Source organism: Stegostoma tigrinum, chromosome 11 (genome assembly GCF_030684315.1).
Source record: "Stegostoma tigrinum isolate sSteTig4 chromosome 11, sSteTig4.hap1, whole genome shotgun sequence".
Classification (NCBI taxonomy): domain Eukaryota; kingdom Metazoa; phylum Chordata; class Chondrichthyes; order Orectolobiformes; family Stegostomatidae; genus Stegostoma; species Stegostoma tigrinum.
The window spans coordinates 78,994,953-79,067,041 of record NC_081364.1 but is presented as its reverse complement, the minus strand read 5'-3'; the positions used below and the strand labels follow the sequence as shown (position 1 = coordinate 79,067,041).

The 72,089-nt window shown below is 45.2% G+C and overlaps 1 long non-coding RNA gene and 1 pseudogene across 2 annotated transcripts; one reads left to right on the top strand and one right to left on the bottom strand.

Moving 5' to 3' along the window:
* The first annotated feature begins 34,255 nt into the window (after positions 1-34,255).
* LOC132210277 (U2 spliceosomal RNA) lies at positions 34,256-34,415 on the top strand (annotated as a pseudogene).
* A 2,709-nt stretch (positions 34,416-37,124) lies between these two features.
* On the bottom strand, positions 37,125-46,891 carry LOC132210152 (uncharacterized). 2 transcript variants are annotated; one of them, XR_009446382.1, is made up of 3 exons: positions 46,713-46,891; positions 43,529-43,834; positions 37,125-38,374 (listed from the first exon to the last, which is right to left on the bottom strand). It is a non-coding gene; the product is annotated as an uncharacterized LOC132210152 (long non-coding RNA). The 2 variants fall into 2 exon arrangements; XR_009446383.1 differs by having other exon boundaries at positions 37,127-38,009.
* Between the last annotated feature and the right edge of the window lie 25,198 nt (positions 46,892-72,089).

The following is a 72,089-nucleotide window of genomic DNA, read 5'->3' as shown; positions in this document are numbered from 1 at the left end:
CCCTGCTCCGCCCACCGACACCTACGGCGCTCCACCCACGCCGATGCAACTCCATCCACTGCTGCCGTACACAATTGTGCCCACTGCTGACGCTGACGCAACTCCACCCGCCATTGCTGAAGCAACTCTGCCCACGGCCTCCACAGCCAGCAGCTCCAGAGGAGACAGAAACACTGAGTCCTGCCGAGTCTACACCATCCCTTCCTTACTGCCCCCCTTACTAAGGACGAAAGTCAGTCCTCAGTAAAAGGCTCACCTTTGTCTCCCTCCACCCACAATTCAACGAGTACCGCTCATGCTTGGACGCTGAGTAGTTTTTCCGCCGCATCTGCCTCCACACTTACTTCTTTAACCGTGAGCCTATCCCTCCCTCAACTGGCCCCTTCTCCCTCCTCCAACGCACACACCCCTCCTGGACACCATCCCAAGGGCCCCAACCCTCCCTCGACCGCTTTATCATTAGCTGCCGTCATGATATCAATCGCCTCAACCTCTCCGCCCGTCTCACCCACTCCAACCTCTTCCCTGCAGAACGCGCAGCCCTCTGCTCCATTCCCAACCTCACCATAAAACCCACGGACAAGGGAGGCATAGTTGTAGTATTTTGCACTGACCTCTACTTCGCCGAGGCTATATGCCAACTCTCCTACACCACCTCCTACTGTCCCCTTGAGCACGACCTCACGCCCAATGACGAAAAAAATCATCTCCCAAACCATCCACAACCTCATCACCTCAGGTGACCTCCCACCCACAGCCTCGAGCCTCATCATTCCCCAACCCCAAACCGCCCGCTTCTATCTCCTTCCCAAAATCCACAAACATGCCTGCCCTGCTCGACCCATTCTGTCTGCCAGCTCCTGCCCCAGCGAACTCATCTCCACCTATCTGGACTTCATTTTCTCCCCCTTTATCCAGGAACTCCCTACCTACGTCCATGATACCACCCACACTCTCCACCTCTTCCAGAGTTTACAATTCCTCAGTCCCCAAAACCTCATCTTTACCATGGACATCCAGTCCCTAAGCACCTGCATTCCCCATACAAATGGCCTAAACGACATCTGCTTCTTCCTGTCCCGCAGGCCCGACCAGTCCCCCTCCACTAACACCCTCATCTGCGTAGCCAAACTCGTCCTCACACTCAAGAACTTCTCTTTCAATTCCTCCCACTTCCTACAGATAAAGGGAGTGACCATGGGCACCCGCATGGGCCCAACCTATACCTGCCTCTTTGTAGGTTACGTGGAACAATCCCTCTTCCATACCTACACTGGCTCTAATTCCCACTTCTTCTTCTGTTACATTGACGACTGTATCAACACCCCGTCATGCTTTCAGTAAGAGCTCAAACAGTTCATCCACTTCACCAACACCTTCCACCACAACCTTAAGATCACCTGGACCATCTCTAATACCTCTCTCTCCATCTCCGGCAACCACCTAGAAACCGATATCCATTTCAATCTCACCAACTCCCACAGCTACCTAGAATACATCTCCTCCCACCCACTTTACTGCAAAAATGCCATCCTCTATTCCCAAATCCACCACATCTGCTCCCAGGATGAGGCATTCCACCCCTGTGCATCTCAGATGTCCTCATTTTTCAAGCACCGCAACCTCCCCCTCAGTGATCGAGAACACCCTCGACCGTCTCTCCTGCATTTCCCGCAACTCATCCCTCACACCCCCCCCCCCCCGCAATAACAACCAAAACAGAATCCCCCTCGTCCTCACGTACGACCCCACCAACCTGCGATTCAACACATCATCCTTCGACACTTCAGCCATCTGCAATCCAACTCCACCACAAAAGACATTTTTTCCCTCCCCATCCTAATCTGCTTTCCGGAGGGACCACTCTCTCCATGACTCCCTTGCCTGCTCCACAGTCCCCTCCAGCCCCACCACACCCAGCACTTTTCTCTGCAACCACAGGAAGAGCTACACGTGCACATTTACCTCCCCTGTCACCCCCCTCCCAGACCCCACATCTGCTAATGTGGTATACTGCATCCGCCGTTCCCGTTGTGGCACCCTCTACATCGTGGAAACCAAGCGGAGGCTTGGGGACCGCTTGGCAGAACACCTATGCTTGCTCCGCACTCAACAACTGCACCTCTCAGTCACTAAACATTTCAAATCCCCCTCCCGTTCCTGAGACGATATATCCTTGCTGGGCCTCCTGCAGTGCCACAACGATTCCACCCAAAGGTTGCAGGAACAGCAGCTCATATTCCGCTTGGGAAACCTGCAGCCCATTGGTATCACTGAGGACTTCACAAGCTTCAAAATCTCCCCTACCCCCACCGCATCCCAAAACTGGCCCAGGTTGTCCCCGCCTCCCTAAACTATTCTTCCTCCCACCTATCCCTTCCACCCACCTCAAGTCCCACCCCCATCTCCTACCTCCTAACCTCACCCCGCCCCTTGACCTGTCTGTCCTCCATGGACTGACCTATCACCTCCCTAACTCCCTACCTACACTCACCTTTACTGGCTTCATCCCCGCTCCTTTAACTTGTCTGTCTCCCCTCCATCTACCTTCTCCTCTGTCCATTTTCTATCCACCTCCCCTCTCTCCCTATTTATTTGAGTCCCCTTCCCCTCCCCCATTTCTGATGAAGGGTCTAGGCCCCAGACGTTGGCCTTCCTGCTCCTCTGATGCTGCTTGTCCTGCTGTGTTCATCCAGCTCCACACCTTGTTATCTCAGATCCTCCAACATCTGCAGTTCCTACTATCTCTGTTGGAAAAGCTCAGAGATCATGGGAACTGCATTAAAACTGCCCGAAACACCAGCTTTTGTGCCCCTGAGATGCTGCTTGTCCTGCTGTGTCCATCCAGCCCCACACTTTGTTTTGCTGGAAAAGCTCCACCTGTCTGCAGCATCTGTGAAGGATCAGCAGAGTTTAACGTTTCGGACCCGGTGACCCGCCCTCAGAATTGTGGCCTCGTCCTCTGATTGGTTGGAGAACAAGCACATTCGGTGCCTTCTTCCTGTTCCGCCTCTTGCTTGCTATTGGTCGTTAGATGTCGTGGTCGGCTATGGAGCATGCGCACTGGGAGGGATAGCCGGAATGAAACGGTCCTCCATGAGAGCCACAAGCGGTGAGTACAGGTTAAAGGGGAGGGCAGCTTCGGTGCTGTATTCCAGCAAGAGGGCTGCATGATTGCTCAGTTTAGGTCTCAGGTCTCAAACAGGGGTCTTCTGGTGCTGCGTGTAGGTTGCAGAGAGCCTCAGGCTTCCTCCCTGAAACAGGCCTAGACTGTCCTGTGAGAGGGAAGGTCCTGTCAGCTTTTACCCTGTCAAGCCACTTCAGAATGTGATGACAGCACTGAGAGGTGTTCTCAGTAAAGCAGAACTCCAATGTGCACTCACTGGTTAGAGGTCTTTCCACTGTGTCCTGTGTTAGCACCCTCGCTGATTTTTAAAAAATAATTTTTGGCTTGAATCTGAGAGTTGAACGGTGACGTCTGGGCTGTGAGCAGCAGTTGTGCAAAAAAAAATGCAAAATCAATTATTGGTTTTTGAGGCCAGGCCTGCAAGTTAATTGCAGGTTGTTTCTTATTCAAAAACTGTGTAGACTCTTGGCTATTAATAAAGTCAGCATCGAGGAACTGGTGCCAGCAAGTCTGGGAGAGAACATGGTCGAACAGAAAGACTTTCCAACTGGGGCTTTCTGAGAAAAGGCCTTTGGATGTTGAAGCACCAGCAGAAAGGTTTAACAATCCTGTAACTGTGTGAACCAGTGCATCATGGAAACTGCTTATGTAATGTGGTCAGTTTTGTTTTGATTTTTCTTTTACATTTATCCTGTGACTATCTTTGGTGTGAATGGGGCTGGAGTCACAAGTTAATGGTTGAAATCATTGCTGTGCTCACTGAAGGCTGTTTGTAATATGCTTGTCCTAGTGCCCGAGGCTGATGGAAAAGTGTCCACATGCACATCTTTGACGCTGAGCTGGCTGCTGGTGTGAAAGTGGCTGAGAGAAAGACCACAGAGTGGAGGGACAGAGCTGAGAAGGGTTTGGATATTGGGGTTATTCTTTGCCCGTCACCCCACCTCACAATCCAGCCAATTGTTTCTCTCATTGTCCCTCTTCCACAACTTTACTCCCTCCTGTACCCCCAGCCACTGTCCCACCCCTCTGGTCCCCCAGTATCAGCAAATGTCCAAAGATATTTCTCACGTACTATGTTGCTTTTCTCAGAACATTCAACAACTTGAAAACTGGATTGAAAATGAGAGAGAGAGAGCAGCCACTCCAAAAGCTTCCAAAATCTCACTGTACCTTCTTGACCTGCAATCCACGTGGTGAAGTACCTCCCATGTTACTGTTTGGTAAGGAGCTATCGGATTTTCATCCAGTGGTGATAAGGTTGTGCTGATATTTGTGTCAGTTGTAATCATTTTGTTCTTATTCCACCTTCGCCAGAATAGGAACCGGTGCAGGCTATTGTAGCTTTCGATCCTTCTACAATTACCACTTTGATCATGGCTGATCATTCTATGCATCCTCTTCCCACTTGAGAGTCATACCCTTTGATCCCTTAAGCCCTCACAACTATACATGTCGTCGTCGTCATCATCATCATCATCATCATCATCATCATCATTGTTTAGCCTTAACTGCTTTCTATAGTAGCAAATTTCACAGGGTCACCAGTCTCTGTATTTTTTTAAATTTCCTCATTTCAGTCCTTAACAGCTTAGCCCATGCCCCTAATCTCTGACTCCCTGGTCATTGACAACATTCTTCCTGTATTTAGGCTTGTTAGAATTTTATTGGCTTCTGTGAAATCTTTCCTCATTCTTCTAAATGTGGGTGTCACGGTGGCTCAGTGGTTAGCACGGGAGGCTCACAGCACCAGGGACCCACGTTCGATTCCAGCCTCGGGCAATTGCCTGTGTGGAGTTTACACCTTCTCTCCGTGTCTGGGTGCTCTGGTTTCCTCCCACAGTCAAAAGATGTGTATGCTAGGTGGATTGGCCATGCAAAATTGCCTGTAGTGTTCAGGGGTATGTGGGTTGGAGGGGGATGGGTCTGTGTGCGATGCTTCAAGGGGTGGTGTGGACTTGGTGGGCCGAAGGGCCTGTTTCCACACTGTAGGGAATCTAATCTAATCTAAACTCCAGTGAATTTCATCCTAACCAATCAGTGCTGTCCTTCTTTGTAAGTTTTGCCATTCCAGGAATCCGTCTCATCAACTGTGTGAATAGCGTCCGTAGCCAGAACATCCTTCCTCGGATAAGAATTCCAAATTTGCACGTACTACCCCAGGTGTGGTCTCACTGAGATCCTGTACAATTTCAGCAAGACATCCCTGCTCCTGTACTCAAATGCTCTCACTCTGAAGGTCAAAATACCATTAGCCCTCTTCGTCCCCTGTTGCACCTGCATGCTTACTGTCAGTGACTTGTGTTTTCCTAGTTTTGTAATCCAACTGGATAGTCTTGAACTTAACCACACTATATTTCATCTGCCTTGCATTTTCGCCCCACTCACTCAACTCCAAGTCACACTGAAGCATATTTGCATCCTCCTCACAGATCACTGTCCTAAACCTGCAAGCTTGCAGATACGATATTCGAGTTTTCTCATTTAAATAACTAATAGATGATGTGAGTACCTGGCGTCCATCACTGACCCCTGCAGTATCACCCTGGTCACTGGCTGGCACACAAGAAATGACTGGCACACAGAAGCAATCAGTTCTGTATCCCTGTGAATACCCAGTCTCATATGCTTTAACTTTACTTGCTAATCTCTTCTGTGGGACCTTTTGAATACTTTCTCAAAACGCACGTGAGCCACATCCACTGGCTTTTCAACTCCAAATGTTGCATTCTTGAAACATTCCAGCAGTTTTGTCCAGCATGATTTCCCTTTCATAAATCCATACTGACTCTAATTCTGTCACTGTTTTCCAGTGTTACGTTAAGATCTATAGCTCTCAGGCTTCTCCCTACGTCCCTTCGAAAACAAAGGCATAATATCAGCCATTTCTGGCCATCTGGCACGCCACGGATATTTAAAGATGATACCAACATTTTTGCAATTTCTTCCCTTACTTCCCATAATGTCCTGGGATACATTAGATCAGGTGCTGGAGATTTATCCACCTTCATATTTCCAAGACATTTAACACTTCCTCTCCTGCAACATGAACTGTTTCCAAAATGTCAAAATTTATTTGAGTTCTGTAGCCTCCTTCATTCCAACTTGTCCATGCCGACCAGGTTCCCAAACTGAACGAATCTCACTTGCTTGTGTTGGGTCCATATCCCTCTAAACCTTTCCTATTCACGTACCTGTACAAATGTCTTTTAAATATTGGAAGTGTACCTGCATCTGCCACTTCCTTTGGCAGTTCATTCCACATAGAAACAACCTTCTGTTTGAAAGAGCTCCCCCTTGTTTCCCTTTAAATCTTTCTCCTCTCCCTTTAAAAATATACCCTCCAGTTTTGGACTCCCCTATCCAAGGGAGAAGACCCTTGCTGTACACATTATACTCCTCATGATTTTATAAACCTCTCTAAAGTCATCCCTCAACCTCCTATTTTCCAGTGAAGCCCCAGTCTCTCCTCATAACTCATACCTTCCAGTACTGGTAAGCTACAGACTGTAAAGGTAGCATGACGCCATCCAGAGTAGAAAGTTAATCCAACCACGAGAAGCATCACCGAGTCTCCATCTCTTTGGCCCTTTGTCAAATAGTTTGGCAAAAGCAACTGTCCAAATTCATGCATGGAGAGTGAACATTTCAGCTGGTTTTATTGATTGCATGATTTTATAAACATATAAGTCCACGCCTCCAATTCTTAGAGTGCAGTGGAAAATTGTCTTAACCGATCAAGCCTCACCTTACGACTCAAAGCCTCCAGTCCTGGCACCATCCTGATAAATCTTTTCTGAACCCTCCCCAGCTTGATGATGTTCTTCAGATAACAGGAGATCTGGAGTAGACACATTATTCCAAAAGAGGCCTCACTGATGTTCTGCACAACTTCAACACCACATCCCACCTCCTGTACTCAAAGGTCTCAGCAATGAAGGCAAGCAGGCTAAACACCGACTTAACCACCCTTTCGACATGTGATGCCAACCTCAAAGAATTATGGGCCTGAACCCTGAGGTCTCTCTGTTCGACAACACTAACCCCAAGGCCCTACTTTTAATTGTGCAAGTACTGATCTTGTTTGTTTTACCAAAATGAAATACCTCGCCTTTATCCAAATTAAACACCACCTGCCATTCCTCAGCCAGTTGACCCTATAAATCAAGATCTCTTTGTAATCTTGGACAGCCTACTTCACTGTCCACTATCCTGCCTATTTTGGTGTCATCTGCAAATGTGCTAACCATGTCTCCATTATTCTCATCTAAATCGTTTTTTTTTTTATATAACGCCAAACAAAATTGGACCGAGCACTGACCCCTGTGGAACACCTCTGGTAACAGGCCTCCGGTCTGATAAACAACCTTCCACCACCAGTCCCTGTGTCCTGTCACTAAGCCATATTTGTATCCAGTTGACAAGCTCCCCCCTCCGAGTCCCATATGATCTAACTTTACTAATTAATCCACCTTGTGGAACATTATCAAAGGCTTTACTCTTGTCAATTTAAATTATGTCCACCATTCTGCCCTCAATAATCATCTTTGTTACTTCTCCAAGAAAATCAATCAACTAATCATTCCTACCTCTCCAAATACATAAATCCTACATTTCACGATTACCTTCAACTTCATACCCAAAACCGAAGTCAGACTCTCAGCTCGATAGTTCCCAGGCTTCTCCTTACGTCCCTTAAACGAAGGCACAATTTTAGCCACTCACCAGTGATCTGGCACCTCACCCGTAATTATAGATGATACAAATATTTCTGCAAAGGGGCCCCATGTTTTCTCTTTAACTTCCCACCACATGGATTGATGCACTAGACCAGAACCTGGAGGTTTTAAGCCAGAGTCTAATACAGCATGGAAACAGGACCTTCGGCCCAAACTGGTCGGTGCTGACTATGGTGCCCACTCAGCAAGTTCTAATTGCCTGCATTTGGTCCATGTCCCCCTCCAAACACTTTCCATCCTTGTACCTGCCCAGATGTTTCTTTTTTATCGTTGTTTTTGTGCCTGTCTCAACCACTTTGTCTGGCAGCCCATTCCAAATATGCACCACTCTCTATGTGAACAAGTTGCTCCTCACATCCTCCTTAAATCTGCCCCCTCTCACCTTAAATCCATACACTCTAGTTTTCTATTCCCCATCCCTGGGAACAAGACTACATGCATTCTTCCTATCTAAGCCCCTCATGATTTTATCCACCTCAGTAAGGTCACCGCTCATTCTCCTACATTCCAAGGAATAAAGCCCAATCCTGGCCAACCTCTCCTCAGAACTCAGGCCTACTATTCCTAGCAATGTCCTTGTAACTCCTCTTTGCACATTTTCCAGTTTAACTATGCCTTTCCTGTAACAGGGTGACCAAAACTATACACCATACTGCAAGTGTGGCCTCACCAATGACTTGTACATCTTTCATGTCCCAACTCCTATGTGCACTGCCTTGACTGAAAAAGGCCAGCATGCTAAATGCTTTGCTCACCACCCTGTCTATCTGTGATGCTGCTTTCAACCAAGTATGTACTTGTACTCTTCAATGTCTCTGTCCCACAATAGTCCTCAGAACCTTACCATTCACTGTATGACTCTGACCTCGGTTGAACTTTCCAAAGGCCAACACCTCACGCTTAGCTGTATTGAAATTTCATTTGGCAATCCTCAGCCCACTTCCCCATCTGATCACCATCCTGCTGTAATTTTTGATAACTTTCACTGCTATCAGTGATACCTCTTAATGTTGTATCATCCGCAAACTGACTAATCATGCCGAGTACATTCACATCCATATCGTTTATGTAAGTGAAAAATGACAAAGGTCCCAGTACTGACCTCTGTGTCACACCATGAGCCACAGGACTCCAGTCCAAGAACCAACCTTCAGCCATCACGCTCTGCTTCCTACCATCGATCCCATGAGCTAGCTCTCCCTGGATCCCGCACAACCGAACCTTCATGACTAGCCTACTGTATGGGGCCTTGTTAAAGGCCTTACTGAAGTCCACATAGACAGCATTCTCTGCCTTTTTCTCATCAATCCTCTTGCTTACCTCTTCAAAAAGCATGAATAGATTTGTCAGACATGATTCTTGTGCACAAAGCCATGATGACTATCCCAAATCAGACCTTGAATATCCAAGCGTTTGTGCATCCACTCCCTGAATATCTTCTTCAATACCTTGTATACCACTGGTTCAGTGGACTGTAGTTCCCTGGCTGGTTTTTGCTACCTTTCTTAATCAATGAGACAGCATTAGTCACCTTCCAGTCTTCTGGAATTTCAGCAGTGGCAACAGATGAAGCAAAAATCTCTGCAATTTATTCCCCAGCCTCCCGCAGTGTCCGAAGCTGGACTTCATCAGATCCAGTGGATTTATCAACCTTAATGTGCTTTAAGGCTGTAAACACCTCCACAATGGTCCAGAACATCCCCACTTGCTTCCCTTTTTTATCCTCAGCATCCATGATTCTCTACTTAATAAACACTGAGAAGAAATTCATTAAAAATCTCCCCCATTTCCGAGAACTGTTTTCCAACCAAAATATTTCTACTCCTGACTTGTCTAGCCTCCATTTCTTTCTCAACAGTAAAAACTGATGCAATATATTCACTTAAGATCTCTCTCTCCTCCTGTGCTTCAACACAAAGTTGACCTTTTTCATCTTTATGGAGCCCTGCTTGCTCTCTTGGTGCTCTCTTCCTCTTAACGCACTTGTAAAACTCTGAATTATTCTTAAGCTTATCTACCACGGCAGTTTCATGTTGCTTTTTTGCCGTCCTGATCTCCTGTTTAAGAATTCCCCTAACACTGTTTACACTGTTCAAGACATTCATTTGAGCCAAGTTGTTTGCATCTAATAATTTATTATTATTATTTTTTTCTTGACTGAAATCTGAGTATCGTTTTCACCATTTGTCTCTAATCCTACCAACCTTAACTTTCACTCGAACAGGGACAGAATGACTCTGAATTATCACACTTTTGAAAGCCTCCCACTTATCAGACATCCTTATACCTGCAGTCTACTCCTGATAACTTTTGAAAGTTACAAAAACAGAAGTTGCTGGAAAAGGTCTGCTTACCAGGTCTGGCAGCATCTGTGAGGAAGAGTCAGAGTTAACGTTTCGGGTCCGTTGATCCTTCCTCAGAACTTTTGAAAGTTCTTGTCTTATACCATTAAAATTTGCCTTCCTCCAATTGAAAAATTCTAATTTTTCTGGAAGACATATCCTTTTCCACAACTGTTTTAAAACTGATAGAATTACTATCACAAGATTCAAAGTTTCTCTGTTCTGTCACTTCAGTCACTTGCTATGCCTTATTAACCAAGAAAAGCTTTTCATTTTCTTAGGAACATTGATTTATTGGAAAAGAAAATTTTCTTGAACACATTTCACAAATTACTCACCATCCAAACCTTTAACACTCTGTCAGCCCAGGTAAATGTTTGGAAACTGAAGATCACTAACTATTATAATCTTATTATTCTTACACCTATCTGAGATCTCTCTGCACATTTGTTCCTCAATTTCCCTCTGACTATTAGGAAGCCTCTAGTACAATCCCATTAGATGATCGTTCCTTTTTATTTCTAATTTCAACACAAGTTTTCATTGGATAGTGTTTCTAAAATATCTCTTCTGGTGATAGCAGCAATGTTTTCCTTATTAATAAAAGCTACTCCCTCATCTGTTTTGCCCCCCTTTCGATCTTTCCTCTGAAATCTGGAACATTATTACAGGCAAAATATCTTGCAGGAGGTGGATGAAGTGGAAAAATTCTTGCTACCAAAATGAATGGAGCACAATATTCGTTAAATGGAATTCTGAAGTGCAGAAGAATTTTAAATTAAGAAATTGAGTTTCAGAGTTTGTGTGCAGATATAGAATGTTATCAGAGGGTCATACAGCATGGAAACAGGCCCATCTAGTTCATGCCGACCATGTTCCCAAATTAAACTAGTCCCATCTTCCTGCGTGTGGCCCATATTCGCTCTAAACTGTTCAAATTCATGTACTTATCTGAATGTTTTTTAAACATTGTAATTGTAACCCCATCCACCACTTCCTTTGGCAGTTCATCCCACACATTGAGTACTCTGTGTAAAACAAAAAGTTGTCCGTCATGTCCTTTTTAAATCTTTCTCCCCTCATCTTAAATAAAAGAAGCCCCTGGTTTTGAAACCCCCCACCTGAGGGAAAATACTTTTGCTATTCCTTATCTGTGTTCCTCTTTATCTTATTAACCTGCATAAGGCCATTTCTCAGCCCCTTACATTCCAGTGAAAGAAGTCCCAGCCTATCCCGCGTATTTTTATAACTCAAACCCTCCATTCCCAGCAATATCCTGGTAACTTTGTCCAAACCCACTCCAGTTTAATAATAATCTTCCCATAACAGGGTGACCAGAGCAGCACACAGTCCGACAGAAGAGCCACCATAACTTCCCAACTCCTGTACTCAAAGGCCTGAGCAATGAAGACAAGTGTGCTAAATTCCTTGCTAACCACCCTGTCTACCTGTGATGCAAATTTCAAAGAATGATGTACCTGAAACCTGAGGTTTTTTTCTGTTCTGCAACACTACCCAGAGACCAACCATTAATTGTGCAATTCCTGCCTTTGTGAAGTATTGCATTGTGGTAAAACAAACATTTATCCAAATAAAATTCAATCTGCCATTCCTCAGCCCATTGCTCCAATCGATTAAGATCTCTCTGAAATCCTGAAAGCTACGAGGCCATCTCCCTTGTTATGACAACAAATAATCATCAATGAAAAGATGTTCTGCTTCATTTGTCCAAGGAAGGGGTCAGACCAAATCTCGAATACTGTCTGCAGGTTTTGGTCTTCTGTTCGTTTATTCAAAGTGGCTCAGAGGAGGTTTACAAGATTGAAACCCGGAATCAGTGGGTTGTCTGAGGAAGATGGATTGGGCAGGAAAGAGGGAAAAGGATTTGTCAGGAGCTGCTGATTAAAACAGGATACTGATGTGAGCCAGGATATAGGGTGTATTGAAGTAAAGTCTGTTTGGGTTGAGCTGAGAATCACCAATGGACAGAAAATGACCTTAGTGCTGCATATGGACCCCAAGCTGCAGTAATATTGGGGAAGGCATTAGGGTGGATTTGAGAGATACAAGGCATAAAGGTATGGCTTTAATTACAGCTGACTGCAACCTATTTATAAATTGTCCAAATCACAACTGTAGCAGTACAGTAGAGGAGGAATCCTGTGTCTATATGGTACAATTTTATGAATCAACATGTTGAATAAGCAGATGGGTGTTGTACAATGAGGATGGAATAATTGACAATCCAGTTGAGTATGGGCCCTTAAGGACGAGTGACCACAACAGGATAGAATTCTACACAAAGCTGGAGAGTGATATTGTAGTTTCTGAGACTCTGGTCCTATAATTAAATGAAAGAAGTTAAAATGGTATGAGGCATGAGCCAGTTGTGATAAATGGTGAATCAGTGTTTAAATGGATGGTGGGAAATGGGTAATGGCAAACATTGAAAGAGGGTGTGGACAAGCTGTGTAAGTTCTTCATCGCAGCCAGGCACAAGAACAAAATGGGAAACATGATCAAACCACAGCACAGAAAGGGAAATGAACAGGTATTAAATTTAAGGAAGCAACATACACAATTAGGCCAATAAAACAACTGACAACAGGATTGGGAGCAGTTTAGATTTCTGCAAAGGGAAACAAAGGGATTTAATCAGAGGGAGAAAACAGAACATGAATGCATGCTGCAGGGACCATACAAACCAATAGAATTTTGTTTTACATTCATTCACAGGATGCGAAATTCCCTGGATTGGCCAGAATTTATTGCCCAGAGGGCCATCAAGTGTCAGCTGCATTGCTGTACGGCTGGAGTCACACAGACCAAACCAGGTAAGGGAAACAGTTCCTTTCCCTGAAGGATATTAGTGAGCCAGATGGGTTTTTCCTGACGATCAACAACGGTTTCTTGATCATCATTAAACTCTTAATTGAAGATTGGCAGTGAAAGACTGGTCACGAAGCATATAGAGTCTCCTTACAAGCAGAAACGGTGAATTTATAATGGGGTACAAAGTGATGACAGACCAATTCGATATGTCTGAAGTTTTCAAAAAGGAGGATACAAATAACGTCCCAAAATTAAGGGGATCACGGGGTTTAATGGGAAGGTGGAATCAGTATTAGTAGGAAAATGTTATTGGGACAACTAATGGGATAACAGGCAGATAAATCCCCAGACACTGATAACCTTCATCTCAAAGTACCTTAGGAAGTGGCTGTAGAAATAGCAGATTCACAAGCGGTTATCCTCCAAATTCTATAGACTCAGTTTTTATGGATTGGAGGATCGCTACTGTAACCCCAATATGTAAGAAGGGAGTCAGAAAGAAAACAGGGAATTTGCATAAAATTGTTGGTTGGAAAAACATGTTTGTGTCCACTATAAAAGATGGAATGACAGAGTACTTGCAAGATAGTGTCAAGATCAGACACAGTCAGCAGAGCGTTTTTCCGTGCTGTAGACTCTGTTGGGTATGAATTCCCTCCACGCCACTCACCATCCTGACTTGGAAATGTATTGTTGTACCTTCAGTGTTGCTGGGTCAAAATCCTGAATTCTCTCCCTAACAGCAATATGCGTCTACCTACCACTTAAGGACTACAGTGGTTCATGAAAGCAGATCATGGCCCCTTTCTTAATGACAGTTAAACACAGCCAGCAATGCCCACAGGATGTGTTTTTAAAAAGACTATCAAGGCCAAGTGCGAATGTGGAATTGAATCTAAATAAATCAACTTTGACCTTTTTGAGGCTCGAGAGGCAGAATGGATAACTGATTCCTAATTCGTGTGTTCTCTACTCCTATTAAAATGCATCATCTCACCAGGAATGATGTATTCCCTGTAATTTAGAAGGATGACAGCTGATGTGATTAAAACTTTTCAAATGTTAATTAAAGCTGGTCGGGGTGTAGAGAGGAACTAATCCACTGGGTGAGTGAAGTGGGAGCTCAAACACCCTCCTCACAGTAATCAGACAAGACTCGAGTTTCTTTGTCCTGCAGTTTATTCAAACATAGGAATGAGGAACAATTGTGGGTCACTCGGCCCCTCGAGCCTGCTCTGCGACTCAATAAAATCACTGATTTAATTTCAACCTCAGCTCTATGTACCTGCATATCTCAGAATATCTTTCATTGTCTTGGTCAGCAAGAGTCTGTCTCTGCCTTTTTTTTAAAAATAAAAATTTTGCATCCACTGCCTTTTGGCGAAGGGAATCACAAAGATTCTCAGCCCTCTGAGAGAAAAGAAATGTTCCTCACAATTTCAAATGGACTCACCCTTACCTTTAAACAATGACCCTCAGTTCTAGATCCTTCCACAAGAGGGACCATGTTTTCACCATGCATCTGGTCAGGTCCCCTCAGGATCTTTCATGTTTCGATTTAGTCTCGTCTTTCTTTTCTGAACTCCAGACAATACAGACCCAGCCTGTATTTTCCTCTAGATGTTCCTTTAAGGCCATCCACTCATTCCAGATATTAGTCCATTGAATCTGCCCTGAAATGTTTCATAACAGCCTTCTCACCAGTGCAAAAGGGGAATTAATTATCGAAAGGAGGACCATGAATTCCCACCTGCTTGCATGAATGCATTTTCAGCCAGCTTCGGTCATTTACACGTATCCAATTACAGGCTGACACAGGTTATGGTCAGATAGTTGTATGGTTTGTATTGTTACACCGACAGCATTGTTGTGGTCTCACTCAAACCTCCCACTCTGCTGGCTCTGCACAAATAATGATTGGCTCTGCAGCCAGTTCCCACAGCCTGATTTGTCCTGTATTTTTCATCTTCTGTCCTTTCAAAGATATCAAATGATCCAAGTGGAATAGCTCAGCAGGACTGACAACATCTGTGAAGGAAAGAACAGAGTTAATGTTTTGATTTTGGCGACCTTTCCTTTGAACTTGAGAAAGGATCATCAGACCTGAAACATTAACCTGTTTTTTTCATTCACAGATGTTGCCAGACCTGCTGAGCTTTACCAGCAAATTATTTTTCATTCCTGATTTACAGCGTCTGCAGTTTTTAATGATCCAGGTGACAGTCTAGCAGCTTTCATTCTACTTTTAACTGTTGTAAATTTATTTTTTCCAGGGAATTGGAAAGGGAGCATTTACTGACAAGCTGCTCAACTCAAACATTGGATCAAAAACTGCCAGGAACACTTAATTCTCAGGAACTTTGAATATGGAAGGAACAAGTGTCATTCACAGTGAAGAGAAACCACACACGTGGTCTGTGTGGACAAGCCTTCAGTCAATTGTCTGACCTGTCAGTACGTAAATGCAGTCAAAACTGGGTGACAACCATAACATCAAACAGCTCTTGCTTTATAATATCATGGTCATGGATCTCAGTTTGAGTTAAGCAAGGGCCACTCATCTCCTCTCGTCCCTACATTCTTAGTGCAAACGTGGACCAAACAGCTGAATTCCAAATGTGAGAGTGAATGTCCACTATCCTGAGGCTCCATTTGACAGAGCATTGTATGAAGGAATCATAACAAAGCTAAATTCAATAGGAACCAGAGAATATTAATCTTCCTTGGATAGCTGGTTTTTGAAAAGATTGCCTCTTCAGACCTCAGTAAATCGAAACAAGGTGAATTTATTCAAACTTGTACCACATACATGTGGAAGAGTTCTGTCTGTTTAGCTGAGAGACACTACGCCTTTTACAGCTCAAAACAGCATATGAAGGCATTTTCATGTAAGAATGGTTGCATGTGACATTGATATAAAATAAATTATATGCCACTTACTACAAAAACAGGATGCTGTTCAGTTTCGGACAAAGTTCTGAGTCCTCTAATTTCAACAGGACTTCCACTTCCACATTATCTTCAGAGCTTCTCTATCCCACCATCAGCTCACAGCTGGGTGAGTAATACTTACGTGACTATCTTAAGCTGTACAGATAGTTTCAGAGCCCGAAGTAACTGTTGATGGTTTACTGTTATGGACCTGCAGTTAAACTGTCGGAGCAACAATAACTCTGACGTGATATGGTTGTATTTGACAGTTACCTTATGCTGCACTGCTTGGATAAGTTTATTTTCTACCTGTTCTGTGTTTTAAAGTTCTGCTCCTTTTCCTTCTCTGTTTCCAATGTACATTCTCCTATCCTCCTTACCCTACTTCCCCTGGTTTGATAATACTGAATACAGAAGAGGAGGCTTGTGATTGTCGGAGGGCAATTGTCTCAGCTGCAGGAGTTCATCAGGATCAGGTTCTATTCCCAACCACCTTCAGCTGTTTCATCAATGACCTTCCCTGCACCATAAGGTCAGAAGTGGGAATGTTTGCTGCTGCTGGCACAATACTTTAGCACTGTTTGTGGCTCCTTGGATATTGAAGCAGTAGATATCTAAATGCAGTATGCCTGGACAACATTGAAGTGAGCCTGCCATGTGACAAAGAACATTTGCACCAACAATTACCTACAGATAATAACCAAATCTGAGAAATGAGAATCTAACCACAGCCAAATGACATTCACTGGGTGTATCTTTATGGAATTCCCCATTATCATCATCCTGGGGGCTAATATTGATGAGAAACTGAATTGGAACTATCAGCTGAATAATGTGCCTGCAAAATACGTCAAACCCTCTAAACCACCTGATCTTCCTGTTCAACCACGTTCAGGGATTTGTGAATGTTCATTCCAAGGTCTGTTTGTTCTTCTACACCACTCGCTATTCCTCACTTCCATAGTTCAGTCTCCCTCAATTCATCATCACTCACTCCTGTGGATTCAATTCCTTTCACCATTTTATCTTTCCACTTGATTGATATCTCCCTGCAGTCCACGGTTTTCTTCGTCATGGTCAACTACATGATTATTTATTCTAAATTATGGCTTCTACAACTAGGTTTTAATGATGGTTATACATCAGAAAGCAGTGGAACTCCACTGGATTAAAAACTGAAAGGACTGCAATTGCTGCAAATCAGAAACAAATTAAAAAACAGAAATTACTGGAAAAGGTCAGTAGAACTGGCAGCAAATGTGGAGAGAAATCAGAGATAACATTTCAGGTCGAGTAACCCTCAGAATTCCACTGGAAACAAGTGTCCAGGTATGGTTCCTCCTTAGGTGGGGATTCGCAGCAGCTATAACAGCAGAGTGTAACTACATGTGAATTTGTGGGTGTCTCCGGATTTTATTTTTTGAATAATCCCTTCCCACACATGGGACTGGTGAACAACCTCTCCCCAGTACATCTGAGTAAATCAGTTTCCACCTCAGTGGGTAATTGAATCCTTCCCTCAGTCTGCACAGTTTGCTGGTTTCTCTGTGCTGTGGGTGTCCTTGTCTGATTCCAGATTGGGCAATCAGGTGAACTCGAGTCAATGCAGAGAGAAGGCCTTTTTTTTCGAGTTGTGAATGTGTTTTTGTTCTTCCTTCTTCTCCCATAGGAGGTGGGTATTGCTGGTCAGGACAGCATTTGTTGTTCATCCCTAATTTACCTTGAGCTGATGTCAGATGGCAGATAGGGATCAACGATGTTGTTGTGGGCCTCAAGTCACTTGTATGCCAGACCAGGCAAGGACTTCCCTTCCAAAGGGACATGAATGAATGGGATTTGGGAAATTAAGGTCATGGCCTCTGTTCCTGAAATTCAGGTTTACTTTCCAGATTTTATATATTGAATTCAAACTCCAGCAGCTGCTGTGTCTCAGTCCCCAGGGATTATCACCACTGCACTGCTATCTCTCTGCTGTGATAATGGGAACTGCAGATGCTGGAGAATCCAAGATAATGAAATGTGAGGCTGGATGAACACAGCAGGCCCAGCAGCATCTCAGGAGCACAGAAGCTGATGTTTCGGGCCGAGACCCTTCATCAGAGAGGGGGATGGGGTGACGGTTCTGGAATAAATAGGGAGAGAGGGGGAGGCTGACTGAAGATGGAGAGAAAAGAAGATAGGTGGAGAGGAGAGTATCGGTGGGTAGGGGATAGGTCAAGGAGGTGGGATGAGGTTAGTAGGTAGGAGATGGAGGTTGCGGCTTGGGGTGGGAGGAAGGGATGGGTGAGAGGAAGAACAGGTTAGGGAGGCAGAGACAGGTTGGACTGGTTTTGGGATGCAGTGGGTGGAGGGCAAGAGTTGGGCTGGTTGTCTGGTGCAGTGGGGGGAGGGGACGAACTGGGCTGGTTTTGGGATGCATTGGGGGAAGGGGAGATTTTGAAGCTGGTGAAGTTCACATTGATAACATTGGGCTGCAGGGTTCCCAAGCGGAATATGAGTTGCTGCTCCTGCAACCTTCAGGTGGCATAATTGTGGCACTGCAGGAGGCCCATGATGGACATGTCATCTAGAGAATGGGAGGGGGAGTGGAAATGGTTTGCGACTGGGAGGTGCAGTTGTTTATTGTGAACCGAGCGGAGGTGTTCTGCAAAGTGGTCCCCAAGCCTCCGTTTGGTTTCCCCAATGTAGAAGAAGCCACACCGGGTACAGTGGATGCAGTATACCACATTGGCAGATGTGCAGGTGAACCTCTGCTTAATGTGGAAAGTCATCTTGGGGCCTGGGATAGCGGTGAGGGAGGAGGTGTGGGGGCAAGTGTAGCATTTCCTGCAGTTGCAGGGGAAGGTGCCGGGTGTGGTGAGTTTGGAGGGCAGTGTGGAGCGAACAAGGGAGTCACGGAGAGAGTGGCCTCTCCGGAAAGCAGACAGGGGTGGGGATGGAAAAATGTCTTGGGTGGTGGGGTCGGATTGTAGATGGCGGAAGTGTCGGAGGATGATGCGTTGCATGCGGAGGTTGGTGGGGTGGTGTGTGAGAACGAGGGGGATCCTCTTTCGGCGGTTGTGGCAGGGCGGGGTATGAGGGATGTGTTGCAGGAAATGGGGGAGACGCGGTCAAGGGCGTTCTCGACCACTGTGGGGGGAAAGTTGCGGTCCTGGAAGAACCTGGACATCTGGGATGTGCGGGAGTGGAATGCCTCATTGTGGGAGCAGATGTGGCGGAGGCGGAGTAATTGGGAATAGGGGATGGAATTTTTGCAGGAGGGTGTGTGGGAGGAGGTGTATTCGAGGTAGATGTGGGAGTCGGTTGGGCTTGAAATGGACATCAGTTACAAGCTGGTTGCCTGAGATGGAGACTGAGAGATCCAGGAAGGTGGGGGATGTGCTGGTGATGGCCCAGGTGAACTGAAGGTTGGGGTGGAAGGTGTTGGTGAAGTGGATGAACTGTTCGAGGTCCTCTGGGGAGCAAGAGGCGGCGCCAATACAGTCATCATTGTAACAGAGGAAGAGGTGGGGTTTGGGGTCTGTGTAGGTGCGGAAGAGGGACTGTTCCACGTAACTCACAAAGAGGCAGGCATAACTGGGGCCCATGCGGGTGCCCATGGCCATCCCCTTTGTCTGTAGGAAGTGGGATGAATCAAAAGAGAAGTTGTTGAGGGTGAGGACGAGTTCGGCTAGGAGGACGAGTTCGGCTAGGCGGATGAGTGTGTCGATGGAGGGGGACTGGTCGGGCCTGCGGGACGGGAAGAAGCGGAGGGCCTTGAGGCCATCTGCATGCGGAATACAGGTGTATAGGGACTGGACGTCCATGGTGAAAATGAGGTGTTGGGGGCTAGGGAATTGGAAGTCCTGGAGGAGGTGGAGGGCGTGGGTGGTGTCACGGACGTAGGTGGAGAGTTCCTGGACCAAAGGGGAGAAAATGGAGTCCAGATAGGTGGAGATGAGTTCGGTGGGGCAGGAGCAGGCTGAGACGATGGGTCGACCAGGGCAGGCAGGTTTGTGGATTTTGGGAAGGAGATAGAAACGGGCCGTGTGGGGTTGGGGAATAATGAGTTTGGAGGCTGTGGGTGTGAGGTCCCCTGAGGTGATGAGGTCATGAATGGTGTTGGTGGGGATGATGGTTTGGTGCTCGGGTGTGGGGTCATGATCAAGGGGGCGGTAGTTGGTGGTGTCGGAGAGTTGGCGTTTGGCCTCGGCGATGTAGAGGTCAGTGCGCCATACCAACACTGCACCACCCTTGTCTGCGGGTTTCATGGTGAGGTTGGGGATGGAGTGGAGGGCTGCCCATTCTGCGGGGGAGAGGTTGGAGTGGGTGAGAGGGGTGGAGAGGCTGAGGCGTTTAATGTCTCGACGGCAGTTAGAGATGAAGAGGTCGAGGGAGGGTAGGAGACCTGGGGGTGGTGTCCAGGAGGAGGACTTGTGTTGGAAGCGGGTGAAGGGGTCAGTGGCGGGAGGATTGGGTTCCCGGTTGAAGAAGTAGGCGTGGAGGCGAAGGTGGCGGAAAAACTGTTCTCTGTCCAATCGTGACTGGTATTGGTTGATGTGTGGTTGTAGGGGGACAAAGGTGAGCCCCTTACTAAGGACTGACCGTTCGTCCTCAGTCTGTGGGAGGTCTGGGGGGATGGGGAAGATGCAGCAGGGTTCAGTGTGGCTGTCTCCTCTGGGGTTGCTGGCTGTGGAGGTTGTGGGCGGGGTTCCGTCGGCGGTTGGAGTATCTGGGTGGGCGGCAGCAGCTGCGGGGAGGGTGGTGTATGAGGTGCTGTAACTGGAAGTGGAGGTGGTGACTGCAGCAGCGGTTCCGGAAGTGGTGTGGCTGGCGGAGGCAGATGTGACGTCATCGGTGGGGTCTCCGGCCGTGTCCTCATGGTCAATGGCGGCAGGTGCGTGGTGGGGGAGGGGCAGGGACAGACTCAGGATTTGGGAGGCGCAGGAATCCCCTTGTGGGTGGCAGTGGCCAGTGAGTTTGTTGTACTTACGATTTTTGGTGTCCAGTAAAGCTGAGTGAAACTGGGTGTTCAGTCTGTGGATCCTGCGGACGGTAAAAAACAGCAGGGGTCCTTTGCAGGTCTGGGAGAGGGAGGCTCTGATCTGGGGCAGGCTGGGCACCTGCAGTTCACCTGGGCCTTCTCCAGCACATCCCTCACCTTCCTGGACCTCTCAGTCTCCATCTCAGGCAACCAAGTTGTAACTGATGTCCATTTCAAGCCCACCGACTCCCACAGCTACCTAGAATACACCTCCTCCCACCGACCCTCCTGCAAAAATTCCATCCTATATTACCAATTCCTCCGCCTCTGCCGCATCTGCTCCCACGATGAGGCATTCTACTCCCGCACATCCCAGACGTCCAAGTTCTTTCAGGACCGCAACTTTCCGCCCACAGTGGTCGAAAATGCCCTTGACCGCGTCTCCCGCATTTCCCGCAACGCATCCCTCACACCCCGCCCCCGCAACAACCGCCCAAAGAGGATCCCCCTCGTTCTCGCACACCACCCCACCAACCTCCGGATACAACGCATCAACCTCTGACACTTCCGCCATCTACATTCTGACCCCACCACCCAAGACATATTTCCATCCCCACCCCTGTCTGCTTTCCGGAGAGACCACTTTCTCCGTGACTCCCTTGTTCGCTCCACACTGCCCTCCAAACCCACCACACCCGGCACCTTCCCCTGCAACTGCAGGAAATGCTACACTTGCCCCCACACCTCCTCCCTCACCCCTATCCCAGGCCCCAAGACGACTTTCCACATTAAGCAGAGGTTCACCTGCACATCTGCCAATGTGGTATACTGCATCCACTGTACCCGGTGTGGCTTCCTCTACATTGGGGAAACCAAGCGGAGGCTTGGGGGCCACTTGGCAGAACACCTCCGCTCAGTTCGCAATAAACAACTGCACCTCCCAGTCGCAAACCATTTCCACTTACCCCTCCCATTCTTTAGATGACATGTCCATCATGGGCCCCCTGCAGTGCCACAATGATGCCACCCGAAGGTTGCAGGAGCAGCAACTCATATTCCGCTTGGGAACCCTGCAGCCCAATGGTATCAATGTGAATTTCACCAGCTTCAAAATCTCCCCTTCCCCCACCGCATCCCAAAACCAGCCCAGCTCGTCCCCTCCCCCCACTGCACCACACAACCAGCCCAGCTCCTCCCCTCCACCCACTGCATCCTAAAACCAGTCCAACCTGTCTCTGCCTCCCTAACCTGTTCTTCCTCTCACCCATCCCTTCCTCCCACCCCAAGCCGCACCTACATCTCCTGCCTACTAACCTCATCCCACCTCCTTGACCTGTCCGTCTTCCCTGGACTGACCTATCCCCTCCCTACCTCCCCACCTATACTCTCCTCTCCACCTATCTTCTTTTCTCTCCATCTTTGTTCCGCCTCCCCCCTCTCTCCCTATTTATTCCAGAACCGTCATCCCATCCCCCTCTCTGATGAAGGGCCTGGGCCCGAAACGTCAGCTTCTGTGCTCCTGAGATGCTGCTGGGTCTGCTGTGTTCATCCAGCCTCACATTTCATTATCTCTCTGCTGTATTGCCTTACTGTAGAGGATAACTTTCACTTTTCAGATCATCCCAGACTGACAGACAAGAGAAAGCCATTTGGACCATCACACCAGTGTTGGTTCCTGTTGAGAAAGGGATTGAGTGAAAGGAAAAAGTACCAGCTGGTGCATGTTTGTAACATTTACAGTGTGTGTCCATGTCAGGATAAATGTGGTTTAAATGTAGATTGAAGTGGTGACTGAGAGCAAGAAGCTGATGCAGAGACAATGTGAGCAAAATTAACTTAGCTGCTAACAAACATCAATTTGTTGGTGTCAGCAGTAGAGAATGTATTCAATCCAGTGACCTTCTGGGTAATCGGCCAAGCATGCTACCTCTACATCACACTCTTCCCCCCACACCCCCACGCATGCGCACACACACACACAAATACAAATGTATGACTAACCGACACACAATGTCCAATGGGCCAAGCAGACCAGCAACCCACACAGGTGGGCAGACTCATGATTTGACCGAACTTTTAGTAAACGCTAAACCAACAGTTACATCCCTCATTCCAAAGAAGAGGTCACTGATCTGGGAACATTAACCCTGATTTCTCTCCGCAGATGCCATCAGACTTACTGAGTTTCACCAGCAATTTCTGTCTTTGTTATATTTCTCATTGTTATTTATCTGTGGGTGATAACTTTCCCCGGATTGTGAACAATGACATTCAAATTCATCTGAAGGCTATCGTCGTTCCCCACTCTCTTTGTCATCCTTTTCTCACCCTTCTGCCTTCCATTGTCACACCCCACAGCTGGTAGGTTTTTTCACTTCCTCCCCATAATGGTGTCAAACACATGAAAATTTAACTGGTTCCGATGAAAAGGATGTGGATATGAAATAAAAATCAAGTCTTAAAAGACAGAGAAAGACATACTAAAAGTGATTTTAACAGGCAGTGAGAGTCTCTCAGGGGATGGGAGAGCAATCTCTAATATGATTGATAATTGAGACATTTCCCTGGGAAAGTTCAAGATCCAACAAAAGAAGCTAGTCTTTTTACAAATTCTGTTTTGACCAACATTGCTCTGTGATATTTCCCACAGCCCGATGACCCAATAATCCCTGTTCCATGTTAATAAAAGCATCTCTGGGTGAGGTTCAAGCTCACAGTCTCGGCATTTTACGCACCTCTGTACCGTCATCGAAGGACCGCACACTCACCGATTGTGTGACAGGAACTACAGAGTGGCCCTGCGCGCTCATTGCCATCCCCCATTTCCCGTTGTATCTTCGTGGCTGGGCCACTGAGGCTCTGATTCCAGGCCTGGGAACTGGGATTATCTGGTCTTCTGCAGCAGTACCTTGTGTGAGGGAATTTTGGCGAGGTTGCCTATGTTAAACAGACAACAATAGAAGGACATAGTACGCCCTCACACACTGGCCACACTGTCATACGTTAAGAATATATTGGAAGTGACAACAAGACCCCTCAGACCACTCAGAACCATGGTAATGGACAGGCCCGCAGCCGCTCAATGACAAACACGTACAAGAATTAAAGAGCCCATTCCCACAACATGCAGAACCAATGTGGTTTACAAAATACTATGCAATTACGACTGTAAAGATTACATTGGGCAGACAGGAATGAAACTAGACATTGGAATTCAAAAACTTCAACGAGCAGCATAATGGAATGACAAACTCTCCTTAATATCGAGACACTCAGACAATGAAGGCCATCAGTTCAACTGGGACAAGGTAACCGTAGTAGCCCATACCAAACATAGACACATAGGAATTCCTAGAGGCATTGTTCTCCACCTGTCATGCAATCAGCAAACATAAAAATTGGACTCCTATACAAACCCACACAGATCAAAACCAGAAATGACACTACTCACCATAACAGAGCAAACAGTATGAATTCCAAGCAGAGGAGAAAAACATTGCTTCAATGGAGGCTCTACTGATGATGCCCCCTAGCATGGTGATGAAACATCTGAACAAGAACAAGCCAGCTCGGCGAACAAGTCAACAACTCACCCACAAACTGAGCTATAGATCTTTGCCAAAACTTTGAGCCGAGCTCAATGTGAGAGCTGAAGACCAGTTTTCCTGTTTACCCTGGTAAACGGATCACTCCGGATCAATCAGCCACATTGACTATCATTTGTGTGTTGCCCTTTCCATGTCTCACCTTGGTTCAGCTTTCTGAGGGGTTCCATGCAATTTTCATTTTGCACATTTTACTGCGGAGAGTTTTGCAGCCTCATTTCAAGACCATTGAGTTTACAAACAGAAAGAGACCATTCAGACCATCACTTTAGCTCTGCCATTCAATGAGATCCTGTCTGATCTGCACTTTGTTGCCTTTCCCCATAATCCTTGATACCTTTATTGCTTAAAGATCTGTTGATCTCAGCCTTAAATGTACTTATTGGCCCAGCCACAACAAACCTCTGCTGCAAAGAATTCCACCAATTCACAACTGTCGGAGAGAATAATTTCTTCTTCATCTCTGGTTTAAATATGAAACCCCACTCTGATATGATGTATTCTGGTCCTAGACTGTCCGAGAAGGGAACCAACCTTTCTGCATCCAACCCGTTAATTCTCCAAAAAACCTGTATGTTTCAATAAGGAGCAAGGTTTTTGTTTTGCAGGACAGTGTTTGAGCAGATGAAGGAAATGAATTTCAGAGCTCCAGAGTGTTAGAAAAGGATTTGCAGATCAGAAACTTGCTTAGATACAGCAAGATCTAAGCGTGCCACTTGATTCTTTAATCATTCAGCACTGGATATTATTGGTCTTTGAATGTCAGTATTGAGTCAAATAAAAGTAACGTTAAGTTCCTTCCTTTCATCTCCCAGTAACTATTGCCCAATATCTTAAATCTTTGTTTCTAATAATTTTACGATCAGTGAAGAGGAACAGCTGCTCTTTACCTACCTGATCTAAATCTATCATAAACCTAAACACCTTTGTCAAAGATCACCTCAGTCTCCTTTGCGTTGTGCAGAACACTTCAGTTTCTCCAACCTGACCTTACAACTAATATCCCTCAGTTCTTGAATCATTCTGATCAATCTCTGTTCGATCACTCCACAGACCCTCACATCCTTTGTGCACACCACCTGTTTGTGCAGACCCGAATGCTCTGTGTTCAAGTGGGTGATATTATCACACACGGGCAATTGCTTTGTGATGTCACCCCAATTCATGGGCATTTCATGAACTGTGGGTTTCCTCTGACCCCAGTCGTTCTGATGTCTTTTGAGCTGCAGACTCCAGCATTTGATTTTAAAGTTGAAGACAATGAAATTATTTTAGTATTTTTAACCAGAAATGTACACATTTTGTATCAGAGATAATGGGAACTGCAGATGCTGGAGAATCCGAGATAACAAAGTGTGGAGCTGGATGAACACAGCAGGCGAAGCAGCAGCTTAGGAGCACAAACCCTGACGTTTCGGGCCTAGTCCCTTCATCAGAGAGGGGGATGGGGAGAGGGTTCTGAAATAAATAGGGAGAGGTGGATCAAAGAGGGAGAGCGGAGAAGATAGGTGGAGCCGTGAAGGCAGCCGAAAAACTGCTCGATGTCCAAACGTGAGTGGTATTCGTTGATGTGTGTGTGGAGGGGGATAAAGGTGAGCCCCTTACTGAGGACTGACCATTTGACCTCAGTCAGGGGGAGGTCTAGGGGTGATGGTGAAAACTCGGCAGGGCTCAGTGTGGCTGCCTCCTCTGGGGCTGCTGGCTGTGGAGGCTGTGGGCTTTTTGGCCTGCTGTGTTCATCCAGCTCCACACTTTGTTATCTCATGTACACATTTTGCTTCACGTGCAGTTTGCAGTTATCTGACTCTGGTGTTGATGTGATGTAAATCACGTCCCACGAACGAGTATTTTGCAGAGGTGACAAAGAAGGTTGATGAAGGCAGAGAGGGTAAACATTGTTTGCAAACTAGGGCAGGACTTATAAGTTAATGATAGGACTTTGGGGAGTGTCACCAAACAGAGCCATTAGGGTGCAGATGCATAGTTCCCTGAAAGGGGAGTCACAGTTAGACAGGGTGGCGAAGAAGGCATTTGGCATGCTTGCTTTTATTGATCAATGTATTGAGCATAGGAGTTTGGACGTTTCGATGCAGATGTACAGAACATTGCCACTTTTAGAATACTGCACTCAGTTATAATATCCCTGCTACAGGAAAGTTGTTAAACTGAAAGGTTTCAGAAAAAAAAAGATTTACAAGGATGGTGCTTGGATCGAATGGTTTGAGCTACAGGGAGAGGAGGCTGAATAGGCCGGGGCTGATTCCCTGGAATGCCATAGGCTGAGGCATGATCTTACAGAGGTTTATAAAATCATGAGGGGCTTGGATGGGGTGAATTGGCAACATCTTTTCCTCAGGGAAAGGAATCCAAACATGACAGCATGGGTTTAAGTTGAGAGGTGAAAGATCTAAAAGGGACCTGAGGGACAATTTTACATTGGAGAGAATGCTGCATGTATGGAGGAGGTGGTACAGTCACAACTCTTAAACAGCATCAGGATTGGGAAATGAATAGGAAGGGGACAGAGGGATACAGGCCAAATGCTGGCAAATGGAACTTGGGATATCTGGTCCGAATAGACAAGTTGCAGCAATCAGAGATAATGGGAACTGCAGATGCTGGAGAATCCAAGATAATAAAGTCTGAAGCTGGATGAACAAAGCAGGCTGAGCAGCATCTCAGGAGCACAAAAAGCTGACGTTTTGGGCCTAGACCCTTCATCAGAGAGGGGGATGGGGTGAGGGATCTGGAACAAGGAGGGAGAGAGAGGGGGATGCGGACCGAAGATGGAGAGTAAAGAAGATAGGTGGAGAGGAGAGTATAGTTGGGGAGGTAGGGAGGGGATGGGTCAGTCCAGGGAAGATGGAGAGGTCAAGGAGGTGGAATGAGGTTAGTAGATAGGAGATGGAGGTGCGGCTTGGGGTGGGAGGAAGGGATGGGTGAGAGGAAGAACAGGTTAGGGAGGCAGAGACAGGCTGGGCTGGTTTTGGGATGCAGTGAAGGGAGAGGATGAGCTGGGCTGGTTGCAGTTGGGGGAGGGGATGAGCCCAGCTCATCCCCTCCCCCCACTGCATCCCAAAACCAGCCCAGCCTGTCTCCACTTCCCTAACCTGTTCTTCCTCTCACCCATCCCTTCCTCCCACCTCAAGCCGCACCTCCATTTCCTACCTACTAACTTCATCCCACCTCCTTGACCTGTCCATCTTTCCTGGACTGACCTATCCCCTCCCTACCTCTCCACCTGTACTCTCGTCTCCACCTATCTTCTTTTCTCTCCATCTTCGGTCCGCCTCCCCCTCTCTCCCTACTTGTTCCAGATCCATCTCCCCATCCCCCTCTCTGATGAAGGATCTAGGCCCGAAACGTCACCTTTTGTGCTCCTGAGATGCTGCTTGGCCTGCTGTGTTCATCCAGCCTCACACTTCATTAAGTTGCAGCAATCAGTATGTTTCTATGCTTTTCGTCTCTACAGCTCTTGGATCTTAATTTGCAATTCTAAATTACCAGATTGTAATTGGAATGTATGGAGTCAAAGCCAAACCATTCATGACTTATTCAATGTACTGAACTTAATATCCACCATCCATGAAGGGATGAGAGTGATGTTAGGGATGTTGGAGTGGCTTGGGAACCAGAGTTCAATATATTCCAGGACAGCTGGATTAGCCAAAGAAATTCTGTTTATAACTGTGACCCAGTAATTCCTGTCAGTGATATTACTTGATCAGAATTAGAATTTGTTTCAAGTATTTGATTTGATTTGGGAAGAGGCAGGCATTTATTGCTTTGCTAACAGTTCAGTTTGTTTAGTGCACAGAATAGAACAGCACAAAATCAGACCCTTTCAGCAACTGCAGGCACATTGACACTGCAGGCAGATGCACATTCCAAAGAAACAGACGGGGTGGGATGGGTTTGGAGGGAGGGGGTGGTGATTTGCCTTTTTTGCAACGAAGAGTCATATTTATCGAGGGAGATAGACCCAATGTCTTCAGTGAGTGGTTCGTGCTGGCTTTACATGGCTTGAGAGGGCGTTGGAAGTAGAATCATTCGTGACCCTCAGGAGAGAGTTGAATGATGAGAGATTTACAGGGCATCGGGAACGACTGGTGAAGTTGCCCACACAGACAGCTGATGCAGACAGTGACAGGCTGAAGCACCTTCCTCTGTGCTGGGACATTCTCTGAGTGTGCGGTTCTGTACCGATTGTTGCTGCAATCTCACTGACCCGCTGCTAGTCGCGGAACTGGTTGTTGAGGCTTGTTAGTGACATGCCCCACCTCATCTGATTGGTACATTTCCAATGATCTACATTCATTGCGAACAGACTTTTACAGAAAAGGTCTGGAAAAAGTACTGGTGTAAACTGACTATCGGTTTTCCCCGGTTAGGAAACCCAGGAGTACGGGAACAACAGTAAAAACTGTCAGCAGTGATTTACAAGTCTTTGCACAGGCTGATGGAAAATATGGAAGGTAACTGGGACCTAAGGTAGTCCAGTATTACAATGACATTGCTTCTTGGTCTTCTTTGGCTAAGATCAAGGGTGTGTTTATACCTGTTCTTCTCATTGTGGACCAAGACGAAGTTAGAGCAAGTGTGTTGGAGGTGGAAGGAAGATGTCAGATTGAGTGTGCACCCTTGCAACTGGTGGATCTTAATGCTGGCTTTGGCGTAACACTGGTTCAGGGGAGCAGCCAACCAGCAATGATGGCTGTGGCGCATGCTCATGCCGTGGGTCAGGGGGTCCGGAACACTATCTGAGTTTCCATGAAGAAGGTGTACCTGTGGATGGCACCTTCTGTGTGAAGAGGGTCCTTTTGGACTGTTGTGGGTTTGCTGCTGTGGACGTTTACTGCCTGCAGGATTTCCCTGGAGGAGGTTTTTACGATGTAACCTTCAGGAGCGCCAAGCTTTGTGAGTGCTTCCTGGACGTTTTCAAGGAGAAGGGAAGTGAGGGGCCCCCTCTCTGCAATGACCACTGTCCCACTGTTTGTGATGCTTGCACAGAGGAGCCATATGGTGACTGTACACATGTACAACACGCATGTGCCAGCAGCTGATGTCTTGACCTTCCTTGGAAGGTATGTGAAGGTGGAAGGGGACCTAACCGACATCATGGACCCCTTTGGCATCTGGACCAGTAAGAGGCAGGTCAAGGTGATGCTGAGGATGGGCGCAGACGGGAACATTATACACCCACCGTCCAGCTTCGCAATCGGCGGGAGCAGGGCAACCTAAAGTCTGCCATGCCTGTGGTAGGTCAGGTCACGTGGCGGCCGACTGCAAAGCCACCATCTGCAGGAACTGCAGGGAGGAGGGACACCTTCCAAAGGAATGCCAAAAGGAAAAAAGCTGCAACCTTTGCGGGGAAGCAGGCCACCTCTATAGGGCATGCCCGCGGCGGGGGACCACCTACGCCCAGGTCGCCGGCAGGGGCAATGCGGGGCCAGCCCCCCCCTCCCCCCAGAGGAGAGAAAGACACCAGGGCCCTGCAAGGACCCCCTCTAATGTGCAGGAGGGCCAGTTCGTGCAGGAGGGCCCAGCCCCACAGCAAAGCGCCCCTCCAGGCTCCGCTCCGCCGACAACCCGGAGTCGATGGAGCCGGTGACGGGTGACCCGGGGAGTGGACGACAGTCCAGAAAGTGAGGAGGAAGGTGCGTCGGCGGGCCCCGGCACCGCAGCCATCAGGCAGGAAGAGGCAGCTACAGGGGGGCTATAAGCGCTTCTCTGACCAGGGGGGTTCGGAGGGGGCCCACCCAAAGCAGAAGCTAAAGATCTCAAGGGAAAAGGAAAGCAGCACCACGCTTCCAGGTGATGGGAGGCATCCTGAGGCTCCCTCCGACACCCAGTCACGTGCCGCTGGGGCCCTGGAGGGCCCACCGGAACTTCCAGGCGGGAAACAGCGCATCCCCAGCCTGACCCAGAGCCGGACTCTCCTGCCTCCGTACCCCCGACGGGGGGATGCCACCCGGAAGGCAGCACGGATGGTTTCCTGAGCCCGGAGAGCATCCAGCAGTTAGCCCGGGCAATGGGCATGAAGGGACAGATGGAGGGGCTGGACCTTGGACTTGGGGAGGGTACTGCGGTCACTGCCCACAATGGGGGTACGGGTTGCGAGCATTAATGTGCGCAGTGTCAAGTCCACCGCAAGATGTGTGTCCACCTCGGCCTACCTGACCACCGTCAAGGCAGGCCTCCTGTTTCTGCAGGAGTATGGGATACCACACCTCAGCAGGTACGGGAAATGGTCCGGTGCCTGGACCTGTGGGCCTTCGCTCTGGTCGGGGGGTTACGACTGTCGCTCCTCGGGCCTGGCTATTCTGCTGCAGGGGCGCAACTCCACCACCTCTCAAGTTCAGGAAGTGGTGGGATCGCGTCTCCTAGTGGCTGACGTCACCTATAGGAACGCTCCCCTGAGGCTGATCAACGTGTACACCCCAGCGGTACGGAGTGAGCGGTTGGCCGTCCTGCAGCGGCTTCCACCCCTGCTGGCTACGTCCACACCGGTCATCCTAGGCGGAGACTTCAACTGCATCATCGATGCAGATAGAAGATCCGGCGTGGGTACAGCGGGTTGGGGGAGTCAACTGGACGTCACGTCCAGATTCCTGATGGGCACGGTGAAGGACGCCAAGCTGCTCGACGTCTTCAGCACCCCCGCAGACGGAGCGCAGCGGAGGTACACCTGGTCGCGGCCAGACGGGTCTATTCGCTCAAGGATAGACTTCCTGTTTCTGTCATGGGCAGGCGTTCTCGGTCAGGTCCACCGGCGTCGAGCCAGTGTTCTTCTCTGACCACTGCCTTCTGCTGGCTGACTGTCACTTACAGGATGACCAGCCGGCCGGCAAGGGGACGTGGAAGCTGAACACGACTCTGTTGACCACAGAGAATGTCGAGGAGCTTAAGAAGGAGTACGCCAGTTGGAGAACCGTGAAACCCCTCTTTGAGTCTCCGCGTGACTGGTGGCAGACGGTGAAGGAGAATATCAAGAGGTTCTTTGTCCTCAAGGGTGTTCGGAAGGCGACAGAGAGGCGGGGAAAGCTGTCGCGACTCCAGAAAAGGGTGCAGAACCTGCTCCTTCTGCAGTTGATGGGGGTCGATGTCACGGAGGACCTCCGCGAGGTGAGGGGCCAGCAAGTCTCGCTCTTCGCCGCGGAGGCCTCCAGGATAATCTTCCGGTCCAGGGTCCGCTCCGTGGAGCAGGACGAGATGTGCTCGCGTTTCTTCTTTCAGAAGGTGCACAAAGAGAGCTCTGTGCTTAGCCGGCTGAAGGAGGACAACGGCTCGGTGACGTCGTCTCGGCCCAACATTTTGAGGATCAGCAGATCCTACTATGCTGGACTGTACGACACGAAGGCCAATGACAGCACGGCCTCTGAGTCGTTCCTGTCATCTATCACGGAGGTCTTAGACGACGGCACGAGGGAGTGGCTAGACCGGCCAATATCCCTGGATGAGCTGACCAGAGCCCTCAAGTCCTTGGAGAGGAATTAGACTCCCGGGAGCGACGGCTTACTGGTCAAGCTGTATTCCACTCTGTGGGACCTGATCGGCCAGGACCTGCTGGAGGTGTACGATCGTGCACATCAGGCAGGGGAAATGTGCAAGTCCATGAGGAAGGGCATCATCACCCTCATTTACAAGAGGAAGGAGGAGAGGGAAGAAATTAAGAATTGGCGTCCCATTTCACTATTGAATGTGGACTACAAAATCCTAGCCAACTGGGTCAAGTCTGTCCTGGAGTCGGTGATTCACCCTGACCAAACCTGTGCTGTGCCGGGCAGGAAGATCGCTGAGAGCCTCGCACTCATCAGGGATACGATCGACTACGTGCAGGACAGGCGGGTGGACACCTGCCTCGTCAGCCTGGACCAGGAGAAGGCCTTCAACAGGGTCTCATGCTTACAAGAGGGATGTCCTCTCCAAATTGGGGTTCGGGGAGGGCATCCGCAATTGGATCCGGCTGCTCTACACCAACATCGTTAGCGCAGTCTCGATCAACGGGTGGGAATCGGACAGTTTTCCCGTCAGATCTGGAGTCAGGCAGGGCTGCCTGCTCTCTCCTGCCTTGTTCGTGTGCTGTGTGGAGCCCTTCGCCGCATCCATCAGGAAGGACGTGAGCCTGAAGGGCGTGGCTATCCCAAGCAGCGGAGGCCTTCAGGTCAAGACCTCCCTGTACATGGAAGACGTCGCCATCTTCTGCACCGATCGTCGGTCAGTGAGTAGGCTGTTGGACATCTGTGGCCAGTTTGAACTGGCCTCGGTTGCCAAAGTCAATAGGGGTACGAGCGAGGCCATGTTCTTCAGGAACTGAGATGACCGCTCCTTCATCACCTTCACCGTCAGGACAGACTACCTGAAGGTGCTGGGTGTTTGGTTTGGTGGAGCTGGGGCGTGCACTAAGACTTGGGAGGAGCGTATCACCAAACTGAAGCAGAAGCTGGGCAGTTGGACGCTCCGGTCCCTCTCCACCGCGGGTAAAAACCTGGTTGTCAGGTGCGAGGGGCTTTCGGTACTGTTGTATGTAGCACCGGCCTGGCCTATTCCCTGCACCTGCGCCACTGCGGTCACCCGGGCCATCTTCCACTTCATTTGGGGTCGAGAATGGACCAGGTCTGCAGGGACACCATGTACAAAGACCTGGAAAATGGGGAGAAAGGGCGTACTGAATGCCACCCTCGCCCTGATGGCTACCTTGGTGTGCGGCTGCATCAAGCTGTGCATAGATCCTCAGTACGCAAACACCAAGTGTCACTACTTACTGAGGTTCTACCTGTCCCCTGTGTTGTGAAGGTTGGGCCTGGCCTCATTGCCGCAGAATGCTCTGAGTAGTTGGACCGTCCTGTACCACCTGTCGTTCGTGGAAAAATTTTTGAAAGGAAACACCTTTGACCACAAGGCCGTCTGGCAGTGGTCAGCACGTAGTATCCTGTCGTGTGGTTCCCCACGCAGACTGCCAAAGTCATTTGACAGAATGCCTCATCGCCAGAACTTTCAAACAAGCACAAGGACATTGCTTGGCTGGCGGTGAGAGGGGCTCTGCCAATGAGATCCTTTATGCACGCCCGGAATCTCTGCGCCACTGTGCGCTGTCCTCGAGGTGGCTGCGGGGGGGACGAGACTGTCGATCACCTCCTTCTGGAGTGTGCCTATGCACAGGAGGTCTGGAGGGGGATGCAGTGGTATTTGTCGAGGTTCATCCCAAGCAGCTCCATGACGCTGGACTCCATGCTCTACGGGCTGTTTCCCGGGACGCACACAAAGACCAACATCAACTGCGCCTGGAGGACCATCAATGCAGTGAAAGACGCTCTTTGGTCTGCCCGCAACTTGCTGGTCTGCCAGCTGAAAGAACTGACCCCAGTCGAATGTTGCAGACTGGCACACTCCAAGGTCCAGGACTACGTGCTGAGGGACGCACTAAAGCTTGGGGCAGCCACCGCCAAGGTGCGGTGGGGAAAGACCACGGTATGAAACCCCTCGTCCAGAATTGAAAAAAAGGGCCCTATCTGGTAACTGGGCCCAGCTGGCGCCTTCCCAAACTGGTCAGGGGACCAATGGGAACTGTGCGGGGAGACAACTGCCGGGCTATTTTCTTTGTTTTGTTTTTTTTCCCCCCCTTTAGTTGGTGTACGTACGCCCTGGGTAACCCAGAGCAGCTTGCATGACTGGGTAGGTGTATGAATGTGTTTTTTTGTACATCTTATGAATGAAGTATATTTTTTCAAATAAAAAAATGTTCTTATCAGCTTTAATATCTGATATGTTCTTTACTTAAGGACCCTATATTAAACCGATTTTTGGAACAGGAGCTTGCTCTGTCCTCTCCATGCATCATCCTGGTATTGCAGTGTTTCTGGGAATGGTGCAGTCTCATTAAACCAATTTTAAAAACAGCCTGATCAAAAACTGAAGAAGGGTGTCCAGGTCTGAGGCATCGGACTTCCTGCTCCTTTGCTGCTTGGCTTGCTGTGTTCATCCAGCTCTAGACCTTGTAATCTCCAGCAGCTCAGCACTCTGGAACCATAACAGCCCTTCAGCCCAACAAGTCCACATCAAACCCCAGAGCATCCCAGCCAGACCTATACCCCACCTAATCTACCCCTCCCTAAACACTACAGGGAATTTAAAATGGCTAATCCACCTAGCTGCACATCTTTGGACTGTGGGAGCACCCTGAGGAAACCCACACAGACACAGGGAGAATGTGCAAACTCCATACAGACAGACAGTCAGTCACCCATGGCTGGAATCAAACACGTGTCCTGGTGTTGTGAGGCAGCAGTGCTGAACACTGAGCCACCATGCCGCCAAAGTACTTTCTCTCAGTACTCTCACCCAACTTTCCCCAAACAGGCTTGTTCCAAGGTAACTGTTAATCTCTCCTTTTCTGCATGTTCAGCACTTGCTCTGAATGTTAATGCCTCATCCCTGGTACATGCCGCAGCTTCCCACCAACACCATCCCTGAATTTTCACACATGGCATCAGAAGTAAAAGAAAATCGCCTGCCATCACTATCTCATTACAAATAGCATTTCAGAAAAAAAATGAAGCTATTGAAGTATTCACTAGTTTTGACTTTGATGGTGATGACTTGGGATGTATTGCACTAGAGATTTTGGAAACACTGTGAGCCAGGAAAGGATATGGCATACACAATGCACGTTTTTCATTTGAGTGCAACAGCAACCAAACGTGTGCTTTATTTTTCTCAAATCAAGGCCTGTGAGTTTAATCAGATTACCAATTCACTGACATGGGACACAACTGCAAATGACCAAGCCAATTCTCACATTAGCCAGGCCAGGAGATATTTGCAAATCTAGTAAAATGAGCCAGAAGTTAGATAAAAATGCTACGTCCAGATGCAGAATTGCCTGTCCGCAAAGTACATGCTTTCTGTAAGAACTCTGCAAGCATTTCAGCACCTGAGACGTGTTCTGCCACAATATCTCTGCCTTCCCCTGGCATTTTTGCACTTTGATGTCTCAACTAGAACCTAATGTCTCACAGTGCTCCTGTCTTGCCTGGTTGTTTATCACAGGCATAAGCCAGGCAGCTTAGCACTGTTATTACCAGCAGTCAGTCAAGGGCTGGTCAGCAGCTGTGGCAACAAACACGTTTCGACCAAATGGTCACGTCTCAAAGTTTCAGGGAAAGAGTTCTCAGTCAGGGCAAGGGAGAGAGGATTCAGTCAGGAGATCCTGACACAGCATGTCCAAGGAATCATTCAATATCAGCCATTTGGGGCAAATGGGATCAGAGGATCTGTATCACTACAGTACAGAGGGGTGGCCACACTCACGACGAATTGCATTCTCAAAATGCTCCAGGAGATTGGTTGAGCCTGAATTATGATCATCAATCCAAGCTGACCGTGTCCATTCCTGCCATTGGGGGTCAGTTTGATGAAATTCTCAAAGGTGTTCAGGAGTTTGGGAGGTTCATAGCTCCCTGAAATAGCAACACAAGTGGATAAGACGGTGAAGAATTTCACTTTCACGGTCCACAGCATCAGGATCTGGTCAGCTTTGATATCTGGTTCATAAGTGAGATGAGGCTTTTTTTTTTCAAACATGTCAGAGCATGCATTGTTCCTACGAGAACAACTGTGGTTCCATTCATGCATTTTTTTTTGTTTCAACCATGAAATGGGCACAACTTGATCAAAAGTGAAAGTAGCCATCAACCAGTTTGAACTGTCAGTTATCAAATAAATTAAGACAGAGATAAATGTATTTGCGGGAGATTTTTTAAAATTTTTTTTTAGAAAAATCATTCATGGGATCTTGATATTACTGGATAAGAATGGCAGTTTTCTTCCCTAAAGGACATAGGTTTTTCCAACAATGACAATGGATTCACGGTCATCATTAGATTCTTATTTCCAGATTTTTTTTTAAACTCAAATTCCGCCATCTGGAATGGTGGGATTCAAACCTAGGTCCCCGTGGAGTAAAGTACAGCAGACTAAATAGAAAATAAACCAAGACATTGTGTGATATCTAGTGCATACGTATTCATCATGAAATCCATCACTGCTATGGACGACAGGTAAAGATTTGAAGAGACTGCATTCCACCCCCAGCCCCCAATGCGAACAGAGTCACAATGGACACCAGGTTTCAGAGCCGATTGGGAAAATGCAATCGGGGATATACTACTGGGCTCCTCCCAATCTTTTGTTTCGACTTAAAACTTTTAAAAGGAAACATTACCATTGTTTAAAAATCAACAAATACCTATTAAAAGTTGAAACGTGTCTGTGGAGATCAATAGGATCCGTAATTGTAAAAGGTGTGCAGACATAACTAATAAATAATCATCATAAAATTCCTACAGCGTGGAAGATGGCTATTCAGTCCATGGAGTCCACACAAACCCTCCAAAGAGCATCCCATCCAGTCTCACACCCTACTCTGTCCTTGCATTTTGCACACAAGACACTAAGGGTAATTTAGCATAGTCAATCGACCTAATTTGCACATTTATGGACTGTGGGAGGAAACCGACGCAGACAAGGTCTGGGTAAGACACTCTTCATAGGTTCAGTGTGGACTTGATGGGCCAAGTCATCTGCTTCCACACTGGAGGGATTCTATGATCCCCAGAAACAAGCCCAAAAATACCTGGTTTGGAGACAGCTAACAGCAGAATAAAAAAAAAACCCAAGAGTCACTCAAATTTGCTGCTATTTAACCAGTCCTGATGAACCAGGAAATCCCTTCTCACATACTGTGCTGGTGGATAGTCTTTGTCAGTGTGAATGTGTCATGACGTGACTATTTCCAAGCTCCACCTGACAAATATACAACTGTTATTAACATTTTACTCACAATACCAGCACCTTTAATTGAACAGGGATGAGTAACATCAGTACAAACAGCCAAAAACTATGGTTCATTTGATCGTGAGCGTAATAGCAAAATCCTTCAACTGTGGTTCTTTGTGACAGTTTGGATGACTGAGTGAATGCTTTCCCACACTCAGAGCTCATGAATGGTCTCTCCCCAGAGTGAACTTGCTGGTGTGTCAGAGGAGAATTTGAGTCAGAAAAACTTTCCCACACACACAACAGGCCAATGGTCTCTCTCCAGTGTGAATTTGCTGGTGTATCAGCAGGTGAGTTGTCTGAGTGAATGCTTTCCCACATTCCAAGCAAGTGAATGGTTTCTCTCCAGTGTGAACTCCCTGGTGTTTAAGCAGGTTAGATGGCTGAGCGAATCCCATTCCACAATCAGAGCAGGTGAATGGTCTCTCTCCAGTGTGACTCTGGTGGTCAGTTTCCAGCTGGGATGGATGAAGAAATTCCTTCTTGTAATCTGCCCATTTCCACACTGTCTCCCCAGTATGGTGTTAGGACATTTCAGATGAATCTTCAGACTCTTTTATACACAAACCATTTGCATTTCTCCAAAGTGTGAGTGCTGCTTTCTCCTTCAACGTTCAAAATCCCGAGATAATTGGGCTGTGATAAACAAAGTGACTGTCAGACCTGGATGTGGAACAGCTCGAATTCTCTAACTGCAGACTAAGCTTTCAAACAGAAAGTACGTGCAATGAGTGAGAAAGCAGAAGAGAAGACAGACTGTGAAACTGAGAAATCCTCTGGACATTTGTGGAGCGACACTTGGGGAATATATTGGATTATCAATAGAACAAATCCATTCATAAATATCCTCCAGGTAAGGTATCCAGTCAGTGTTTGCACAAAATTACCGAAAGAGAGGTGGAAGAGCCAAGGAGGAAGGACAGGCATTGTGTAAATCTGTAACTCAGTCTTTCAGAGGCATTGAAAGGTTAAGAACAGTGCAGAAGTAAAATTGTGGAAGTCTGAAATGAAAACAAAAATGCTTAGTCCGAGTTGTACAGCATGGAACAATCCCAGTTGTCTATGCTGACCAGATATCCTAAATTAATCTAATCCCATTTGCAAGCATTTGACCCATATTCCTCTAAACCCTCCCTATTCACATACAACATTAAAAGATATCTGGATGGGTAATTGACGAGCTTCCACCAGTTCCTCTGGCAGCTCATTCTACACAGGCACCACCCGCTTTCCCTTTTAAAACTTTCCCTCTCAGCTTAAACCAGTGTTTAATAATTGAGTTCCCCACCTGAAAGTCCACTTCTATTATCCTGTAACAGAAATTCATGAAATCCATCACTGTCAGTCTGGGTAGAATTTCACAACAGCCCCTCATCCTGGCCGAGGATAACTGTCATTGTCCCTATTACACATTATCCCTTTTGGAGGTCAGTCGTTGATTCGGGGAGAAATCTATTTGGGTTTCTAGGCATTTCCACCTTGGGACTTCATGTCACTGACCAGAACTGCAGGTCTTTGACACATGGTAAAGAACGGCCAAGATTTAGAGAGATGCAGATGGCATGATTTCTTCTGTGCTGCTGCACTGCCACATCAATGAGACATTGGGCTGGAAAAGCTAACAGCTTGATGAACAAGTTGTGTCGATTCTGAACAATGGACTGCAAGCTTCTCCCAGTTATTCAAAAGAATGCCCCTTCAAAGATAACAATTACGCATGTGTCGTCTGGCCCAGTGCTCCCAACAAAAAGATTGGAAGAATGAGGGAGGATCTCATGAAGGGATAACAAGTTCCGTGAGGGTTACAGTTTATGGAGAGATATTGATAAATGGGTGACAAGTTGGCAAATGGTGTATAAATGTGGGAAATTGTGAAGTTTATTCTTGAGGAGACAACCAAACAACAGTGTTATTTAAAAGGTAAAAACGGTGGAAAACTGCATCACATAGGAACTCAGGAATAATTGTGCAGGAAATACAAAGCGTGTACACAGTTGCAACAGATAATCAGGAAGGGCAAAGGGATGTTATCCCTTATGTCAAGATGTTTGCAGTATAAGAGTTTGGAATACATGTCTTAGGACAAATGTACAAATTGTTGTTAAGACCACATCTGAAGGAATGTGAGCAGCTTTTCTGGTCCACTTAAGCAAATATATCACTTCATTGGAGGTATTTCAGAGAAGATGAACTAGGATGATCACTGGTTTGGAGGGATTATCTTTTAAGCTAAGATTAAACAGGTTTGGAATCTGCTAACTAGATTTTAGAAGAATGAGAGATGATCCAATTAAAAATACAGGACTCTTAAGGGAGTTGACAGGATAAATGCAGAGGGGATATTTCCGATCATGGGAGCAGATTCTTGATAATGCAGAAAGTAGAGGGTTTTCTTTTGGAATCATCAAATTTAAGGCAACACAGATGTGGGTAAGGGGTTTCAGTTACAAGTGAGGTGGAGAGAAGGAGCATTTTAGAGGTTGAAACTTCTGGCGTGTGATTGAGAAGATGTATGGTAAGATGTTCACGTTGAGGGGAGATATGAGAGCATTATTGAGAAGTGTGCAGTTCAGCCTCAGACAGTTCCCAATGAGAGGGATGGATTCAGTAGACTAGTAAGAAAAAGATAATTTTTAATAACAACTGAAGGCAATGTGTTTAATTATCACAAAGTGTTATTGGAGGAAATTTCAGCTAATCAAGTAGTGGAAGCATGATAAGCAGTTTTATAACTGATTAACAGTGGAGCAAAGGAGAGTGATGGAGGGGAGTTAGATCTGAATATTGCAGTATACGTGCAAAACCTAACATGGTGCTTGTGGAAGATCTCACCTCCTGGCAGTATGTCTGTGAGAAACAGCATGGGCCAAGGATAGATCCTTGAGAGACATCGACTACATGGATTTCAGACAGGAAAGAGAGAGATCGAGTGGGATTTTCCAACGACAGTGAGGTCAAATATTGGTTTTAAACAGAACGGGTGAGAAGGACATAACCAGAAAAGAGAGGCAGACAGAACAAGTGACAATATCTGAACTGGCATGGGGGCAGAGGCAAGGAGGCGGAGGAGGAGCAGGAGGAGAAATAAGAGAGAGTTAGAATGTTCATAGTTTAGCGAGAATAGGGCAAAGGATTAAGACGAACTCTGATAAGGCTTGACACGAGACTGGAGAAAGATGAAAGTTGAGGGCTAAAACGATGAGCAATGTGCCAGGCAATTTGGTTTGGTGGGCTTGTGGAAGAGAGGGAAGCAGCAGAGGCATCCGATTTGGATTGTCTCAATCTTAGTGAGATGGAGTTTCTTTGTGTCTCCCTCACATGCTGTTGGAGGGGAGGATGGAGGAGACAGGATGATGGACAATGGTTTGCAAAGAAACAATGCCTGTGTTAGAGATATTCAAAAATGAGTGCACAAACCTGATGATTGAACTTTATTCCAGAATATTAAAATGTACAACAGAAGTCTGGGTTTGAATCCCATCTCAGCAGATGGTGGAATTTGAATGCAAAAGAAAAAAATCTGGAATTAATAATCGTCTGGTTGCCATGGAACCATTGCTAATGGCAGAAAAAGAAAAAAAAAGTCTAATGTCCTTCAGGGAAAGAAATTTGCCAATCTCAGCAAGCCACTCAGTTGCTAATGACTGTAAAGTCTCAACAAAGGAACGAAGCTGGGTGGGCCACTTGGCATCTACTAAGGCACTAGGAGAGACAACTGCAGAATCAGCCCTATCGACTCCATAAACTCCTCCCTCCGAATATCTCGGGGCGAGTGGCAAAATTTGGAGAGATGGCTCAAAGACTAGTCAAGAAACAGCGCCATATGCATAGAATCGACCTTATAGACAAGTGACACACGCCACCATCACTGTCCTTAGTGAAGGCCTGTCCCAGGAGCAGGACAGACGTGGCAGCACAGTGCTATTCTGACTGCAGTAACTGACCTGGGAGTACTCGATATTGACTCTGACGCCTGGAAGTCTCATGGCTCCTGCTGAATGCCATGGAACATTCTCCCTCAGTTGATAAATTGGCAACAGTATTATTGCTAGATTATTAATCCAGAGACCCAGATAACATTCTGGGGACCTGGGTTCGAATCCTGCCATGGCAAATGGTGGAATTTGAATTAAATAATGATCTGGAATTAATAGTCAAATGATGACCATAAAACCATTGCTGATTATCCGGGTTCACTTGTCCTTTCGGGTAGGAAATCTGCCATCCTTACCTGGTCTGCATGACATGCAACTCCAAACCCACAGCAATGTGGTTGACGCTTAACTGCCTTTGGGGCAATTAGGGATGGGTAATAAATGCTGGTCCAGCCAGCGATTTCCACATCCGAAGAGTGAATTTTAATAAAAAAAACTCCATGTTGAACAGCACTCGGAGAAACAGTGTGAGTGTGAATGGCACTAAATGTACTCAATGTCTACCATCAGGAGTAGTTCAGCATCAGGATTACCAATCAAGCTGGTCAAAGCTGCCTGGCTGGGACTGCAGCAGGTACTGACGCAAGCATCAGAAGGGAAAAACATAGCAGATCTCATTGTCACAAATTTCCCAGGTGCAGTTGCATCTGTCTGTGACAGGATTGATAACAGCGACCAGCGCACAGTCCTGTGGAGACAAAGATTCATCTTTAACTTGAGAATACCCTCCATTGTGTTGAGTGGCATGAACTTGGGCTAAAAGGGACAGACTTGAAACAGATATAGGAATTCAAAACCAGACATCTGTGAGGCTTTGTGGGACATCAACAGCAGCAGAACTTACTCCGGCACAATGTGTAACCTCAGGGGCCAGCATATTGTGCACTCAAACATTACCATTGATCCAGGGGAACCACACTGATTGAATGGAGAGTGCAAGAGGGCATGCCAAGAGCAGCACAAGGCATACCGACAAATAAGGTGCCAACCTGGTAAAACTTGCCAACAGGACGATCTGCATGCCAAATAGCATAAGCAGCAAGAGTTAGAGCTAAGCCACCCCATAACCAATAGATCAGATCTAAGCTCTGCAGTGCTGCCAAACCCAGTCGTGTATGGTGATGAACAATTAAACAATTCACTGGAGGAAACATGCCAAAAATCCAAATCCTCACTGACGGAAAAGCCCAACCTATCCATGCAAAAGACAAGACTGCAGCAATCCTCAGCCAGAAGTGCCAACTGGATGCTCCATCTCAGCCTTCTCCAGAGGTCCGCAACATCAGAGATGTGAGTTTTCATCCAATTTGATTCATTACAAATAATATTAATAAATGGATGAATAGTGCAAAGGTTACAGGCCCTGGCAACACTACCGATGACTAGTGCTCTGGAGCTTGCTAGCCTCCAAGCCAAACTGCTTCAGTCCTGCTACAGCACTGGCATCTATTGACAATTTGGAAAACTGCCCAGGTCTGTTCAGCACAAAAACACAGCAAAGCCAACCCGACCAATTTCCCCTCAAGCAATCTACTCTCTATCATCAGTAAAGTGATAGAAGGTATCGTCAACAGCACTATTAAGCAGCACTTACTCTGCAGTAACCTGCTCAGTGACACCCAGTTTGGGTCAAGGCGAGCACTCAGTTCCTGATCTTATTACAGACTTGATCCGCAAATTCACAAACAGCTGAATTCCTGAGGTGGGGTGAGGGTAAACAGCAGAGTCCTGCACAAAAACCACTTACTTCCACTTCAGTGACAATGACCTGACAATGACACCTTAGTTTCAGCGCATCTGCTGAACCTCTCATCTATTCCCGTGTTACCTCTAGACGTAACGATCCAAACTCACTGCCAGTCGGCCTCCCACATTCAATGTCCCTGTAACCTCAAGAATACCTAAAATTCTGCTGAACACAAGTTCATTTGTACCAAGACCTGTTCACCCATCACTGCTATGCTCCCTGATCCACAAAGGCTCCTATTTATAAGCAACAATTCAAAATTCCCATCCTTGATTTAATTCCTGGCTGTGATGAGCCCTATCTCCCTGCACCAAACAACCTTCAAGACTTCGATAACTCATTTAGTTTCTGACTCCAACAGTGTGTTTAATCATTGCTTCACTACTGGAGGCTGTTTCTACAGTTGCCAGGCAACATGGTCTGGAATTCCCATGATCTGGAACTCCCATGATAATTGTCTTAGGTTTGCTTACCTTCTTTAAGACAGTCAGGAAAACCTGCAAATTTGGTTACTTTTTGGTCACCTGACCTAACATGGCCTTACGTCAAAAGTTTCGTGATAATAGTTTTAATCAAATTGTAAAACATGATAAAAATACAAATTGTTTGTTGATTTGGACTAACACCATCAGCTCTTCAGTATCGCTAGATGAACGATCTGTAACTTCTCAAATGCCCGCATTGTGGGATCACCTTCATCATACAAACTGCAGCAGGACACGAAAGTTGAACATCACCTTCTGCACAGGTAAGAGGGCTTTGGCAACGATCGCTGGTATCTGTGGAAGGAGAAACAGAGCAACTGTTGCAGAAGTGCAAAATGAATGACAGAATAAAAATGCTGTAGAATTTGGTGGTCTGAAATGGAAGAAAAATGTACTCTCTTTCTGGGAAAATATTTCCTGACTGAAAGATACCATTCAAAAATTAATCTGGTAAGAGGGCAGCACACGGTGAGGGGGTGGGGAGCAGTGGAAAATTTATTTACAAAAAAGGTATAAGGAAGTAACAGTAAAATGCTACAGAGATCAAATATATCCATCATTAGAGACTGAAGAGATTAGACAACGACAAAGGTGATCAGGGAGCACACAAGTGAGCAAGAGCAGTGCGAGCTGCTTTGATCCAACACTCTCGGAGAGAAACCCAGAAGAAACAAACATTTCTCTTGGAAAAGAGATAACAGGAACTGCAGATGCTGGAGAATCCAAGATAACAAGTTGTGGAGCTGGATGAACACAGCAGGCCAAGGAGCAGGAAAGCTGACATTTTGGGCCTAGACCCTTCATCAGAAATGGGGTAGGGGAAGAGGTTTCTGAACTAAATAGTGAGACAGGAGGAGACAGATCGAAGATGGAGAGAGAAGATATGTGGAGAGGAGATGGACAAGTCAAAGATGCCAGCATGGAGCAGGTAAAGGTGAGTATAGGTGGGGAGGTAGTGAGGTGATAAGTCAGTTTATGGAGGACAGACAGGTCAGGGAGGCGGGATGAGGTTAGTAGGCAGTAAATGGGGGTGCAGCTTGAGGTGGGAGGAGGGGATAGGAGAGAGGAAGAACAGGTTTTAGAGGCAGGGACAACCTGGGCAAGTTTTGGGATGCAGTTGGGGGAGGGGAGATTTTGAAGCTTGTGAAGTCCACATTGACACCATTGGGCTGCAGGTTTCCCAGGCAGAATACGAGTTGCTGATTCTGCAACCCTTGGGTGGCATTGTTGCGGCACTGCAGGTGGCCCAGGATGGGCATTTCGTCTGAGGAATGGGACGGGGAGTTGAAATGGTTCACGACTGGGAGGCGCAGTTGTTTATTGTGAACCGAGTGTAGGTGTTCTGCAAAGCAGTCCCCAAGCCTCCGCTTGGTTTCCCCAATGTAGCGGAGGCCACAACGGGTACAGGGGATGCTTTATATCACATTAGCAGATGTGCAGGTGAACATCTGCTTGATGTAGAAAGTTTTCTTAGGGCCTGGGATGCGGGTGAGGGAGGTGGTGTGGGGGCAAGTGTAGCACTTCCTGCGGTTGCAGGGAAGAGTGCCAGGTGTGGTGGGGCTGGAGAGGAGCGTGGAGCCACGGAGAGAGTGGTCCCTCTGGAAAACAGGCAAGGGTGGGGAGGGGAAAATGTCTTTGGTGTTGGGGTCGGATTGCTGATAGCAGAAATGTCAGAGGATGATGCGTTGGATCCGGTGATTGGTGGGGTGGTACGTGAAGATGAGGGAGATTCTTTTTCGGTTGTTATTGCAGGGACGGTGTGCGAGGGAGGAGTTGTGAAAAAATGCGGGAGACACGGTCAAGGGCATTCTCAATCACTGCCGGGGGGGGGGGGGGGGGGGGCGCGTTGCGGTCCTCGAAAAGGAAGGACATCAGATGTACGGGAGTGGAATCCTGGGAGCAGATTCGGCAGAAGTGAATGAATTGGGAATAGGAGATGGCATTTTTTGAGGGCGGTGGGTGGGAGGAGGTGTATTCCAGGTAGCTGAGAGAGTCGCTGGGCTTGAAATGGATATTGGTTTCCAGACGGTTGCCCAACATGGAAACAGAAGTCCAGGAAGGTGAGAAAGGTGTTAGGAGATGGCCCAGGTGAACTTAACGTTGGTGTGGTCGGTGTTAGTGAAGTGGATAAACTGTTCGAGCTCCTCATGGGAGCACGAGGCAGCGCCAATACAGTCATCCATGTACCGGAAGAAGAGGTGGGGTTCAGGGCCAGTGTATATACGGAAGAGGGATTGTTCCGACAAAGAGGCAGGCATAGCTTGGGCCCACGCGGGTACCCATGGCCACCCTCTTTGTCTGTAGGAGGTGGGAGGAGTTGATAGAGAAATTGTTTAGGGTGAGGATGAGTTCACCTAAGCGCATAAGGGGGTCAGTGGAGGGGAACTAGTCAGACCTGCAGGACAGGAAATAGTATAGGGCTTTTAGGCCATCTGTATGGGGAATGCAGGTACTAATGTGGTATACTGCATCCGCTGTACCCATTGTGGCCTCCTCTACATCAGGGAAACCAAGCAGAGGCTTAGGGATCACTTTACAGAACATCTAAACTCAGTTCACAATAAACAACTGCTCATCCCCACCTCCTTAACCTGTTCTACCTCTCACCTATCCCCACCTACATTCACCTTTACCTGCTCCATCCCCACTTCTTTAACTTGTCTGTCTCCTCTCCACCTGTCTTCCCCTCTCTCCCTGTCTATTTCAGAATCCCCTTCCCCGCCCCCATTTCTGAAGGGTGTAGACCGGAAAACGCCAGCTTTCCTGTTCCTCTGATGCTGCCTGTCTTGCTGTGTTCCTCCAGCCCCACACCTTGTTCTCTCACTTTCGACCAGAGGCGGAAGCGCATGCGCCCAACTTCACCTCGGCCCTTTCAAAGTTTCAAAGCTGCCGCGCATGCGCCCCGCGGATCATTGCCCCCAATAAAGATGGTGGCGGTCACACGGACCTAATGCCATCTGAGGCATTGATTTGTTTTCTGCAAACGTGAGTCTGGGAGTTTCAAATATGTGTTTTCCGACGTGCACTAAGTGTTTGTAAAACTTCCAAACCCATACGAATATCACTTCCCGTGATAATGGGAACTGCAGATGCTGGAGAATCCAAGACAAAAAAAAATCACTTCCCTCCCGCTTTCTGCCATTTTGCTTTCTTTACCGTATCCTACTCTTACCTCAATTGCACAAGTCTTGGTCTCAGCGAAGGATCTAGGCCCGAAACGTCAGCTTTCCTGCTACTCTGATGCTGCTTGACCTGCTGTGTTCATCCAGCTGCACACCGTGTTATCTCGGATTCTCCAGCATCTGCGGTTCATATTATCGAAGCGACTGCTCTCGTGGATGATCACGTGGTTTTCACCGATCCCGCCTCCTCCTCATTCTGAATGGTTAGAATGGCAGCGACATCAGCCCGGTCATGCACGGCACCCCTGTGCCCCTATTGGCCCCTCGCTGACATCAATCACCCAGATGCAATTGTTAGCTGGAGCATGCGCAGTGCTTCGTGTTGTCATTGTGAGAAGCGAATGATCGTCGTCACAATGTTGCATTTTGAGACAAATGAGACTGAGAACTGGATGAGAAAGATTGTTACATTAGCGACCCTGGGGCTTTAATAAGTCTCTCTGAGGAAGGGGCACTGCACCCGAAACGTTAACTCTGTCTTTTTACCTTCACAGATTCTGCCAGACCTGCTGAGCTTTTCCAGCAACTTTGTTTTTGTTCCTGATTTACAACATCCCAGTTCTTTTGTTATTTTTTAATCAGTCATGCTTGAAAAGGCTTCCTGCAGCTCAAATCTAAAGATAGCTCTTGATACCTCTCTGTCAGCGAATAGAGAAATGGCGATGAAATAAGGGTAATAAATACAGGTATATAACAGTCCTCAGGTAAGATGTAAAGAGAATAATTATGAATATGAAGAACACCACGTGGTTAAGTGAGGTGAGTGTTGTTCACATGAACTGTGATTGGGCAGGGAAGGAGGTTAATCAAAAAAGATCAAGCATTAAAAAGATTCTCAAGAAAGATCTGTGCAATGGAAAGCAACAAGAATCAGAAGATAAAAGCCCAAGACAGAAGAAAAAGTTTGAAGACCGAGGCTGCAAAAACTCCAATATGTTGTTTCACTGCTCTACTGCCTAGTTAATGACTTCAGCAGTATAATCCACATTCAACTGTAAGTAGCTGTCTGAGTTTGTCACTGTAGTTTACTTCATAACAGATAAACTCCACACATTGTCTCAATAAAGTTGACAGTTGGTTCACAAATTAGTTCTGCTGCCAAGTCCGTTCCTGTTTGAAAAGGGGTATAGATCACATTTAAATAGACAGTGCTAAACCTCAATCCAGGCTGGCAGTCAAACTCCACTCCATGACCACTGACTCCATCCCTGCCCCTGGTAACTGGCAGGTAACACGCTGGTCACAGTCATGGTGCAATATTTCATCCCAAGATGAGCTTCCAACCACATTACTCACCCCCACACTCCTTATCACAAAGTCCACATACAATTTCAACCTCAACAGCATCTCAGTTCATCTGCTGCTAAAACTCTCATCCATTCCTTTGCTACCTCTCGACTTAACTCCCCAAACACACTCCCGGCCGGCTTCTTAATACTACTTCCCTGAAATCTTGAAATGATCCAAAAATCTGCTGCCCGTGTGTTTATTCTCACCGATTTCAACATCTTCAAGTTTTGCTATCCTGTGCTCACGAACATACACATTTTCTGAGTGGCAAAGCACCAAGGTTTTGAAATTCATATGCTTATTTTGAAATTTTGTCATCACACCTCGTTCCTTTGATAGTCCCTCCAGCTGCAAACCCCTCTGAGATATATCTGAAGAAGGGTTACTGGACACAAAACAATAATGTTGCTCTTTCTCCACAAGCACTGCCAGATAAGCTGAGTTTTTCATCAATTTCTGCTTGTGTTACTACTTTCAAGCATCTACTGTTCTTTTGCTTTTTCCTTCAAGACATTTGTTCTCCCTGACTTCCAACCTCCAGTAGATTTCTGGTTTTAACTCTCCCACCTTTTTCATGTTTTCAGTTTCCAAGGCCATAAGCTCTTGAATTTACTCCCTAAACATCCCTGGTTTTCAAAGTCCCTTTGTTCGTTCAGGATATTCCTTGAAACCTACTTCTTTGGCCAGTTTTGGGTCACTTGTCCGAATAAGTGCCTGGTATCAAGTATTGTTTTGTGACAACCTTATGTAATATGTCAGATCATTGGATTGAATCAAAAATGTGAAAACATTTAAATTGTTCTTTTGGAAAACATCACTATTCCTTCACGATCATTTGGTAACTCCTAACCGAATATCATTGCAAGTGCAACTTCACTACATGACTTGCACTGGTTCAGAAAGGTCAAACATCAAATTCTCCAGATGTAACTGAGGATTGGCAATAGTTACTGATACCTTTGGAGAGTGATCCAAAGTTCATGTATCTGGATATGGTGAATGAATAGACAATAGGTGCTGGAGTAGGCCATTCAGCCCTTCGAGCCAGCACCACCATTCATTACGATCATGGCTGATCATCCACAATCAGTATCGTGTTCCTGCCTTTTCCCCATAACCCTTGATTCCACTATCTTTAAGAGCTCTATCTATCTCTTTCTTGAAAGTATCCAGAGAGTTGGCCTCCACTGCCTTCTGGGGCAGTGCATTCCATATATCCACTGCTCTCTGGGTGAAGACGTTTTTCCTCAACTCTGCTCTAAGTGGCCTACCCCTTATTTTTAAACTGTGTCTTCTGGTTCTGGAATCACCCATCAGCGGAAACATGCTTCCTGCCTCCGGATTGTCCAATCCCTTAATAATCTTATACGCCTCAATCAGATCCCCTCTCATCCTTCTAAACTCAAGTGTATACAAGCCCAGTCGCTCCAATCTTTCAACATATGATAGTCCCGCCATTCCAGGAATTGACCTCGTGAACCTACGCTGCACTCCCTCAATAGCCAGAATGCCCTTCCTCAAATTTGGAGACCAAAACAGCACACAATACTCCAGGTGTAGTCTCACCAGGGCCCTGTACAGCTGCAGAAGGACCTCTTTGCTCCTGTACTCAATTCCTCTTGTTATGAAGGCCAGCATGCTATTAGCTTTCTTCACTGCTTGCTGTACCTGCATGCTTGCTTTCATTGACTGATGCACAAGAACACCTAGATCTCATTGTACTTCCCCTTTACTGAACTTGACTCTATTGAGATAGTAATCTGCCTTCCTGTTCTTGCCACCAAAGTGTATAACCACACATTTATCCACATTAAACTGCATCTGCCGCGCATCCGTCCACTCACCTAGCTTGTCCAACTCACCCTGTATTCTCATAACATCCTCCTCACATTTCACACTGCCACCCAATTTTGTGTCATCGGCAAATTTCCTAATATTACTTCTAATGCCTTCGTCTATATCATTAATATACATCGTAAACACCTGCGGCCCCAGCACTGAACCTTGTGGTACCCCACTGGTCACTGCCTGCCATTCTGAAAGGGACCCGTTTATCACTACACTTTGCTTCCTGTCAGCCAGCCAATTTTCAATCCAACTCAGTATTTTGCCCCCAGTACAATGTGCCCTAATTTTGTTCACCAATCTCCTATGTGGGACTTTATCAAAGGCTTTCTGAAAGTCCAGGTACACTACATCCACTGGTTCTCCCTTATCCATCTTCATATGGACATGTTGCAGAACCTGTTGGGTAAGAGAAGTTCAGAAACAGAACAGCGATGGCTTCCTTCTGACTCGAGAGGGTCTAACTTTACTTTTTAATTGAAAAATCTTCAGGTTCATTTATAGTTCTTCACAGAGAATGAATTGTTGAACTTATTCAGCTGCATATGTACAATAAATTTCTTCAGATGTGAGGTCAAAGAAATTCAAAACTATTCCTCATCCTCCCACAGACTTTGTCTCACTGTTAAGGTGCCTACTCATGGACTTAGGGGATCCAGGTACATGATTATTTGAAGTTTACATCCCATTTAGACAGTGGTTAAACAGTTTTTTGGCACGCCAGCCTTCATTGCTCAATTGTTTCAGTTTAGGAGTTGGGAAGTCATATTGAGGTTGCACAGGATGTTGATGAGCCCTCTTCTGGAATACAGTATGCGGTTTCTGTCACACAATTACAGGAGGCATATCATGAAGCTGGCGAGCGTTAAGAAGAGGTTTACCAGGATGTTGCCTGGTATGGAAGCTTTGATTTATAAAGAAAGGTCGGATAGACTTTGACTTTTCTCGCTGGTGCTTAGGAGGTTGAGAGGCGGCCTGTTAGAAGTTCATAAAATAATGAGACATGTAGATAGTATGAATTGCGGTCGTCATTTCCCAAGGATGGGAGATTTCAAGACTAGGGAATGTTTTTAAGTTGGGAGGAGATAATTTAATAAAAAAAGATATGCGAGGCAGAACTTTGCAGTGACTGTGAACAAAGCAATGGCAAGTTCCAGCAGAGAAACAGGTCGCAAAGAAACAGGTGACAGTGAAGCAGGCATGTGAGGGCTAATGTGTTTCGTTTGCCAGTGACATTCACCGCTTCACAAAGTGGGGAACATTGAAGTGCAGCAGTGACGGTGATTATTTTGCAGGATATTCACCTTGCAAATGGTTTTTCCGCCAATATCCCTGATTACATCGCAATCGACAGGATGAAAGCTGCAGCAAGAAGTGTGGAGCCAGTGGTGTAATTGATACGGCATCTGAATTTGGATTGGAAGATTGGAATATTGTATCCTCTCTCACTCGAGTGAAGTTGACAGCTTTTCTACCCTTGCAAATTGACAGACGCTCCTGAAGAGGAATGTCTGCCCAAAGCTGTTTTTGTCAGGTTCCCAGCAGCGGAAGTGAATGGATTGCTGGGTTTTGGAAATTGAAAATTGAAATTAAAAGGTAAATGAGTAACATGAGTGTGGGGCGACTTCAGCTCATTGTATATTTCATATCCCAGCTCATGGCAACAGTACCCATTGTCAGGAGAAACTGCTTGTGTTCCACATAAAGCTGCCTTTTGTCGGGACACCTTGTGTACAGCAGGAGAAGCGGGTAGAACACTGTGTGTATAATATCACAAAGACTGACACTGAGCCACTCATTAAATGGTAAAGATAACAAGTAAAGTTGTAAACTTGCTCGCCCAGCTGGCTTGTTTTCAAACAGACTTTTCGTAACCATGCGAGGTAACGTCATGAGTGAGTCTTCTGAAGAAGCAATGTTGTTCTCCTCCGCTTGAAATTTATACTGCCCGGTCTGTTCCGGCAACTTCTGTCATTTCGCATTCTGTTCTGTATGGGTTGCATATGGGGTCCAATTCTATATGTTTGCCGACTGCATTATGGATTGAGAACCATGCCTCTAGGAGTTCCCATGTGTGGCTATGTTTGGATTGCTCTACTATGGTTATGTTGTCCCAGTTAAACTGATGGCCTTCATTATCCGGGTGTACTGATATGAGGAAAAGTTTGTCATGTCATTTTGCTGCCAGCTGATGTTCATGTACACTGATGGCTAGTTTCCTTCCTGTCTGTCTGATGTAATGTTTGTGGCAGTCGTTGCACAGTATTTTGTAAACACTGTCAGTTCTGCATATCGTGGGTATGGTGTCTTTAATCCTTGAGAGTGTTTGTCGTAGCGTGGCTTTGGGCTTGTGTGCTACTGTAATTCCGAGTGGTAATAGGAGTTGTCAGTTCTGATATGTTCTTGATGTGTGGCAGTTTGTCCAGTGTGTTAGGGCATAATGTGTCCTCTTCGTGTTGCTGTTTAGTCAGTACCTGCGGATGAAATTGCAGGGATAGCCATTCAAAGCGAAGATTTTGTATTGGTGTTCTTCCTCTTTCTGCATAGTTCTGGGTCATTGCAATGAGTGGTGACCCGTTTAAATAGTGTCCCGACACAGCTTAGTTTGTGCACCACTGACCTGAGTTCGTTGCCAAATTAAAAGTATCCGAGCCCCTCGAGGCACTGACCCGAGTTGTGATGTGCAAAGGACAACACACGAAGGAGGATCCTTGTGTGATTGATCCATTGTGATCTGTATGCCAGAGTAAACAGTGAAGACTGGTCTTCAGCACCCACATTGAACCTGGCTCCAATTGGCCTCGAGTCACCTCTCACAAACTACGATTGCCCTTCATTTTTCCTGTCCTCCCTCTATTCTTGTTTTAAACTGATTGCGCATCAGGCAGTTTCAGCTGGCATTGCTGATGTGGAACTGTAACATGGAGTGAATCGATTTTGACTGATCAATGACATAATTCTCCTTCTCAAGATCAGTCAATATTTTGTATTTATTACTTTAAATGATAACCATGAACAGGCTACGACAGTGAAGGCACTGAATCGTAATCTCTGGACCAGCAGGAAAGATCAGTTTATGGCACTCAGGACACTGTCTGATTTGACCTTGCATTCTCCCAACCTTCTGCACATGATGCCCCTCTGCTCTGTTTCGGTTTTGTTACGTCTTGATATATAATAGTCTCCAGTTATCTATTCTTTTGTTATTTCCAATACATGAGACCCTCTTTCCATGTCTTGTGCCTGGCCCCACAGCTCAGTGGTCAGAGCACTGGTCTCAGAAACAAGTGGTTGTGAGTTCGAGCCTGTGATAGTGTTTGTGCATCCCCTGCTTCAAAGGGCAAAAAGAGCCCTTTAAAAATTATCTGAAATTATAACAGTATCATTTCCTCCACAGACCAGAAATATGTGTGAATTTCCACATTGCTGTTTGTCCTTCCACTTGAGGAGGAGTATTTGGAATGGCAGGAAGCAGCTGACATCAGTGATGTTTGGCTGGAAGTACAAGGTGAAGCAGGAAAACTGTAGGTGAGCAATGGGGGAGGAGCACAAACCCAGGGCATCCATCAAATACTTCCATTTGTTGCTGTGAATAGGTTCTAGTTTTGGAGTCTGGAATGGGAAAATAGAGCCAAGTGAGTGAAGTTCTGCTTTCTGGGGGTTGCTCTCTCCGAAAGCCTCTGGCACTCTCGGTGGAAGGTCTCCTTGTTAGTTTCCTTCTGTGGGTGAAAATGAGTTTCACTTCCCCGAGGGGGCATGGACACAGTCTTCCCACCTCAAACTTCAGTTTTGCTTGTTGGTTCCTCAAAGTGTTGACCCAGAAACCCGCACAGCAAACACTTCATTGGGGAGACAATGGCCTGAGGTTGTTATCACTGGACACTTAATCCAGAGACCCAGATAGTACTTTGGGGACTTGTGTTTGAATCCAGTTGCAGCAGATGGCGGAATTTGAATTCAATACAAAACTGGAATTAAGCGTCTAATGATGAGCATGAATCTGTTGTCCTTTAAGGGAAGTAAATTGGCATTCTTGCTTACATGTAACTCCTGACCCACAGCAATGTGGTTGACTCTTAACTGCTCTCTGGACATTTAGGAATGGGTAATAAATGTTACCCGAGCCAGTGATGCCCTCATCCCGTGAATGAATTTAAAAAGTACGTCAGGAATTCCTCCTGTATGGAATGATAACTGATTTGCTTTGCCCAATCTTTATGCAGACTGAAGTCACCTGACTCTTGAAGTCAGTGACCTTTCATCATAGTTAGAGCTCTCCCTTTCTGCTGGTGTCTTCAATTTCCTTTTTAGTGCCTTCTGCTAAAAGTACCACGCGAGTTGACTGGGGTGTATACATCGACCACTGTCAATTTCTGTCCCTTGATGTTTCTAAACTGTACCCAGACTCCATTTCACCAGAACTAATATCCATTGTCATTACCATATTAATTTTATTCCGTAACCAGCAAAGCTGACCTACCTCCTCCTTCTTGTCAGTCCTTCCAAGAAACTGAATACCCCTGGAGCCCAGCTTCAGACATCGTAGATATTTTGGTTTCTGGTTTACCAAAACATCCTGGATTCTGGAAAAGTCTGAGTTCAGTAGAAATTAGCAGTTGTAACACTGCTATGTAAGAAAGAAGGAGGAGCAAAAATAAGGAATAAAGCCAGTTAACATGATTTCAATCAGTTGGGAAAGTGCTTAATAATGTCTCTTCATTAAGTATGTTTCAGCAATGCTTTTAAAACAAAAATCGTATCATCTGATTAAATCAACATGGTCAATCCAGAAGAAGACATTCCATGATGGAGTCAGGGCAGTTGCAGGTCAGTTCAAGGTCACCCTGGGGCCAGGCATGTTTGACAATTTCATTCCATTTTGAAAGTCAAACAAGTGAGGTCGCAAAGAGGAAACCAACAGCTGCATAACACTTGCATTCCCAAGAGGCATTTTGTAGGGTGTCACACTGGTGGCTAATAGATAAGATAAGGGCTCTGGAACTGAAGGTAATGTATGAGCATGAATCGAGAGTTGGTGAACATGCAGGACATAACAGTAAGTGTTGTTGTGACTGTGATGAGAGGAGTGCAAAGTATTCGAAGGTGAATATAAAGGTTAAATTAACTTCAGGGATGTTTTTAAGGGACTTTCAGGACAGATGAGACCATCCATCCTCTTGACAGCTGACCAGCCAGTCTGGTCACCAAATAAATTAATAGATGTATTGGTCACATGTGGGCAGGCCTCCTGGTGCCTTCACCTCCATGGGCAATATACCAGGAAGGCTGTTAAGGGAAAATGGTGAAGATGGGAAACTGCATCCATGACATGATGCCCACGTTTACAAACAAGCCCTCCCCACATGACAACCGCGTACACGGAGATGAAGTGGAAAACAGCAGGTAACTGCTCGAACAGGTTTTGTGTTCTTTCTCAGGAAGGTTTTCTTTTAAAAAAGAATAAGCCCAGTGACATCACAATGGTTTGCCTGTGATGTCATAAACACAAACAAGAATATACAGTAACTGCTGTGTGTCTTCACTTCATGTTGAGACAACGTGAGGTGAACATTGCAGACTTGTAGCTCTGCAGTTTCAAGTGCGAATCGCTTATTTCTTTTCTCTCCCTCATCAGTGCAATTAGAACTAACACTAATTGAAGCGGAGGGAAAGGAGCAATACCTTCGTGGTATCACTCTTGGTTGTGAGAAGAGTTTTGAGGTAATTTGAATTCAATATATACTGGACACTATTTGTAAAGAAATTGGATTTTAGTACGAATTTCAAAGACGGGAAAACTGGAAAAATGATGTGAATTTGGGGTAACCCGATTGAATTAATGCGTGTATGTTGTGGGTCGCAATGGTTCCAGTACTTGCCAAAACCAAAATTATATTGGCCACATTTTTGTGTCCGCTCTTTGATGGAGCAAAATGTTTATTCTGGTCTTTGCTGAAGGTGATATCAGCAGGAAAAATGTTCATCTCAGATGACCACAAGATCCCATTATCACAACAATTTGCAAAAAAAACAAGAATGGAATTCTCCCGTATAAATCATCTACTATTTATCCCTCAGTGAATGTTGTTTCAATGGAAAAGCTAATCATTACCAATTGTTATTCATGAAAACGTGCTTTCTGCACATTAACCAGTGCCTTTCCTACATTACAGCAGCCAAAAAATAGTATTTAGATGAAAAAGGCCCTTTGGGAAATCATTCCAGATGTTCAAGGTGTTGGATTAGAGCAAAGCTTTGTTGAGTGTCATTTTGAACTGAAGTATCTGAAGGGTGATGTCCTGGCTGCTCAGTTGACAAGTTAAAATGTTAAATTGTTGAAGGAAGACCAAGTAGACAGTGAAGGCGCAAATGAATATTTGACATATGTAATGAGGCTGAAGTCAGCATATTTTTTGGTCTAGTATTTAAGTGTGATCGTACTCTTTCTCTTTTCATGTTGAATTTGGTTTTTACTTTTATGGTGTTTTCATTTGTCTTTTAGGTTTGACGATACTTCACCTTTCTCATTCCTCAGACTCCAACCCACTTTGATTCTGAAAGGTATGAGTTATCATTAATTTTTCACAAAGCACAAGCTTCAATCCAGTTCCTTGTCTCCCTGTGTTCAGTCAGGCATCGACTCACTTATTCCAGACCTCACATAGAAATTTGCCTTTAGAGACAATGGGAACTGCAGATGCTGGAGAATCCAAGATAACAAAGTGTGGAGCTGGATGAACACAGCAGGGAACTGCAGCTGCTTGGCCTGCTGTGTTCATCCAGCCCCACACTTTGTTATCTTGGAAATATTCCTGCTCCTTTGTTCCATTTGCTCATACTCATCTGTGACATATTAAATTAGATTAGATTCCCTACGGTGTGGAAATAGGCCCTTCAGCCCAACAAGTCCAAACCGCCCCTTGAAGCATCCCACCCAGACCCATCTTCCTTTCACCCACACACCCCTCAACACTACGGGCAAATTAGCATGGCCAATCCACCTAGCCGACACATCTTTGGAGTGTGGGAGCACCCAGGGGAAACCCATGCAGACACGGGGAGAATATGCAAACTCCACACAGTCAGCCTGAGCCTGGAATCGAGCCCGGGTTCCTGGCACTGTGAGGCTGCAGTGCTAATCACTGAGCCACCGTGCCTCCCATATCCGACGAGATTAAAACAGCAGCGGTCCATGACACCTGTGAAAAGTAGTAGTTGTCAGCCTTGCATCAATGACAGCAGCCTGACCCTGGAGTCAGACAGTTCTCAGTGTAATATCTTTGAGCACAATGAGGACTGATGTGGCAGCCCCCTTTTGCGACCTTGACAGACTGAGCAATAGGTGACCCGACATCTAACTGATGTCTCTACAGTTTCCCAGCTGTTTTCTCCCCACTTCCCACACCGGGTTCGGTCTCCCACTGGGCTGACTGTGTCCCACTCACTGGACTGCAGAGGTGTGGATTCTGAGAAGCTGACTGCCTTGGGTGTCCATCTGGCAGAGCCCATTACCCTGTATTAATGCCAGAGACTGCTCTTGGTGAACCTATCCTGCATGAAGGCAGCCTCCCTTGCTTTGACTCTGAGTAACTCCCTTTAGATTCTGAGACAGTGCTTCCAGGGTGTGTAGAGTGACTTTTATTCAGATATTGACGTGAAAGCTTTGTTGATTTTTATTTTGAGTGGCCTAAAAAGTCTGAATCCTGACGTCCGTGTTGGCTCAGTTAGGATTTTAAAGTTGTGTTTTCTGAGCAAGAGCAACATGATATCAGAAGAGCAAACAGATCATGAACACATGTAACTACACTGAAGTCAGCATTTTATCTTTTTTGGTCCAGTATTTAATTTTTTTATGGCAGTCTTTCTCCTTACATGTTGAATTTGGTTTTGTCTCTCATGATGTTTTCATTTATCTTATAGATTTGACTGTTGTTTCCGGTCAGTCAGCTTGCCGAAGCAGTCAGATTTCCGTCATACTACTCAGAATAAAAATGGCATGTACTATCCTTGCTTTTTCACACACAACAAATTCCAATCCTCTGATTACTTGTTCTTCATATTCCTATATACCATCCAACACTCACTCACTCGCACATTCTTCCATGATGTGCAAGTTGTTTTATATATTTGGTCACAGGTTTGTCCCGTTTCATTTTGAGGTAGCTGAAATCTTTGAAGGCTGATGCTCTCATCTGCTCACTTGGCCTTTTAAAGTTTCAATTGTTCTAAGGAAGAGCAAGGTGATATTGAAAGAGTAAATAAACATTTGTGTTGACCATGAGGGTTTGTCCTTATCAACTTCTCCCCGTGCCTGACATGCTGGTTAAACAATCACCAGCTGTCTCTCTCTCTCTTGCTCATGTGAGCACAGCCCAATGATGTGGTGTGGTAATGGTGACTTTTTTTTCGAAGGTGGGTCACTTTGGAACAGACAAGCTGGTTTTTTTTGTGATAATCACTGACTGTTTATGTCAGGAAATATCTATTGCTGCACTTTTCAAATCCGAGCTACGTCCGATGGGTGTGAAATCTGGCGACAGACGTTTTTCCAAAAAATGTTGTCCATTGGAGGTTCTGAAGTTGGAGTCTGTTGGGTTCATTCAGAACTTCAAGACTGCCATTTATGTTATGCTAGTGTATTCACGGTAAATGGATAAATGGAGTTTAGAGAGAAATGCATCATGATGTGATACAATGGAGCAAGCTCAAGAGACCTTATTCCTATGAATTCAAAAAATATAGTTTAAGTTCTGAGGTATTCAGCAAGCAAACTGTAAGACAAATGGAGTAACAAAAGTATGCTGTGTACTAGGATAGAGATCTGTTCAAACTTTTCTAATTGGTATTAATTAAGTAAGCGACATGTGCAAATTCTTCTTTTCAATTTCAGACTGATTTGGAATAGTCACCCGATTTACATTCATGATGAACATAGAACAACGATATAATCATGAAGAGGAATTGTGTCCCTTGATGTAGTGTAGTGGGGGTGGTGAAAATAACTGTCATGTTTTTCATAAATTTTTGACAATCATCATGACTAGAACTAACTTATAGCCACAAACTGGAGTGTGTTAATAGGGGTTAAGAGTGGGCATTAGATGGTGTTTCAATCACTGGCCACTTTGCACTGCTCTGCCACATGCTGTGCCTGGCAACCTTCAGTGAGCAAAGTCCAAATTTGAACCAGATTTGCAAACCAATTCCTGAATTCGAAACAAGAAAAGAACATGTCATCTGTCAGGCAAGCTAGTGTGTTGTGGCATTTTGACTACGAGAGGGAAATAAAACAATGTTCATGTGGAACTCTACTTAATATTTGAAACCTGAATGTGCACACTTCAGTTGATTCTCTCCGCTGCATAATGAACTTCAACTCTTCCATCCTGCTTTTATTGACATATTAATATCTGCTTGAGAGATTTCCTCCATGCCTGTTGATTGCTTACTGACTGCATGTGTACAATATACTGAGAAAACACACCAGTTTTGATTTATCGCCGCAAAAACTGTGCGTTGAGGGACCGTGATTTACTGCGCTCGATTGTATTTTATTTTCCTTTTTGCTGGCATTGTGAAAACTTAGAACACTGGAGGGCACATCCTTCCATAGATATCCTGCCCTTTCTTCTGTTACACCGTGCAATGAATGTGAAGGAAAGGAGCGGGAAGAATGATTATGAAGTAAATTTGAGTAGGGGAGCTGATAGCCTTTTACCACAACAGCAGAACAGATGGAAGGAATGAGTAGTAGGGTGAGAGAGAAAGGAACAGAGATTTCACCATTAAAAATGTTGAAGGCAATGTATTGACAGCTGGTAGCCTTTATTTTAGTAATGTATTGCAAACATTCAATAGTTTTAATGTTATTTGTCTTACTGGATCAAAATATGATGACACATAAACAATTTGAGCTTCAAAATCTCCCCTTCCCCTACCGCATCCCAATACCAGCCCACCTGGTCCCCGCCTCCCTAACCTGTTCTTCCTCTCACCTATCCCCTCCTCCCACCCCAAGCAACACACCCATTTTCTTCTGTCTAACCTCATCCCACCCCCTTGACCTATTCGACCTCCCCAGCCTGACCTATCCCCTCCCTACGTCCCCACCTACAATCACCTCTACTGGCTCCATTCCTGCCTCGAAACTTGTCTGTCTCCTCTCCACCTATATTCTCCTCTACCCATCTTCGATCCGCCTCCCCCTTTCTCCCCATTTATTTCAGAACCCTCTCCCCCTCCCCCTTTTCTGATGGAGGGTCTAGGCCCGAAACGTCAGATTTTGTGCTCCAAAGATGCTGCCTGGCCTGCTGTGTTCATCCAGCTCCACACTTTGTTATCTTTGTTTGAAGGTTATGCTTTTCTGCAGTCATGCTTTTTTATACTTGTGTGGGGTAAAGTTCTTAAAACGGCAACTTCATTTAATTGAAACACATTTTGTACAATTTTCTATTACTTGGAACAAGTCTTGGAAATACATTTCCTGTGAATACAGACGATTCATAATTCTGACAGAACCGGCCAGCTACTCTGGCAAAGTTGAGAGGTTCACATTGGATTTCAAATTTCAAATCAGGCTCCTTCAAGAGTGCTCCAATTCCCTCCTTTGCTGACATGCTCCACCCTGACCCCTGCCCAATCCCAAAGGTATATTCATCTGCTGACATGAAGGAAACTGAATTTGATATAGGGGTGCTTGATGTGATTTGAACTATGAAGTTCTTTGTGAGAGTTCTTAATTTCTTTTGCACACTCCACAGTATCAAGTATGATAACCCTTAGGCAGCACATTGGAAGAAACCTTGCATGGCACGAGTTGTGGAACAAAAAAAAACAGGTTTCCTTTTTCTTCAGTTTCTCCCTCCTTCTATTTTCTGCCAAGTCAGCAAACATTTTACACCTCTCTGCTTTCCTTCCAGTTATGTAAGCTTGCTTTCAAGAGTAATTAGATTCCTCAAAACAATATTGTTCAGAAATGTGAAGTCAGTGATATTGTTAGCAGAGAATTCAAACAGGATTGAAGCCAGACTGTCATGTTTCCTGTTGCTTGCTGTGGTCTCGAGCTGTAGACAGAAGTTGCTGCACATAATTCCACATTTTCTCTGTTGTGGAAACTTTCTGGCCCGTCTGATGACTGGATTAAAGTAGAAATTGAGAAATAGTGGGTAGTCAGCTGAAGGGATTTAATATTAAATGTTTATTTACTTAAAATGATGGTTTAATATTCTTGAGATCGATACAAAATAACTCCAAGGCTCAAATTTCTGTTTTGTATGAATCTAGCTGGCCATGTTTCTGTGATGTTTTGACTTTAACTTTGTTTTTTTTTAATGTTTCAAGCAATACATGAAGTGACCAGCTGCTTTATCATTGGATTGAACATATTGTATCTCCTCATCAATGGTATTCCCCTCCAACCCTTCAATGCTCATATCTTTGCACTTCTAATTCCGGCCACTTTGATCTTGCCTGCATGCTTGATCTTCTTTATTCTGTCATTGGTGTGTTCAGCTACCCAGTTCTGGGACATTCTTCCAAAACATCTCCTCTTTGTCCTCAAAACCAATCTTTCTGACCAAGCTTTTGGTGACCTGCCCTAGTTTTAGCTTCATGAATCTTGGAGCGATTTTTAAATGATTATGTAAATGTGAAGCATTTTGAAATATTTCTACCATGTCAGAGATCTATACAAATAAACATTGTTCCTGCATCACATTTACTTTTTAAATTTATATTCTCTGTCGGCATCAGGAGATGAGTTTCCATCCCATCTCGCTGTCGATACCTCCAACGTTCAAATTCTTAACTCTGAGACCTCAAAAAGACTCGTCGAAAATTTTGTAATCGCTCTCATGAACAAGGAGCGTTTCTACATCCGCACATTCTTTTCGACATACAAAGCATATACCACTGCTGAAAGTGTGTTGTACATCCTCCTGGACAAGTGAGCATAAATCTTATGAGCATCTCCTTTGTTTAATGGTAATGATAGAAAAGTATGTTCTGTCGAGTAATTTTTGTTATTAATCCTTCTGGCAATGAATCGCTGAAACGAGCCGAATGGAAACAACTCTCAGTAAACTGAGAATTTCCATCCAACCCTCAGTAAGGGAGACTATTTTTTGTTCATTGAAGACACGAACTTACCTGCACCCCAATCCCTTGGACGTTAAGCTCCGCAAATTTGGGCTTTAACTTTCATCCAGTTTCATCAGAAAAGTCCACATTTTTTAAAGTATTCTGGAGGATTTTATCCTCCACACAGTTGGTTTTATCCTCCACCTTCTGCCCAAAAGGTCCAGATTCAAATTCTATCTCCTATGTCATGTGTCATAATAAGTTTGAATAACTTGATTAAAAGTAATTAGACTTGAAGTCCTTCATAAAGAGAGACTGCAGTGGGACTGATGAGCTTGTTTGTTTACAACAAGGCAAAGCAGTCCTTCAGCTCTCCTGTTTTGTGCCCCCATCGCTTTCCAATATCCCTGATCCCAAATGGTGGCACAAATCATGTTTAAGCACCCGGCTAGTGATTTGGGACAGAAGTGAATAAAACATACTCACAAAACATAATGCTGAGACAGGTGCCAATGTATTTTTGATTATTTTTTCGCAATAATGAAGCGATCGAGAACCAGTACAATACAACGATTAAAAAGTGTGGTGAATGTGTTAGGACAATGTCGAGACCTTGGTATTAAAGATAAACAGTGACATTGACTTCCTTCAACGCTTTTTATGTAGTTTGGAGCTTCCTACAACTATGTTTGGAATGTTTAAGTTTCTGCATGTAGTGAATGGAAAAATGTTATTTTAATTGAAAGAAGCCTATCAGTTGTCTGTAGTAACAAAGTGTGGAGCTGGATGAACACAGCAGGCTAAGCAGCATCTTAGGAGCACACACGCTGAGTGTCAGGCCGAGACCCAGCTTTTGTGCTCCGAAGATGCTGCTTGGCCTGCTGTGTTCATCCAGCTCCACACTTTGTTCATTCGATTCTCCAGCATCTGCAGTTCCCATGACCTCTGATCAATTGTCTGTAAGTCTGTGTTGGGCATAACAATCAAAGTTTGGAAGCTGAGTTCAGGGTGAGGAACCTTCATTGCAAAACTGAAATGTTGGTCAAATGAATGTCTGCTTCCAACTGAAATATGCAGGAATACCACAATTTTGTAATAATGGGTGAAATGTTTTTCAAATGACATCAGTGATGGTTTCTCTTGTCACCTCAGTTTTTATACATTAGTTTTTTTGCATGCTGGGTGAGGATTGAACAGTTTATGTACTTCACAAATGGTGTTTTGGGGAATCTTATCAAAACTCAGTTCGGGAACAAAGCGATTCCCACCACTGCTGACCTTCAATTGATGTGCCTCTGACATTAGAAGGATATCCCTGGGTAGGAGAAGTTTCCCAAATGTGCTATGGTTATAAAATTTGAGAAAATCAGCAAATAACCAGAGATGATTAGATTTTTCTTCAAAGCAGTAAGCTAATGAGCTGGCTTTCATGAACCCAATGGGTTGCAGAAATCGATCCAGCTGGACCTTTCAAAAGTGAATTTGGGTTTCTCTTTTTGCCTGTTGCCAAAATATTCTCTTTCTTTGCCCAACTAAATAAATGTTCCAGCAGAATAATTCCAGCAATAAGCTTCTGAGTTTTTAAAAAAAGGTGACCCATACTTGCCGTAGAATTTGAAACATCACAGCTCATTCATGTCTCATGTTATCTCTCAGAGGTGAGATAGTGGACAACGATTCTTCGCAGGTTATTACTTTCTTATTTGCTTTTGTGTTAGGCCGGTGGTCATCTTAGATGATGGTATTCTTTTAAAGGTAAAGCGAAAATTTCGTAAAACCAAGGAATCTCAGCAAACTGTGGTTAGTTGAAATTTGAGGAGTTTGGTTCTCATTAAACTCTAAGGTAGCTGTGGTTAAGACAATCATCTGTTATATTTACTGTCTCCTCCTTTCACAATGTAGCTGTTTATTACGTTGGCTGCTTAGATCTCTAACTTGTCCATTGTCTTATGGTGAAAGTCTCCATCTGCAGGGAGTTTCTTGGAGTTTTTAAAAAGTCAACAACAAAATGGCTTCCATGCCATTCAAAAGTTCAAACCCATTTTACCAATTGGACAGATGTTGTGTTTAAGATTAGTGTTTGAGCCAACCATTTTAATTCGGCTAAAAGATCATCATAATTCAACGGATGTTATTAGTATCCGTTCACCTTACATGCACCCTACATTTCAAAATTTTCCTTTATCCGTGGTGAAAGGGAGAAACAGTCTGACTAGTTGCTACAGTTATTTTGGTGTTCTGTAATTAGATCCAGGGAATTCATCTCTTTTTACCTGAGTGTTCTCATTTACTGAGGTTTTTATTTGAGACTGAGAATTAACTTGAGTTCAAAATGGTTAGGATCGGAAGGTATGAGTATAATTTAAAAAATCTGTTCCTGCCCAAGTTTTCCAAGTGTGGACGACCAGTCCATGACTTCTGAAGGAATGAATTTATGACTTACAGATTTGGTGATGTGACAAAGATGGGCTAAAAAATTAACCTTAGAGGACTTCGGAATACTGCAGAGAAATATAGGTTTAGCAAGTAGTCAACAATCTGACAAATAGAGTTGTATATGGTAAATTTGAAGTCCATTTTGGCAGAACGAATAGCAGTTTTGTTTTTATTGAAGGAGATTGCATTGCTCTGAGATACAGTGGAATCTGGGTATCCTCGTGCATGAATCACAAGATGATCATGTACAGACACATTAAGTAATTTGAAAAGCAATTAAATGTTTTCATTTTATCATGAGGGAATTTAAGCACAAAATTAGGGATCAATGGTGAGCCCATGCCTTGAATGATTTTCTTTGTATTGGTCAGTGTATTTCAAGGATGGAAGTAAATATATTAGAGGCAGTTCAGAGCAGGTTTACCAGAATAATACCGAGACTAAGTGATTTGTCTTACAAGGAAAATTTGCACAGGCAAGGCTTGCATCAGTTGGTGTTTAGGGAAGGAAGAGGCAACGTGATTGAAACAAAACAAAACTGAGCATTTGTACAGGGTAGACATGGAGACAATGTTTCCTCTTACAGAAGAGACGAGAATGAAGGGTGAGTGTCTAAAGGTCAGTGGTTGTCAATTTAAAACAGTGATTTTTAAAAAATCTCTCAAAATGTAGGTATTCTTTGGAGTTTTCTTCCAGAAAAGATGGTAAAAGCAGAGCTCTGGAATATTGTAAATGCAAAGATAAACAGATACTTGTTGAGGGAGATAAGGTGAAAGGTCATTAGGAGAGGCAGGAATGCAGATTTGACGTTACGATCAGATGAGACAGAACCACATTGAATGCTTTACTCTTCTCTGTTTGTATGGGAAGTGGCAGGTATGCTGTAAAATGCCAAATTGGAGTTTCAGTGCAAAGTTTTAACAAACTCGGTAATCAAGGCTTCAAATGCCGAAATCCTGACCCTTCAGATGTTTTTCAGCGGCTGAATGCAAATTGCAGATTCAAGCTTGTTTAAAATCACTTAGTTTGTGCTGTATGACCAATTGCAGATATGGAAGCTTTGACACCTCAGTGGCAGAAGAGATTCCAGTAATCGATTCAGTGAGCACAAAGTAAGCTTTAGTCTTAAGTGTGACTTAATTAAGTTTCATCCAAAATACAACAATGTTAAAAAAACCTGCTGGCACTTCCTGTAAGATCTGTGGAGGGCCTTCCTCCCACAGCAATGCAGCAAACACTGGACAGCAGCAGTCATACTAACGAAGTTGCTTGATTGTATCAAAAATCTACACAGATTTTGTTTGTTTGAAAAGAAAAGTTGTATCAACAGAAAAGATCCAAAAGTGTTGAGTGAAAAATTGCTTATCCATTCACTGTTCAGACCTCCATTTGTCGCCAAACATTTAGATAGCTGAACTCTGAATTAAGGATACAACATGTCAAAGAATTGAGGTTCCTACCTCCTCCTCTCTCCTCAGTCTGCCTGTGCTGTCTTTCAAATCTCCTGTGAAGGTTTTGAAGAAAAACCTACTCCCAGTACATCTGGAGGGTGATCTATTTTATAAAAACAGTTGACCAAAGAATGAAATAGAGGCAGAGCTGCAATCTTTTCTTTGCTATCATTACGGTTGGTATTGCTGAGCTTATACAGAAGAGATTTGCAGGCCAATATCCACTGTAGGAGTTGGGAAGCTCCAATATTTGCCAGAGAGACAGACATGTGCAGCTGTCAGCTGGTGACTTAATTCATGCCCAGTGAGTCATGAAACCTGCTACTTTGCCCACTGCTGACAACACAGTATAATGGTGCAGAAGAGAGTTCAGCTTTCCTCATGAACTCCCCTCCACTTTGCCAAAAATGTCATGTCTCAGGCCAAGGCCAGTTGACTTGGGACATTCAGCCCTGTATGTAGAGACAGGATCTGAAGTTCTTCACTGGAAAGTTGGTTGCCCTTCTATATTTGGGCCTGGAGCTCATTGTTTGAGATATTTTTAGACTTTGCAACAAATATACAATGTTGAAGAAATGGATTTGGTGCATCCTTCTGTCTCTCTCTCTCTCTCTCTCTCTTTCCTTCCACACTCCAGTCTCACGGTCTTATCCTGTAAACTATCGTTCACGGTTTTGGGGAGGCCAATCATCATATTCTGTAGTTGCGTCTTGACCTGCTGTTACAAAATTAGCTGTCAATGGCACGAAATGCCGACTCAATGTCTTTCAGGTGTGTGGAGATAATTTTCTTGTGGATGTGGATGTTTGCTCAAATTTACTTGATAACACTTTTAGGACCATTTGCAGATCACCTGAAAGTGCAAACTACAAGGTAGATGGGAAACCTTGCACTCTAAAATCTGTCATGAAAGAGTAAATTTGAATACAATAAGTGGTTAAGGTTTTGCTTTATTCAGAGTACAAGGAATACAAAGGAAACTGCCGGTGAGCTAAGAATTACTGGGTACAAGTGTTTGTTTAAAATGACATTCTTCACAACTAATTTCAGCAGCGGAAACAATGCTAACATTCCGAGCTGTGAGGAGCTTGAAAATCCAATTCCTCCAGAGACAGTTGCAGAGATCAGAAAGTAAGTATTGATCCAATGTGTGAGGAAATGATGCTTTATTCAGAATACAACTATGTGAAGGGCAACCGCTGGAGGCCGCCATTTTCAGGAACATTATTTAGAGATTTTCTCCTGAAACTTAGCAGCATTTGTGGAGAGAAAGCAGAGTGGGCATTTTGAGTTGAGGTTCCCCTGTTCAGAACTTCACATCTCCGAAGACGTGTCGCTTGGCTCAACTTGAACTCTGTTTTCTGTCTGTAGATGCTGCAAAACCTGTTGAGTTTCTCCAGCAATGTCTGCTTTTCTTTCAGCTTGTCGGCTTCTGTAGTTTGTTCTTTTACATTAAAGAAACAGTTGGCTGTTGTTCTAATATTTGCTCTGTTCTTAGTGTTGTAAAAAGAAATTTTAGATGGAAGATCGTGGTTCATGCTGCAGGCCTTCTGCTGGAACTGAAACCTGGAGGCCTTGGCCGATTCCAGCGGTGACCAATAAAGAGATCATTGCCGGGTTACTCACCAGTTGACGGTTTGGCTCAGTTTTGACAGCTGCTAGTCCAGTGAAAGGGATGGCAGATCAGCACCTTTCTCAGCCCGACTGTTAATGCTGATTGTCACTGAGGTTGTGTAAGTGGGCGCCATCAGGAAAATGAGGGAGGCAGTCCTTAGAAGTCAAGGAGAGCCCAGGTGAAAAAGAGAACTGGTCCATGTCACATAGCTTTGCAATGTGTAGGTGGTAAACTCCCTCCCTGCCATTTTCCAAATCCTCCCACCTCCCATTTAATTGTCAGCGAATGATTGGCCATGCATTAACACACAGTCTTTAATGGAATATTTCTTTTCCAAACATTGGACTGTGCACTGCTGGTAAATATATTGAAAAACTTGACTCTCTAACTCTGTTTGCAGTGTTATTACATGTCCCACCTCCCCGCATCGCCCAAAAAAAACCAGACCATTGTGCTTTGAGAACTTGTGTGAAAGTTGAAATTCCTTCTTCCTTGCAACTCCCCCAGCTTCTCTTCCAGACTCAACTCCTGTCACTTGCAAACCACCTGTTAGAGCTTGGAAGGGAAAAACAAATCTCGATCTATTGTAGTTACATACATCAGAAATGTTGCCTGTTTAACAAATCCAGTTGAATAGGACTTGAAAACTTGAGAGTGCTTGTCATCTGAAGAGTGGTTGAGGGTTTTGGTGCAGTTTAGGATGGAGTTTAGAAGGATGGGAGGGAATTTCATTGGCACTTACAGAATACTGAGAGGCCTGGAAGGATTGTACATGGAACAGAGAAGATGCTTCCACTAGGAGGAGAGATTAGGACATGCGGGCACAGTCGCGGAGTGAAGAGGCCAACCTTTAGAACTAAGGTAAGAAAGAATTTCTTCAGTCAGCGAGTGGTTAATCTGAGGAAAACATTGCAGGAAGCCGACGTCATTAGGACTATTTAAGATAGAGGGAGAGATGGGTTCTTGATTAATAAGGGGATCAAGGGTTTCAGAAGAAGGCTGGTGATTGGGCTTCAGAAACATCACAGCCAGAATTGAATGGCAAAGCAGACTGAGGAGGTTGAATGAGCTAATTCTGCCCCTATATCTTATGGTCTTTTGGATTTGACACTAAATATTTCATTGGTCCTTTTGTGATGAAGCCACTTCTGGGTGCAAGTGCTTGTTTAAAATGTCTTTAATTTTTGCCTTATATAGTCAGGAAGGCAAATGCAATGTTGGCATTTATTGTGAAAAGACATGAATCTAAAAACAGGGCTGTACCTCTGAGGCTTTATAAGGCTCTGGTCTGGCCATACTTGGAGTACTGCGTGCAGACTTGTGCCCCATATCTCAGGAAGGATGTAATGTCCCTGGAACGGGTTCAGAGGAGGTTCACGAGAATGGTCCAGGGAATGGAAACCTTAAAACATGAGGAACGGTTGATGACTCTGAGACTATACTCATTGGAGTTTAGAAGGATGAGGGGTGATCTAATTGAAACTTTCAGAACACTGAATGGCCTGGACAGAATGGTTGTTGGGAAGATGCTTCCATTGGTAGGAGAGATGAGGCCCCGAGGGCACAGCTTTAGAATGAAGACAATACCTTTTAAATTGGAGATTTGCAGAAACTTCTTCAGCCAGAGAGTTTTGAATCTGTGAAATTCACTGCCACAGAAGGCTGTGGAGGCCAGGAAATTTAAAACTGAGACAGATAGGTGCCTGATTATCACGGGGATTAAGGGTTAGGGAAGAAAGCAGGAGAATGGGGTTGAGGAACTTATCAGCCATGACTAAATGGCAGAACAGACTCAATGGGCCGAATGGCCTAATTTCTGCACCTATGTCTTACGGTTTTGTGGTCTTAAATAATTGCAGGTCTAAAACCTTTGACAGCCCAAACTCTGAGAAAGATGAAGAACCAAGTTCACCCCAAAGACACAGCAACAATTTCAAAGTAAGTTTCATCCTTCTGTGCTTCATTCGTAATACATACCATGAAAAGAAATTGCTGTGAATATAGTCGCTCTTGAAAGATTATATCGCCATTCGAGACAATAATAATCACATTAAGGAAACAGCTTTAATCCCTCCGAGGCCATTGCCAGTAATTAAATCAATGACACATGTCAGCCTTTGATCAATAGAAAACATTCAAAAATATTCAGTGAAAATTTGATTGGCCCTCAACATCCAGACCTTGGTGGTCTAACTTGCAACAATGCTAAACTGCGAAACCTCCCACCTCCCGTCAAATGCACCAGCCGATGTAACTGGAGTGACCTACATATTTTCTCTGAAAATTTGGAAAGCAAACCATCTAGTGCAATCATTCATCTGGACTTTGACCAAATGAGGACTTGAAATACAGAGCATTTTGGGATTCAAAATTTATTTTCAATGTTTACAAATCATTTGTAGATGCAAATCCTTTCCTTAATTTGTGCTCAATGAGAACTTGCAGCTGCAGATATTTTGGCCGTATAGATTGTCGGGTGGATGGGAATCAAAGTTTGCCAGGCATCTGTGTAACCATGAGGAAGCAAGTTTGATCAGAAATACTTTTGATGTGTTTTAATTCTGCAACATTTGGAATGCAGCAGTGTGAAAAGGGAATGATGGAGAATCATTGATTTCAAAACTTTTTGTGCAATGTAATGAATGCCACTCCAGACTATGGCAGTCACATTAAAGTGTCTGCTGGACTGCTTTCCTAGAAAATTCATGGTCGAGACATTTGCCTTAAATGATAGCATCACCATTGAAGCATCTAAAACACTGAGATGGGAAATTGTTTTCAGATCAATATTGAGGTTATATTTCTGGACAATGTGGCTATGGTAAAAATACTAAAGAAATGGGTTCATCTCCTCTACCCCACCTCAGCACTTCTCTTTGTTCCTCTTTCCTGCTTCAGCTGCACCCTCCCCACAAACTTCCTCCAAGTTCATTGAAGTGTCCTCCAAACGTCCGTAACATTTGAAGAAATATGTCTTCAATTAAGAATGTGACCTGCTCCCCGTGTCCGAGCCTTGGTATTTCTCCCATACAATATTGCCATTGAATAATTTGCATTTTGAATTATCTAAGTTGGCCATCTGCCATGTGTATCCATGGAGTCAGGCAGAGACCTGGAATTAATCCTGAGTTTATTCTGTCCAGGTCTTTAAGGAAACTCAGAACTGTTAAAGGAGCAGGAAAGAAAAATGATTTTTTTTTTCAGCAAAACAGCCAATGGTGACTAATCTGACCCTAAGCTTCAGTGAATTTGAGCAATGACAAATTCCTACATCAGGGCTCCGAATCAAACTGTGAGTTACAAGCTGTGCTTGTGAGGGTTGAATTGTCAATAGTCTGTAAAGAGCTTGAGTTTCTTTGTCAGAGATGAGCAAGTTAAACTTAAACCCTTTATTTGGGATGTTTATTGTCTGTCCCAGTGCAGAGGTTCTTTATTTGTCCTCTTTACTCCTCATCTACCCACTGGCTCCCCCTCACAGCCAAAAATCCCAATGTTGATAAGAGTGCCAGTAATTAAAAATGTGATCATATGCACAAGTGAAATGATTTATTTGGTGTTTTGTGACCAGTTGCAGCTGTGAAAATGTTGACATGTCACACTGTGTAGTGGGTGGAAACCTAAGTTTGTCAGAAACTGAAGGAGTAATTGACAAGTAAATTTGATGTGATGACAGATTAAACCTGTTGTTCAGTATTTGGGATCTAATACTGTGAAAGGAAACTGTTGGGATTTGCTGTAAGATTATGTCAGGGTTGCCTCAGGAAGATACACCAATTGGCAGTGCAGTGAGCACCAATCCAGACAATAGCAATCACATGAAGCATCTGCTTCACTGCTTCTGCAATGTTTGGCTTATTTTGAGAGATGAGATAATGTTGAATTAGCATAAAGCTTTCAAAGCTTTTCGATGGTAGACTGAAATTTGCTTGTCTTTCAGTATCAAGTTCTTGCACAGCGCAGAAACGGCTTTCAACAAGGGTGAAATACTGAAGAAATGGTTTTCTCTCCTTATTGCCCTGCTCTGTCTCTTCCAACCCCCACCCCAGCACTGCCTCAGTATGAAGACCTGTGGGCATCCTGTGGAAGTCAAAAGGACCCCTCTCTCAACACTGTGATTTTTTGTTGTTGAATTGGGTCGGATTTAATTCTGGACGAGTTTGCCTGTTCTAAATGACTTAATTTGTCCTCTTTGATCAATTGCAGTTCTGGAAATGTTGACAGTGCAAATGGTGAGGAAAATGGAAGTTGTGGTTCTTCAGGATCCAGTGAAATAATTGCTGAGTAAGTTTAATTGCATGCATGACAAAGTAAATCATTATTCAGAATATGACAAAGCGGTAGGAAATAGCTGGTGAGCTAGCAGTTTGTGCAATGTTGTACAGCCATCGAATGGTAATAGCCCAGAGACAATGATTTGATGTTTGTACCAGCTCTCAAAGAGGGACTTGCCTACGCTCACTCCTAAGTGCTTTTACTGTGTAATACTGCGAAAGCTCTCCTTTAGAAAATTGTAGCTCACTTTTGAAGACCTCAATTGAAGCTGCGTCCACCACACTATTCGACAGAGCTTTCCAGTTTCTCATGATGCTATTTAAAAAACAATTCCTTGTCACCATTGGTTCCTTTTGCTGATCATAAATCAGTGTCCTTTT